Source organism: Canis lupus, chromosome 23 (genome assembly GCF_048164855.1).
Source record: "Canis lupus baileyi chromosome 23, mCanLup2.hap1, whole genome shotgun sequence".
NCBI classification, from domain to species: Eukaryota; Metazoa; Chordata; class Mammalia; order Carnivora; family Canidae; genus Canis; species Canis lupus.
The window spans coordinates 52095400-52166925 of record NC_132860.1 but is presented as its reverse complement, the minus strand read 5'-3'; the positions used below and the strand labels follow the sequence as shown (position 1 = coordinate 52166925).

Genomic DNA, 71526 nt, shown 5'->3' with positions numbered 1-71526 from the left:
GAGCCCCTGAGCCGCCCCAAGACCCACGGGGACACTTCAGGAAGATGTGGCACCGCTTCCACTCTGGCAGGAGCTCCCAGCCCCCTCAGGATATAAGTTGAGGCTTCTGGAAGCTAGGTACCCCATTCACGGTGACAGGACCCCCATCCTCCTCAGCACCTGCACTTTGGCTTCGGGAGGTATGGGGATGCGTCTATGCTGACAGGAGCCTACAGCCTCCTCAGGATTCAGTAGTTAAGAGTTAAGAGTTAGGATGGGGGTTAGGGTTAGGGACAGGATTTAGAGTTAGGGTTAGGGTTTAGGCTCTAGGGATTAGGGCAGGAGGTTTGGAGTTGGGGTTAGGGTTATGGTTAGAGTTAGGGTTGAGCTTAGGTTTGCATTTAAGGTTAGGGTTTAGGGTGTGAGTTAGGGTTAGGGTTAAGGGTTAGGGGTTAGAGTTAAAGAAGGGCTAGGTTTAGGGTTAGGGCGAGGGTTAGGGTTAGGGTTAAGATAGGGATTAGGGCTAGGGTTAGGGTTAGTGTTTGGTTAGGGGTTAGGTTTAGGGTCAGGTCATGGTCAGGGTATGGATTTGGAAAAGGGTAAGAGATACGGTTAGGGAGTGGGAAAGGGGTTAGGTTTAGGGTACAGGTTAGGGTACAGTTTGGGTTATGAGATAGGATTAGTATTAGAGTGTTAGGGTTAGCGTACTGGGTAAGGTTAGGAATAGGATTTGAGTACATTAAGTTAAGGTTACGGTTAGAGGGTAGGCTTAGGGTTAGATTTAAGGTAGGGGTCAGGCTTAAGGGTTTAGGATAGGTTTAAGGGTTAGGGTGAGGGTTGGCAGGAACATTCAGTGAATGTGTTTCGGTCTTGGGGTTTGTGTTTGGTTTTTAATTAGTGATAGTTCTTGTTTAAGGGTTAGGTTAACATTAGGATTAAGTGTAGGGTTAGGGTTATGTCTGTGTATGGTTAGAGTTTGGGTCTTGGCCTGTGCCTGCCCTGGGACTCCTAGTATCTTGGGCAGTTTAGTTTTATGCACTCTATTTAGGTTTTGGGTTCAAAGATAGCCTGACTCCACCAAGTCAGTGGCCTCCCCAGAGAATCAAAATCCAGCCTTCTGCTGGGGTCAGAATAGACATGGCAGGCTTCTCCCGAGCTGAGCTAAGGAGGGGATTTGTGCCTCTAAATACTCTATTTGGATTTTCAGTTGCCTTTCTGATTTTATCTCTTGTGTGCACATGTTTCATCAATCCTACCAATTATTATTTTAAAGTTTTACTTGAATTCCTGTTTGTAAACACAGTATGATATGGTTTCAGATTTACCACATAGTGATTCAATCCTTGGATGCAACGCCTGGTACTGGTCACAGGTGCCCTCCAGTATCCCCATCCCCTGATTCCCCATTCCACCACCTTCCTTTGGTGTTGATTAGCTTATTCTCTGTGGTTAAGAGTGTGTATCTTGGTTTGCTTCTCTCATCCCCCCTCTGCCCTTTTGCCAGTTTGTTTGTTTTTTTAAAATTCACATGTGAATGCCATTGTATGGTATTTGGTATCTGTCTTTCTCTGAATGACTGAGTTCATTTGGCATAAGTCCTTTCCACTTCTCCCACGTCATTTTAAATGACTTCATTTCATTCCTTCTGATGACCCAGTAATGTCACAGTGTGTATATTTAGTACATCGTCTCTGCCCATTCTTCTGTCGATGGACATCTGGGCTGTATCCACTGATTGGCTTTTGTTGATAACACTGCTAGAAACACTGGGCTGCGTGTCCCTCTTCCAATCTACTAAACTACTTTTGTATTCTCGTGGTAAATACCTAGCTGTGCAATTTTGGAATCGTAGGGTAGCTCTATTTTTAATTTCTTTTTATTTTATTTTTATTTATGATCGTCACAGAGAGAGAGGCAGAGACGCAGGCAGAGGGAGAAGCTGGCTCCATGCACCAGGAGTCCGACGTGCGATTCGAACCTGGGTGTCCAGGATTGTGCATGGGCCAAAGGCAGGTGCCAAACAACTGTGACACCCAGGGATCCCCGACTTTTAACTTGTCGAGGACCCTCCACACTGTTTTTCACAGTGGCTGCACCTGTTCGCATGCACACCAGGAGTGTAACAGGGCTCCCTCTTCTGCATAGCCTCACCAACACCTGTTGTTTCTTGTGCTGTTAATTTTAGCCATTCTGACGGCTGTCAGGTGACATCTCATTGTGGTTTGCATTTCCCTGATGATGGGTGACGCTGAGTGTCTCTCAGTGTGTCTGGTGGCCAACTGGATGTCTTGTCAGAGACAAAGTCCATTCATCTCTTCTGCCCATCTGTAGTTGGATAATTTGTATTTAGGATGCTGAGATTTATATTTGCTTTATGTATTTTGCATACTAACTGTTTATTGGATGTGTTGTTTACAAATATCTCCTCTCATTTTGTATTTTGCATTTTAGCATTGCTTGTTTCCTTCACTTTGCAGAAGCTTTTCAATTTGATGAACTCCCAATAGGATTTTTGCTTTTGTTTCGCTCGCCTCAGATGCATATCTGGAAAGAAGATCCAATGGCCAATGTCAAAGACGTTGCTGCCTATCTTTTCTTCTTTGTATGGTTTCAGGTCTCACATTTAGGTCTTTCATCCATTTTGAATTTATTTTTTATATAGATGGTGTAAGAAAGTGGTCCAGTTTCATTCTTCTGCATTTGGCTGCCTGGTTTTCCCAACACCATTTGTTCTTATCCTGGGGTCAGTGTTAGGGTTTGTTGAAGAGACTGTCTTTGTGCCATTGGATATTCCTTCCTGCCTTGTGGTCGACTAATGCATCATAGAGTTACAGGTTTGTATCTTGTTTCGGCTTTCCATTCTGTTCTATTGATCTAAGCATCTCCTGTTGGGAGATTCTTGATTGATGATTCAATTTCTTTGCTGGTTATCTGCCTGTTCAAGTTTTTTATTTCTTCTTTTTCATTTTTGCTATGTTATATATTTCTAGGAATTGATCTATTTCTTCCAGGTTCGAGGTTGCTGGCATATGATTTTTCATAATGTTCTCTTATAATCGTTTGTATTTCTCTAGTGTTGGTTGTTATTTCTCTTTTCCCATTTGTGATTTTTTTGGGTCCTTTCTCAGTTTTTATATTTTTTCTTTTTTAAATATTTTATTTATGTATTCATGTGAGACACAGAAAGGCAGAGGTAAAGGCAGAGGGAAAATGAGGCTCCAGCTGGCCCTGATGTTGGACATGATTCCCCATGACCCCGGGATCATGATCTGAGCCAAAGCAGATGCTCAACCCCTGATACACCAAGGTACCTTGCTGATTCAATTCCTTTGCAAATTATGGGTCTGCTCACATTTTCTATTTCTTCCCATTTCAGTTTTGCTCATTAGCACATTTCTAGGGATTTGTCCATTTCTTCCAGGTCCCCCAGTTTGTTAGCGTATAATCATTCATAGTATTCCCTTATAATTGTCTAATTTTTCTGGTGTTGATTGTGATCTCTTCTCTCATTTGTGATTTTATTTATTAAGTCTTTTCTCTTTTCTCGTTGATAAGGCTGGCTAAGGCTTGATCCATTTTCTTAATTATTTTGAAGAACCATCTCTTTGTTTCATTATTCCATTCTACTGCTGTGTTGTTTCTGAATTGTTTATTTCTGCTCTCACCTTTTTTTCCCCTTCTTCTGTAGTCTTTAGGCTTTTTTTGCTATTCCTTTTCCAGACTCTTTAGGTGTAGTGTTAGGTAGTGTATTGGAGACTTCTTGTTTCTTGAGGTAGGCCTGTATTGCTATTCTACTTCCCCCTTAGGACTGCCTTTTCTACATCCTAGAAGTTTGGAGAAACATGTTTTCATTTTCATTTGTTTTAAATTTCCTCTTTAATTTCCTGGTTGCTCCATTCATTCTCTAGTAGGATGTTCATAATCTTCAAGTATTTTTGGTCTGTCCAAATTTTTTCTAACTGTTGACTTCGAGTTTCATAGCGTCGTGGTCGAAAATGTACAGGGTGTGATATCAACTTTCTTCTACCTGTTGTACCTGTTGAGGGCTGATTTGTGGCCCATGATATGATCTGTTCTGGAGAATGTCCCATGTGCACTTGAAAGGAGTGTGTATTCTACTTTAGGTTGAAATGTTCAGACTATATGTGTTGAGTCCCTATGGTCCAGTGTGTCAAGGCTATTGTTCCCCTGTTGATTTAATGCATAGATGATCGGTCCATTGACGTAAGTGGGTGTTAACATCCCCTGTCATTGTATTATTATCAGTGAGTTCCTGTATGTTTGTTGTTAATTGGTTTGTATATTTAGGTACTCCCATGTTGGCAGCATAAATATTTATTTGTTGGAACTTTTTTTAAAATAAATTTATTTTTTATTGGTGTTTAATTGACCAACATACAGAATAACACCCAGTGCTCATCCCGTCAAGTGTCCCACTCAGTGGCCGTCAGCCATTCACCCTCTCTTCCCGCCCTCCTCCCCTCCCAGCACCCCTAGTTCATTTCCCAGAGTTAGGAGTCTTTATGTTCTGTCTCCCTTTCTGATATTTCCCACACGTTTCTTCTCCATTCCCTTATATTCCCTTTCACTATTATTTATATTCCCCAAATGAATGAGAACATACACTGTTTGTCCTTCTTCGATTGACTTACTGCACTCAGCATAATACCTTCCAGTTCTATCCACATTGAAGCAAATGGTGGGTATTTGTCTTTTCTAATGGCTGATTAATATTCCATTGTATACATAAACCACATCTTCTTTATCCATTCATGTTTAATGGACACCAGGCTCCTTCCACAGTTTGGCCATTGTGGACATTCCTGCTATAAACATCGGGGTGCAGGTGACCCGGCATTTCATTGCATCTGAATCTTTGGGTAAATCCCCAACAGTGCAATTGCTTGATTGTAGTAAAGGTGTGTTTTTTTCTTTTTTTTTTTTCTTTTTTTAATTTATTTATGATAGCCACACTGAGAGAGAGAGATGGGTGGGGGGCAGAGACATAGGCAGAGTGGAAGCAGACTCCATGCACTGGGAGCCGACGTGGGATTCAATCCCGGGTCTCCAGGATCGCGCCCTGGGCCAAAGACAGGCGGCAAACTGCTGCGCCCACCCAAGGATACCTTAGTTCTAATTTCAAGGCATTATGGTCTGAGAATATGCAGGGGACAATCCCAATCATTTGGTATCGGTTCAGACCCGATTTGTGACCCAGTATGTGGTCGATTCTGGAGAAAGTTCCATGTGCACTTGAGAAGAATGTGTATTCAGTTGAGTTTGGATGTAAAGTTCTGTAGATTTCTGTGAAATCCATCTGGTCCAGTGTATGATTTAAAGGTATCGTTTCTTTGGAGATGTTTTGCTTAGAAGACCTATCGAGGGTAGAAAGAGCTAGATTGAGGGGATCCCTGGGTGGCTCAGCGGTTTAGCGCCTGCCTTCAACCCAGGGTGTGATCCTGGAGTCCCAGGGTCGAGTCCCACATCGGGCTCCTTGCGTGGAGCCTGCTTCTCCCTCTGCCTGTGTCTCTGCCTCTCTCTCTCTCTGTGTCTATCATGAAGAAATAAAATCTTTTAAAAAAAGAGCTAGATTGAAGTAAGCAAGTGTATTATTATCTAAGTATTTCTTCGCTTTGGCTATTAATTGGTTTAAATATTTGGCAGCTCCCACATTCGGGGCATTTATATTGAGGATTTTTAAGTCCTCTTATTGGATAGATCGTTTAAGTATGATTTAGTGTCCCTCTTCATCTTTCACTACAGTCTTCGGGGTAAATTTTAGATTATCTGGTATAAGAATGGCTACCCCAGCTCTCTTTTGAGGACCCTTTGAATGGTAAATTTTTCTCCAACATTTCATTTTCAGGTTGTAGGTGTCCTTCTGTCTAATATGAGTCTCTTGTAGACAGCAAATAGATGGGTCCTGCTTTTTTATCCAGTCTGAAACCCTGCGCCTTTTGATGGGGTCATTAAGCCTGTTCACGTTCAGAGTTACTATCGACAGATATGAGTTTAGTGTCATCATGATATCTTTTCAGCTCTTGTTTTGTGGATTGTTCCACTGAACTTCTTCTTAAAGGGGAATTTTAAGAGTCCCCCATAAAATTTCTTGCAGAGCTGGTTTGGAGGTCACATATTCTTTCAGTTCCTGCCTGTCTTGGAAGCTCTTTATCTCTCCTTCCATTTTGAATGAGAGCCTTGCTGGATAAAGTATTCTTGGTTGCATGTTCTTCTCATGGAGGACCCTGAATATATCCCGCCAGCCCTTTCTGGGCTGCCAGGTCACTGTGGAGAGGTCTGCTGTTACCCTAATGCTCCTCCCCATAAAGGTCAGGATTTTCTTGTCTCTTGCTGCTTAAAGATCTTCTCTTTATCTTTGGAATTTGCAAGCTTCACGATTAAATGTCGAGGTGTTGGACAGTTTTTATTGATTTTAGAGGGGATCTCTCTATTTCCTGGATCTGAATGCCTGTTTCCCTTCCCAGATTAGGAAAGTTTTCAGCTATGATTTGTTCAAATACATATTCTGGCCCTCTGTCCATTTTGGCACCCTCGGTAACCCCAATTCCACGTAGGGTTTTCTTCCTCAGACTGTTGTTTATTTCCCTTAATCTGTCTTCCTTGTCTTTTAATTGTCTGTCTCTTTTTTCCTCAGTTTCTCTCTTTGCCATTAACTTGTGTTCTATGTCACTCATTCGTTCTTCCAACTCGTTATCCCTCGTCATTAGGACTTCTAGTTTGGATTGCATCTCATTCAATTGATTTTTAATTTCGGCCTGATTGGATCTAAATTCTGCAGTCCTGAAGTCTCTTGAGTCCTTTATGCTTTTTCCTAGAGCCACCAGTAGCTGTATAATAGTGCTTCTGAATTTGCTTTCTGACATTGAATTGTAATCCAGATTTTGTAAGTCTGTGGGAGAGACGACTGTTTCTGATTCTTTCTTTTGAGGTGAGGTGAGGTTTTCCTTCGAGTCATTTTGCTGAGTGATGAGTGGCGAAAACAAATTGTATTGGGAAAAGGAGAAAAAGAGAGGAGAGAAGGAAGGAAAGAAAAGAGAAAAACGAAAAAGAATAAAGGAAGAAAGAAGGAAAAAAGAGAATAAAAAGAGAAAGAAAAAGAAAGAAAGGGGGGAAGTGGAGGGCGAAGCAATCATAAATAAAAACAACATGGGGGTTATCTTCTGATTCTGTATACTTTAAGTTCCTTGACTTCCCCTGGAACTTGTCCGTCTAGCCGGTCTTCTGGGGTAGGGGCGTGTTGTGCTGATTTTCAGGAGTTAGCACGTGGGGGAGCTGCTCTGTCCCCTGCCTGGTGCAGGGCTCGGTGGGGGTAGTTTACCCCGTGAGGCCCCAGGAGGAACAACCCCAGTGTCAGCGACCAGCTCTGGAATCCTGTATTCAGCCCCTGCAGTAACACAGGAGCAGTCCCTCTGCAGGCCCTGGAGGCTCTGGGGCTGGGCCGCTGATCTGCTCAGCTCTGGACAGGAACGTCCTTGGTGTCCTAGGCCCTCTGGGCCTCTGCCTGTCCTGGGGGAGACCGAATCCTGGGCTGTTTCCCGGTGCCCTGTGCTCCGGGGCCTGCACTGTTGGATTCTCGCTCCCGGCTGTACAGCCACCTCACTGTGGAGCCACCGCCCGAGCTCCTCCAAGTTGCTCCCAGAGCTCCACATCCCACTCTGAATGGAGCCTCTTCCGTTGCAGGAGGCACCGCTGCCAAGCTGCTCCTGGGCCTTGCAAACACCTCTGTGCAGAGCCACCACTTGAGCCCCTCAGAGCTGCTCCCCAGTCAATGGATGTGCCCTGCAGCCCTTAGGGAGCTCGCTGCACTCTCCTGGGAGTGCATGTTTCTATTAGTGTCCCAGGGTGCCCTAGGGCATCCCCGCCTTCCTGGGGTCCTGCTCTGACTCCTTGAAGGGGCCATTCTGCCCTGGAAGATTGGTGAAGCTCCTCCTTCTCCCAGGACAGAGCTCTTCTGCCCTGTGAGCACTCACCCCGGCCATAGCCAGGCTCCTCACAGGGCCCCTCACCCTTGGATGCCTTTTGTTTCTTTATTTCTTTTTCCCGTCTTCCTACCTTTATAGAATCACGAACTTTTCCACTGTAGCATTCAAACTGGTCTCTGTTTAAATCTCAGGCTGAATTCATAGATTTTCAGGATGATTTGATTGTTATCTAGGTAATTTCGTGGGGACAGGTGATTTGGGGACCCTACACTTCCGCCATCTTGCCCCTCCACCTTTGCTACATCCCAGAGGTTTGGAGAAACATGTTTTCATTTTCATTTGTTTTAAATTTCCTTGTTAATTTCCTGGTTGCTCCATTCATTCTCTAGTAGGATGTTCATAATCTCCACGTATTTTTGGTCTGTCCAGTTTTTTTTCTAACTGTCGACTTCAAGTTTCATAGCGTCGTGTTCTGAAAATGTACATGATGTGATATCAACCTTCTTGTACCTGTTGTACCTGTTGAGGGCTGATTTGTGGGCCATGATATGATCTGTTCTGGAGAATGTCCCATGTGCACTTGAAAGGAGTGTGTATTCTGCTTTAGGATGAAATGTTCAGACTATATCTGTTGAGTCCCTGTGGTCCAGTTTGTCAAGGCTATTGTTCCCCTGTTGATTTTCTGCGTAGACGATTGGTCCATTGAAATAAGTGGGTGTAAAAATCCCCTTTCATTGTATTATTATCATTGAGTTCCTGTACGTTTGTTGTTAATTGTTTTCTATATTTAGGTACTGCCATGTTGGCAGCATAAATATTTAGTTGTTTGATCTTGATAGAGAGTCTTTTTAATTATGAAATTATGCCCTTCTTCATCTCTTCTTACACTATTTGTTCTTTCTTTTTAGAAATTTAAATATTTTATTTATTTATTCGTAAGAGATACACAGAGGAGCAGAGGAAGAAACATAGCAGAGTGAGAGGCAGACTCCCCTAAGGGAGGCCGATGACAACTTGATCCTGGATCCCAGGATCACACCCTGAGCCAAAGGCAGATGCTCAAACACTGAGCCAACACGTGTCCCCCAGGGTTTGGTTTCAAATCTCGTTTGTCTGATATAAGTATGGGTCCTCCACCTTTCTTTTGATATCCATTAGCGTGATAGATGATTTTCCATCCCCTGACTTTCAATCTGTTGGTGTCTATAGGTCTAAGGTGAGCATCTTGTAGTCAGCGTACAGATGGATGTTGTTTTTTTAATAATAATTTTATTTATCAGAGAGACAGAGAGAGAGAGGCAGAAAATTATGCAGAGAAAGAAGCAGGCTCCCCACCAGGAGCCCAATATGGGACTCAATCCCAGACTCCAGGATCACACCCTGAGTTAAAGGCAGAGGCTCAACCCCTGAGCCACCCAGGCATCCCGGATCCTGATTCTTAACTACTCCATACCCTATATCTTTTTTTTAAAGATTTATTTATTTATTTATTCATGATAGTCACACAGAGGGAGACAGAGAGGCAGAGACACAGGCAGAAGGAGAAGCAGTCTCCATGCACCAGGAGCCCGATGTGGGACTCAATCCAGGGTCTCCAGGATCACGCCCTGGGCCAATGGCAGGCGCCAAACCGCTGTGCCACCCAGGGATCCCACCCTATATCTTTTTATTGGAGCATTTAGTCCATCATCATTCAGAGTGACTATTCAAAGATATGAACTTTGTGCCTCTGTGTTACCGGAAGAGTTGGTATTTCTGGTGACGTTCTCTGGTACTTTCTAGTATTTGTTGCTTTTGGTCTCTTTTTTCCCCCACTAGAAGAGTCCCTCTTAAAATTCCTTACTGGACTGGTTAAGTGGTCATGAACTCCTTTATATGTTGCCTGTCTGGGAAAATCTTTATCTCTCCTGAATGACACCCTTGCTGAAGAAATAATTCATACAAATTGGATGGCAATAAAAAGAAATTTAAAACATAAAGTAAATTCTGCTAATATAATTGAGGAAAATGTATTTAGGATGAAAACCAGAAGCAGAAAGAGAGGAGGATGGATTTCACCCTCCGTAGCCTTCACAGGGACCTGGTTTCCTTTCCTAGGAGTGGCCCCCCCTCAGGATGATGCTTCCTGCCCCTGTGCCCTCCTTGTTGGAACACAGCAGGCACAGCTCCAGCACCTCTACAGTCGTGGTTTATAGCGTTTTCCATGTATCCTATTTGGGACCACAGCGTTGTGTATGTAACCATCTGGCTACTGTCTGACAACATTGGGGGGATTCCGACTTTTGTTGCTTTTGAGGTGTGTGTGTCTCTATCACATGCAGCTCCTGTGCAGCAATCGGATCCTCTGGCTGGGTCACCAAAAAACCCCGAAATGGTTGGCACAAAATCATTTCTGGTCCTGTCTCTGGGCAGTTAGCTGGGCTCTCCTGGCAGTGCCGGGGCTCGCTTGTGCAGTGACTTTCAGCTGGAGGGTCAGCTGAGCTTGAAGTTCCAGCTCGGCCACATTCCCATGTCCGGCAGTGGGTCTGGCCACTCCTAGAAGGCACGTGGGGACTTCAGCTGTGTGTGCCTGGTGGCGCCCCTGCACGGGCTTGTTGGGGCCAAGGTGGTGCCCCCTCCTCTCTCTGGGGGTCTCTACACGCTCCGTGCACAGAGTTCTGGGAGACACAGAAACGGGCTGGCTGTGCATTTTCGCACCATAACACTTTATTGACTTTCTACAGCAGCGGGCTCAGAGCCGTGGTTGTGTGTCTTCCCCTGGGGAGGGAGACCTTTCTGTCCTTTAAGGGGAGGGCAAGAATCACACAGGGTGGGGGGGCAGGTGCTGGAGTCCCCCAGCTGGGAGCATGTGTGGACTCCGGGTGGGGGCGTGTGTCCTGAGGTTTCAGCCTGAGTGATGGTACTGAGGACATCAGAGCTGACCTGAACCTGCAACTCATGGGCTCCTGTTCCGGGTCCCTGAAGGGCAGCTGGATCCCGGCCTTGGAGCCTCTTTGGGCCCCAGCACTTGGAGGAGCCTGGCTCCTGGTTTGGGAGTGGGTGGGGCCCACCAGCTTGCCCCTCCTCTCCCCACACTGGGGTGTCCCAGGATCCCCAGGGCTTCCCTAGATCAGTGACCTGGATCTGTGGGGCACGCCCAGGGCCCCGCAGGCCACATCCAGCTGTGAGAGGGCTTGCTCAGCCTGGGGCCAGAATCCAGGGCTGGCCAGGGCCATGGGGACCTGATTCCATTAGTCTTTGTGTTGAGACTGGTGGGGGCTCAAGTCAACCCAGCCCCCACAGAGCCTGGGCCCAATCAGCCCAGGTACCTCTGGGTTAGGGCCTGGTGTCCTGTGCAGGGTGTCCTGCCCTCTAGGAGTGACAGTGGGTGGAGGCAGGGCACAGTGGTTCCTCTGATTCACTCACCTGCTCACACACTGTCAGGGGCTCCCTGCCGTCCCTCCTCCCTGCAACCCCTGGGTACTCTATGGGACACCCGGGATTCTGATGGGAGCAGGGTATCCAGAGAACCCCGGGGAGGCTGATCATGTCCCACAGGGGGTAGCTAGATTGGGTCCTTGCTCGGGGCCGATGGTGTGGTGGTGGATGGTGTGGGGGCATGGGTATGATGGTAGTGGAATGTGGGGAATGGTGTAGGGGGGATGTTGGGGTATACTGTGGTTGGGTATTGTGTGAGGCTGTGTGTGTTTGAGGGGGATGGGGTAGGGGCGATGCCATGGGGGATGATGAGGTAGGGGGATGGTGTGGGTCTGGGGAATGGGGGGATGGCGTGGGGGGCCGGCAGACAAAGGGCATCCTCTTTCTCTAAGATGTACACAGAGACGTCTACAAATAAAGGTGACCCCATTCTGGGGTTTGTTGTAACACCTGCCCCTGTGGACCCATGTGGTGAGTGCAAGGCCCTGGCTGTACCAGGGGCATTATCAGGGGGTCATCATAATATGTATGTTTTCAAATTGCAAATTGTCTCAAATTAAATGCACAGAATTTAGAAATATATAAAACACTGAGAGTGGGTGTCACTCTGAACCGTCTGACCCTCATGGGATCAATGTGTGTCCTGCTCCAGCCGCGGACATGCCGCACGGCCCCCAGGTCCGGTTCCTACCCCCCATGTCTGCCACCCCATCCCCTGCTTCTCAGGGGGCCGTCCCTCTCCCCTTTGGTGTTCAGCTCCCATGGGAACCTCTGGAGGCCCCATCCTTGTGGCTTCCTCATCCCTGAGGCCCCGGGGGGGTGGTGTGGTCATCCCCATCACCCTACCATGGAGCCATGTGTTGTTGGCTGCTATTGCTCCCCCTGGCCTCAGAGGCCCCGTTTACCTTACCCAAAAGCCTCCGAGGCCCGGAAGCCCCCTGGCCCAGCAGCCTCACCCGTCCGCCTAGCAGTCCTAAAACATGATGTGGTTGCTGAACTTCCTGATGACGTCCAGGTCTACCTGCGTGATGTCCCTGGAGGAGACCAGGGCATCCTGCTTCATTTCCTGTGGGAAAACCGGGGAGGAGGAGCAGGCGTCAGGAACAGAGACCCGACCTGTCAAAAGGTGCCGTGCTGGGCAGGGAGCCCTGGGGCCACCATGGTAGTGTGTCCGGCCGAAACCTCTTTCCTTCCTCTGGGAGGCCAGGGAAGGCGGGAGTGCCCACCGTGCCCGTGGGACCTGTGTGACGGCCTGTGCCCAGCTGTTGTAGGCAGGGAGGTGACTGAGTTTCACCCTGGGTGGGAGGGGATAGGGTTTCAGTCAAGGTGGGAGGGGACATGGGGTGTTGTGTGAAGATTGCGAATCCGAGAAACCACTAAGGAGCTGACACCAATGCAAACACACAAGGGTTGATTTCCAAACTCGAGCTTGCGACCAAGTACACCCAACACAGCGGAGCAGGGACTTGGACCCCGAGGTGGGTTTTAACTTAGTTTTAAGGACTTGTCTCGGGGTCCTCCAAAAGGGCTGGAGCAATTCCTCAAGTTCTGTTTACATTTTGATATGGGGCCTTCAAGGGTATTAAGCTCTGCTCTCATTCTAATAGGCACTTCCAACCCTTGGCATGGGCTCGGTTTCATTCTGTTGTGGGGCTTTCAAAGACATTAAGCTGTAAACTTTGTTTTTTTCCTGTAACTGAAATAATGTAAATTTCAGCTCTTCTTCACAGGGGCCTGGGATGGCTGGACTTGTACGAACACTGAACTTAAAGTAGAAAGGCCTTCATTTTCTCGGCCTCTTTGCATTCCATCCCATCCTATCTAGCTCTTTCCCCCTTCCCCGGAGCTCCTAAGAGAGCAAATGACCTCAGCTTGGCAGCGTGTGTTGGGGGACAGGCCCAGGGATTTGGGATCAGGAAGACCTGGCTCGTGGGCGTCCCAGCTGTGCAGCGGGATTCCATGCTGCAGACTCTTATTCCCTAAGGCTATCTAGACAACTGAGTTTGTATATAGAAAAGCTCTCCTTTATCTTTAAAAGATGAAGAGCGAGTCAAAGTGTTTTTACTCTGGCCATCTAATTGCTCAGATTCCAATCTGAGACATATTTCCTGTTAATAAGGATAATTTACTATCCGTAGTACTATGGTTAAAATATTCTGACACAAGTAATTCAGAGGGATGAGGGTTTCTCATCTCTTTCTTCCCAGCTCAGTCACTCCTCAGGAAATGCATCTTTATGGATTTGGAAAGAACTGAGAGTCATTATTACCAATGGTCCGATTATTTTGTGAAGGATTCTTCCCTGAGATTCTTCCCCTGTTTCAACTGACACTGAAACACTGTGAACTCTTTTGAAGACAAATGTCAAGGAAATAAATGTTATGCATTGATAATTTTAAATGCACTTGCAATATGGTGTCTATTATACTAGAAGTATTTTTATCTTATTTTTGCTATTTATTATCTGTTCCTGCTTTTCAGGTTGAGGAGGCATTATACGTGTTCATAAGTGTCTTTCTTTCCTTCTGATCTAAAATTCTTACTTTGTTTCCATCAAAGGAACTCTTTAAGAATAAGGCAAAAGTTAATTCAACGATTCTTAAAATGTCTTCACACTTGGAGCCTGATTCATTTAAGTCGATTTTCATAATAAATCTTATTAATTAGGAAAAAAACAAAGATTTATAGAGAAATTGAGAAGATACTACAGTGCATTCACATGCACTTGCTCTCAATTTCTCCAATTATTGATATCTTATATTACTACGGTACAAATATTAGCTAAGGAATCAAATTTAAAATAGTCGCATTAACCAAAGACCATAGTTTATTCAGATTTCCTTAGTTTTTGCCAAGTTACCATCCCTCATATCACATTCCATTTGTCCTCCTGTTTTCTTAGGCTCCTCTATATTGTGACAGTCTTTCAGCCTTTCCTTGTTGTTGCACTGGAACACTTTGAGAAGTAGAGTATTTTGTAAACTTTCCCTCAGTTGGGACATGTCTGTCATTTATCTCATAATTGAACTGTTTTGTGGATTATATACAGAGATATACTGCCATTTTTATTATATCATATAAGGGATAGATACTAACATGATTTAGCAGTCTTGGTATCGATCTCGTCACCTTGCTGTGGTAGTGTTTGTCAGCTTTCTCCACAGTAAACTGATTCTTTATTATTATTATTAATTATTATTTTTATTATTATTATTATATTATCAATATTATTTTAACTTTTTCATATTATATTTTGTAGAAGGAAGTTACTATGTGTATTCCACACTTAAGAGTGGGAAGCTATGCTCATGAACTTGACGGTGCAATGTCTGCACAAATTGTTTAAAATTCTTCTACATGGGAGATTTCTCTTCCTTGTGGGTTTGTTTCTTCTGCAAAGATGTTTTTTATTTATTTGAGAGAGAGAGGAGAGAAAAAGCATGAGTGAGAGGGGCAGAGGGAGAGGGAAAAGCATGTTCCTTTCTGAACAGGGAGCCTGCCTTGTGACCTGGATCATGATCTGAGTTTAATGCAGAAGCTTAACTAACTGAGCCACACAGGTGCCACTCTTTCTTTCTTTCTTTCTTTCTTTCTTTCTTTCTTTCTTTCTTTCTTTCTTTCTTGTTTTTTATAATAATTTTATTCTTGAATTGGTGTTCAATTTGCCAACCTACAGAAAAACACCCAGTGCTCATCCCGTCAAGTGCCCCCCTCAGTGCCCATCACACATTCACCCCCACCGCCCGCCCTCCTCCCCTTCCATCACCCTTAGTTTGTTTCCCAGAGTTAGGAGTCTTTACGTTCTGTCTCCCTTTCTGATATTTCCCACACATTTCTTCTCCATTCCCTTATATTCCCTTTCACTATTATCTATATTCCCCAAATGAATGAGAACATACAATGTTTGTCCTTCTCTGATTGACTTACTTCACTCAGCATAATACCTTCCAGTTACATCCACGTTGAAGCAAATGGTGGTTATTTGTCGTTTCTAATGTCTGAGCAAGGCCCACCTTTTCTCTCTCTTCATCTTCTGAGTCTCCTATGGTATGAATGTTACTGTTTTAATAAGTGACTGACTTCCCTACTTCTGTGTCTGTGGTCCAGAACCTTTCTTGTTTTTAAGGCTTCCACTTGGAACTGCATCTCAGTTATAGCATTTGTAACATTGGCCTGACTAGATTTTAGTTGTTTTACTTCTACAGTAAGGGATTCTCTAGTTTTCTTCTGTGCTCTTTTTCTAGCCCAGATGCTATCTTTATAATCATTGTTTTAAACTGTAGTTAGACATCATATATGTGTATTGATGAACTTCCTGGCTGTGAGTAGAACCTCATGTTATTTTATGGAGGTGAATTTCTCCATCTCATTATTTCTTCCAGAAAAGAAAGAAGGAAGAAAAAGAAAAAACAAGAAAAACAATAACAACTTCCCTCCCCCCCACAAAAAAACCAATAGATTATTTTGGCCTGCTTGTTAAAAGATTCTAAATCCCAAAATAGAAACAATTAAGGTGGTCCGTGGGTCGCGCAGCGGTTTATCGCCTGCCTTTGGCCCAGGGCATGATCCTGTAGACTCTGGATCGAATCCCACTTCGGGCTCCCAGTGCATGGAGCCTGCTTCTCCCTCTGCCTGTGTCTCTGCCTCTCTCTCTCTCTCTCTCTTTTTCTCTCTGTTTGTGACTATGATAAATAAATTGAAAAAAAATAAAAAAAAACACAATGAAGTACCATGAAAGTAAAAATTAGAAATATCTAAGGTACATACATAAAAATTAAAATAAGGCAATTAATAAAAAAAGTCAAAGAAAATGATTGAAAATAGAGCACAAAGTACAAAGGAATCTAGACCCTACTTTCCAGGCAGAGCTGAAGCTCTGCAGCCTCTGTGGTCCGACAACTTAGTGGCAGCGAATTGTCTGTGTGGGTGTGCGGATGGGCCGTGGTGTTGATTGTCAGGTGCACATCTCCCTGGGAGTTGCACCTGCGGGGGCAGAGGCGTGGTGGGCATCAGCGTCTCTGGGCTCCAGCGGGCAGTGCTGTGCTGCTCCCTGAGACCCGGCCCTGATGGGTGGGATGCGGGTGGGGACGCTGGGTCCTCTGGCTCTGGGGCTGAGCATCCCGCCCCCCAGTCTGCTGGGGCCTCCACAGAAGAGCCCCCAAGCCCCCGGGTCTCCGCCTCTTTTCTCAGAACCCTGCATTCACTCGACTTGTGTCCGAGCTTCTTTTGTTTTTGTTTTTGTTTTTTATCTCAGACTGTTGAGCCCAAGATTGCGAATCCGAGAAACCATCAGAAGCTGACACTGATGCAAACACACGAGGGTTTATTTACAAGCTCGAGCTTGTGTCCAAGTATACCCGACACAGTGGAGCAGGGACTTGGACCCCCAGGTGGGTTTTAGCTTAGTTTTAAGAGCTGGTCTCGGGGAACTCCCGAAGGGTGGATCAATTACTAAAGTTCTGTTTACATTTTGATATGGGGCATTCAAGGGCATTGAGAGCTGTTCTAATAGGGCCTTCCTGCCCTTGGCCTGGGCTCAGTATTTATTCTACTGTTGGGCTTGCTGTGTCCTGACAATGAGCACTCAGGAAGGAAATGACGGACATGACTCCCTTCTCAGGAGCATCACAGAGAATAAATAATGAGACTGAACCAAAGGAGCACAAGACTTGTGCACTGAGCCATTCCAGGCTCTGGGAGGCCGTCCTGGGCTCGTGGGTTGGGAGCCTCATCTTGTGAAAATGTCCGCAGTTCCTGAAGCCACCCTCAATTTCAATGTCATTCCTGTCAAATCATGGTGGCAGATCCTATAAATAGGAAAAAAAAAACCCTGTGACATCCATCCGCCCCCACAAATGACCCCGGACAGCAAATCAGTATTGGAGAAGCAGGACAGAGCGCGACGCAGCACTTTCCTATTTCAAACGATGTCACAGAGACACAGGATAAAGCAGTGTTGTCCTCGGGATCCCACCTGGCTCTGTAAGTTAAGCATTCGGCTCCTGACCTCACCTCCGGTCCTGATCACGGGGTCGTGAGTTCTAACCTTGGGTTGGTCCATGGATGAGGCCTGACACCTACTTAAGCAAACCAGACCCACGAGGGTTGGTCCCAGCATAAGCTGAAGGAGCAGAACAGAGTGTCCAGAAGGAAACGTGCTCTGATACAACTGATTTTTTAAAATTAATTTAATCTAAACCAAATTAATTAACATATAGTGTATTATACTTTCAGAGGAAGAATTCAGGGATTCACCAGTTGGAGATAACCGCAGTGGTCGTGACATCACGTGCCCTCCTTCATGCTGGTCCCCTGTTATCCCCTCCCCCGTCCCCTCTCCTGCAGCAACACTCAGTTTGTTTCCTATAATTAAGAGTCTGTATTTCCTGCATCTGTGTTCATCTTATTTATTTTTCCTTCCCTTCACAGATGTTCTGCTTTGCTTCTTTAATTCCACCTATGAATGACACCACAGGGTCATTCTGTTTTCCGAATGACCTATTTCACTTAGGATGATCCCTCTAGTTCTATGCATGACATTGCAAATGGCAAGATTTCCTTCTCTTTGATAGCTGAGTACCATTCCTCTTTCTATGACCATCATCTATCTCCCATCCTCTTTATCCCTCATCTGCCACAGGGCACCGAGGCTCCTCCCACAGTGTGGCAACGTGGACCCCGCTGCTGTGGACATTGGGGTGCAGTTGTCCCACGTCTCACTGCATCTGTATCTTCGGAGTGAGCTCCAGGCCGTATACCTGCTGGTCGCAGGGCGGCTCTATTTGCAACTTCCTGAGGAGCCTCCACACTGTTTCCAGGGTGCCTGCAGCAGCCCACGGTCCCGCCCACAGTGGAAGAGGGTTGAGTGAGTTTTACAAGACGTGGTAAAAGTCTGGTCCACATTTCATTTCGCGTCCTTTGGGCTCCAATTCTTTCTCCTTAAGTATTTTTGGGGAAGCCGGGTGTTGGGCTCTTTTTCAGGCAGATGTTTCTGAAGATAACAGGCCACAGCTAGAGCCTGGAAGGAGGCAGAGGTTGGCCCAGAGACGGGCACGCTGCCTCCTGCACAGCCTCCTGTAGCGACTGAGCATCCCGCAGTGGGTGCCCGAGCCCAGGCACCGCCCAGGGGGCACGCATGCACAGTAGGCCTCCTTTGCCTGCACTAACAGGAGCCAGCCTGTGCTGGGGAGGCCTGAGGAAGACGTGGGGACACATCCACGTGGATGAGCCACAGCCTCCTCAGAAACTACGCAGAGTCTTCAGGGGGATATTGGGCAGCGTTCATGATGACAGGAGCCTCAGTCTCTTCAGGACACACGGTGAGGCTTCAGGAAGATGTGAGACAACATCCACCCTGACAAGAGACCCTGGGCCGCTTCCGGCCCTGCGGGGAGGCTTCAGGAAATTGTGGGCCCGCACCCACCCTGACAGGAGCCCCTGGGCTGCCTCAGGACCCGCAGGGAGGCTTCAGTAAGATGTGGGCCTGCATCCACGCTGACAGGAGCCCCTGGGCCACCTGAGGACATGCCTGGAGGCTTCTGAAAGATGTGGCGCTGTGTCCACTCTGGCAGGAGCTAACTGGCTCCTCAGGACATAAGTTGAGGCTTCTGGAAGCTGGGGGCAGCATCTAAAGTGACAGGAGCCCCAGCCATTCAGAACCTGCGGTGTCGCTTTGGGAGGACGTGGGGCCACGTCCACACAACAGACGCTGATGTCCTCAGGACACCCGGTGTAGTCTTCAGGAAATATGGGGATGCGTCCATGCAGAAAGAAGACCCCAGCCTTGTCAGAGCCTGTGGTGAGGCCTAAGGAAGATGTGGATGCTGAATCCACACTGACAGGAGTCTCCAGCCTCCTCAGGACACACTGTGAAGGATCGGGATGATTTGGGGCCACGTCCGTGCTGACAGGAGCTCCCAAGCTCCTCAAGTCTTATGGTGAGGCTGAGGAAAATGTGGGGCCATGTCCTCCTCAGGACCTGCACTTTGGCTTCGGGACACATGAGGCTGCGTCTAGGCTGACAGGAACCCACAGCCTCCTCAGGACCCACTGTGAGTTTTCTGGGGGACGTGGGTCCGTGTCCAGGCTGACAAGAGCCTCCAGCATCCTGAGAACCTGCTGTGAGGCTTCCAGAGTATGTGAGGCATAATCCAGGTTGACAGGAGACCCGGGTCCTCAGGACCCGCTGACTATGACTCAGGAACACGTGGGGCCACGTCCCCACTCACAGGAGCCCGGCTTCCTCAGGACCCCCTGGAGGACTCTGGAGGCGCCGTTGGGGGCCATGTCCATGTCAGAAGGGACTCCTCAGAACCCTGGGTAAGTGAATGGGTAGAATGAATGGTAAGACAGGGGAGGGGAGGCAGTTGGTGGTTAGTCTTAGGTTAGATGTTAGGGGTTAGTGATTATGCTTATGGTTATGGATTAAAGGTTAGGGTGAGGGATAAGGGTAAGGTTCAGTTGTTAGGAGTTAGGATCGGGGTTTGGATTAGGGACAGGAGTTAGAGTTAGGGTTAGGGTTTAGACTTTAGGGATTAGGGCAGGAGGTTACGAGTTGGGGTTTGGGTTATGGTTAGAGTTAGGTTTAGGCTAGGTTTGCAGTTGGGGTTAGGGGTTAGGGTGTGAGTTAGGGTTAGGGGTTAGGTTTAGGGTTTAGAGTTAAAGTTAGGGCTAGGTTTAGGGTTAGGGCGAGGGTTAGTTTTAGGATAGGGGTTAGGGCTAGGGTTAGGGTTAGTGTTTGATTAGGGGTTATGGTTAGGGTTAGGTCAGGGTCAGGGCACGGTTTTGGAAAAGGGTAAGAGAGGGTTAGGCAGTGGGTTAGGGATTTCTTTTAGGATAGGTTTAGGGTACACTTTAGGATATGAGATAGGATTAGTATTAGAGGGTTAGGGTTAGGGTACAGGTTAAGGTTAGGAATAGGATTTGAGTACATTAAGATAAGGTTAGGGTTAGAGGTTAGGGTTAGGGTTAGATTTAAGATAAGGGTCAGGGTTAAGGGTTTAGAATAGGTTTAGGAGTTAGGGTGAGGGTTGGCAGGGAGGTTCAGTGAATGTGTTTCGGTCTTGGGGTTTGGGTTTGGTTTTTGATTAGTGATAGTTCTTGTTGAAGGGTTATGTTAACATTAGACTTAAGTGGAGGGTTAGGCTTATGTCTGTGTATGGTTAGAGTTTGTGTCTTGGCATGTGCCTGCACTGGGACTCCTAGCATCTTGGGCAGTTTAGTTTTATGCACTCTATTTAGGTTTTGGGTTCAAAGATAGCCTGACTCCACCAAGTCAGTGGTCTCCCCAGAGAATCAAAATCCATGCTTCTGCTGGGGTGAGAATAGGCATGGCAGGATTCTCCTGAGCTGAGCTAAGGAGGGGATTTGTGGCTCTAAAGACTCTGTTTGGATTTTCAGTTGCCTTTCTGACTTTATCTCTTGTGTGCACATGTTTCCTCTATACTCCCAATTATTATTTTAAAGATTTATTTGAATTCCTCTTTATAAACACAGTATGATGTAGTTTCAGGTTTACACATAGTGATTCAACCCTTGAATCCAACGCCTGGTTCTGGTCAGAGGTGACCTCCACTATCCCCATCCCCTGATTCCCCATCTCCCCTCCTTCCTCTGGTATTTATTAGTTTATTCACTGTGGTTAAAATGTGTTTCTTGGTTTGCATCTCTCATCCCTCCCTTGGCCCCTTTGCCAGTTTGTTTGGTTTCTTAAAATTCACATGTGAATGCAATTGTATGGTATTTGGTATCTGTCTTTCTCTGACTGACTGAGTTCATTTAGCATAGGTCCCTTCCACTTCTCCCACGTCATTGTAAATGGCTTCCTTTCATCCCTTCTGATGACCGAGTGATGTCGCAGTGTGTATATTTACCACATCGTCTCTGCCCATTCATCTGTCGATGGACATCTGGGATGTATACACAGTTTCGCTGTTGTTGATAATGCTGCTACCAACACTAGGCTGTGTGTTCATCTTCAAATCTACTAAACTACTTTTGTATCCTCAGGGTAAATACCTAGCTGTGCAATTTTGGTATCGTAGGGTAGCTCTATTTTTAACTTCTTTTTTTTAAGTTTTTTTGTGATAGTCACAGAGAGAGAGGCAGAGATACAGGCAGAGGGAGATGCAGGCTACATGTATTGGGTGTCCGATGTTGGATTCGATCCCGGGTCTCCAGAATCACGCCCTGGGACAAAGGGAGGTGCCAAACGGCTGTGCCACCCAGGGATCCCCTATTTTTAACTTCTCGAGGACCCTCCAGACTGTTTTCCACAGTGGCTTCACCTTTATGTATTCATGAGAGACACAGAGAGGCAGAGGTATAGGCAGGGATAAATGAGGCTCCATGCAGGGAGCCTGATGTGGGACGTGCTCCCCCAGGACCCCGGGATCATGACCTGAGCCAAAGCACATGCTCAACCACTGAGGCACCCAGTAGCCTTGCTGATTCAATTTCTTTCCTAGTTATGGTTCTGTTCATATTTTCTATTTCTTCCTATTTCAGTTTTGCTCGTTTACACATTTCTAGGGATTTGTCCATTTCTTCCAGTTCTCCCAGTTTGTTAGCGTATAATCTTGCATAGTATTCCCTTATAATTGTCTTATTTTTCTGGTGTTGATTGAGATCTCTCTTCTCTCATTTGTGATTTTATTTATTTATGTCATTTCTCTTTTCTCGTTGATAAGGCTGGCTAGGGCTTGATCCATTTTATTAATTATTTTGAAGAACCAGCTCTTAGTTTCGTTATTCCATTCTACTGTTTTGTTGTTTCTGTATTGTTTATTTCTGCTCTCATCTTTATTTTTTCCCTTCTTCTGTAGGCTTTGTTTGCTATTCCTTTACCAGCTCCTTCAGGTGTAGGGTTAGGTTGTGTATTGGAGACTTCTTGTTTCTTGAGGTAGGCCTGTATTGCTATGTACTTCCCTCTTAGGACTGCCTTTGCTACATCCCAGAGGTTTGGAGAAACATGTTTTCAATTTCATTTGTTTTAAATTTCCTCTTTAAATTCCTGGTTGCTCCATTCATTCTCTAGTAGGATGTTCATAATCTCCACATATTTTTGGTCTGTCCAAATTTGTTCTTACTGTCGACTTTGAGTTTCATAGCCTCATTGTCCAAAAATGTATATGGTGTGATACCAACCTTCTTGTACCTGTTGTACCTGTTGAGGGCTGATTTGTGGGCCATGATATGATCTGTTCTGGAGAATGTCCCATGTGCACTTGAAAGGAATGTGTATTCTGCTTTAGGAAGAAATGTTCAGACTATATCTGTTGAGTCCCTGTGGTCCAGTGTTTCAAGGCTGTTGTTCCCCTGTTGATTTTCTGCATAGACAATCGGTCCATGACATAAGTGGGTGTTAAAAATCCCTATCATTGTATTATTATCAGTGTGTTCCTGTACGTTTGTTGTTAATTGGTTTGTATATTTAGGTACTCCCATGTTGGCAGCATAAATATTTAGTTGTTTGGTCTTTTTTTTAAATAAATTTTTTTATTTTTATTTATTTTTATTTACTTATGATAGGCACACAGTGAGAGAGAGAGAGAGAGAGAGAGAGAGGCAGAGGCACAGACAGAGGGAGAGGGAGAAGCGGGCTCCATGCACCGAGAGCCCGATGTGGGACTCGATCCCGGGTCTCCAGGATTGTGCCCTGGGCCAAAGGCAGGCACCAAACCGCTGCGCCACCCAGGGATCCCAAATTTTTTTTTTATTGGTGTTCAATTGACCAACATACAGAATAACACCCAGTGCTCATCCCGTCAAGTGTCCCCCTCAGTGTCCGTCACCCATTCACCCCCACCCCCCGCCCTCCTCCCTTTCCAGCACCCCTAGTTCATTTCCCAGAGGTAGGAGTCTTTATGATCTGTCTCCCTTTCTGATATTTCCTACACGTTTCTTCTCCATTCCCTTATATTCCCTTTCACTATTATTTATATTCCCCAAATTAATGAGAACATACAGTTTGTCCTTCTCTGATTGACTTACTGCACTCAGCATACTACCCTCCAGTTCCATCCACTTTGAAGCAAATGGTGGGTATTTGTCGTTTCTAATGGCTGAGTAATATTCCATTGTATACATAAACCACATCTTCTTTATCCATTCATCTTTCGATGGACACCATGGCTCCATCCGCAGTTTGGCTATTGTGGACATTCTGCTATAAACATCGGGGTGCAGGTGTCCCCGCGTTTCATTGCATCTGAATATTTGGGATAAATCCCCAACACTGCAATTTTTGGGTCGTAGGGCAGGTCTATTTTTAACTCTTTGAGGAACCTCCACACAGTTTTCCAGAGTGGTTGCACCAGATCACATTCCCACCAACAGTGTAAGAGGGTTCCCTTTTCTCCGCATCCTCTCCAACATTTGCGGTTTCCTGCCTTGTTAATTTTCTCCATTCTCACTGGTGTGAGGTGCTATCTCATTGTGGTTTTGATTTGTATTTCCCTAATGGCAAGTGATGCAGAGCATTTTTTCATGTGCATTTTGGCCATGTCAATGTCTTCCTCTGTGAGATTTCTCTTCATGTCTTTTGCCCATTTCATGATTGGATTGTTTGTCTCTTTGGTGTTGATTTTAAGAAGTTCTTTATTGATCTTGGAAACTAGCCCTTTATCTGATACGTCTTTTGCATATATCTTCTCCCATGCTGAAGGTTGTTTTTAGTTTTGGTGACTGTATCCTTTGCTGTGCAAAAGTTTCTTATCTTGATGAAGTCACAATAGTTCATTTTTGCTTTTGTTTCTTTTGCCTTCACGGATGTACCTTGCATAAACTTGCTGTGGCCAAGTTCAAACCGGGTGTTGCCTGTGTTCTCCTCTAGGATTTTGATGGACTCTTGTCTCACATTTAGATCTTTCATCCATTTTGAGTTTATCTTTGTTTATGGTGAAAGAGAGTGGTCTAGTTTCATTCTTCTGAAGGTGGAAGTCCAATTTTCCAAGCACCATCTATTGAAGAGACTGTCTTTCTTCCAACGGATAGTCTTTCCTCCTTTATCGAATATTAGTTAACCATAAAGTTCAAGGTCCACTTCTGGGTTCTCTATTCTGTTCCATTGATCTATGTGTGTTTTTGTGCCAGTACCACACTGTCTTGATGACCACAGCTTTGTAGTACATCCTGAAATCTGGCATTGTGATGCCCCCAGATATAGTTTTCTTTTTTAAAAACCCACTGACTGGGCAGCCCCAGTGGCGCAGCAGTTTAGTGCTGCCTGCAGCCCAGGGCGTGATCCTGGAGACCTGGGATCGAGTCCCACATCAGGCTCCTGCATGGAGCCTGCTTCTCCCTCCTCCTGTGTCTCTGCCTCTCTCTCTCTATGTTTATCATAAATAAATAAATCTTAAAAAAATAAAATAAAATCCCACTGAATATTCAGGGTCCTTTCTGATTCCACAGAAATCTTAAAATAATTTGTTCTAACTCTCTGAAGAAAGTCCATGGTATTTTGATAGAGATTGCATTAAACGTGTAAATTGCCTGGGTAACATTGATATTTTCACAATATTAATTCTGCCAATCCATGAGCATGGAATATTTTTCCATCTCTTTGTGTCTTCCTCAATTTCTTTCAGAAGTTTTCTATAGTTTTTAGGGTATAGATCATTTACCTCCTTGGTTAGGTATATTCCTAGGTATCTTATGGTTTGGGTGCAATTGTAAATGAGATTGACTCCTTAATTTCTCTTTCTTCAGTCTCATTGTTAGTGTATAGAAATGCCATTGATTTCTGGGCAGTGATTTTTGTATCCTGCAACGCTACCAAATTGCTATGAGTTATAGCAATCTTGCGGGGGAGGGCTTCGGGTTTTCTAGGTAGAGTATCATGTCATCGGCGAAGAGGGAGAGTTTGACTTCTTTGCCAATTTGAATGCCTTTAATGTCCTTTTGTTGTCTGATTGCTGAGGCTACGACTTCCAATACTACGTTGAATAGCAGTGGTGAGAGTGGACATCCCTGTCTTGTTCCTGATCTTAGGGGAAAGGCTCCCAGTGCTGCCCCATTGAGAATGATATTTGTAGTGGGCTTTTCCTAGATGGCTTTTAAGATGTCGAGGATTGTTCCCTCTACCCTACGCTCTGAAGTGTTTTGATCAGGAATGGATGCTCTATTTTGTCACATGCTTTCTCTGCATCTAATGAGATGATCATATGGTTCTTGGTTTTTCTCTTGCTGATATGATGAATCACATTGATTGTTTACGAGTGTTGAGCCAGCCTTGTGTCCCGGGGATAAATCCTACTAGGTCATGGTGAATAATTTTCTTAATTTATTGTTGGATCCTATTGGCTAGGATCTTGTCGAGAATTTTTGCATCCATGTTCATCAGGGCTATTGGTCTGTAATTCTCCTTTTTGGTGGGGTCTTTGTCTGGTTTTGGAATTAAGGTGATGCTGGCTTCATAGAACGAATTTGGAAGGACTCCATCTCTTTCTATCTTTCCAAACAGCTTTAGTAGGATAGGTATGGTTTCTTCTTTAAACATTTGATAGAATACCCCTGGGAAGCCATCTGGCCCTGGACTTTTGTGTCTTGGGAGGTTTTTGATGACTGCTTCAATTTCCTTCCTGGGTATTGGCCTGTTTAGGTTTTCTATTTCTTCCTGTTCCAGTTTTTGTTGTTTGGGGCTTTCCAGGAATGCGTCCATTTCTTCTAGATTGCCTAATTTATTGGCGTATGGCTGTTCATAATATGTTTTTAAAATCGATTGTATTTCCTTGGTGGTGGTAGTTATCTCTCCTTTCTCATTCATGATTTTATTAATTTGAGTCTTCTCTCTATTCTTTTTAATAAGACTGGCTAATGGTTTATGTATGTTATTAATTCTTTCAAAGTACCAACTCCTGGTTTTGTTGATCTGTTCCACATTTCTTCTGGTCTCGATTTCCTTGAGGTCTGCTCAAATTTTCATTAACTCTCTTATTCTGTTGGGTGTAGGATCTAGCTGCTGTTTTTTTCTCTAGCTCCTTTATGAGTAAGGTGAGATTTTGTATTTGAGTTCTTTCCAGTTTTTGAATGGATGCTTGTTTTGTGATGTATTTCCTCCTTAGGACTGCTTTTGCTGCATGCCAAAGATTTTGAACGTTTGTGTCTTCATTCTCATTAGTTTCCATGAATCTTTTTAATTCTTCCTCAATTTCCTGGTTGACCCTTTCATCTTTAAGCAGGATGGTCCTTAACCTCCAGTGTGTGAAGTCCTTCCAAACTTCTTGTTGTGATTTAGTTCTAATTTTAAGGCATTATGGTCTGAGAATATGCAGGGGACGATCTGAATCTTTTGGTATCGGTTCAGATGCGATTTGTGACCCAGGATGTGGTCTATTCTGGAGAAAGTTCCATGTGCACTTGAGAAGAATGTTTATTCAATTCAGTTTGGATGTAAAGTTCTGTAGATATCTGTGAAATCTATTTGCTCCAGTGTATCATTTAAAGATCTCGTTTCTTTGGAGATGTTGTGCTTAGAAGACGTATTGAGGGTAGAAAGACCTAGATTGAAGTCACCAAGTATAAGATAATAATTATCTAAATATTTCTTCACTTTCATTATTATTTGGTTTAAATATTTGGCAGTCCCACATCGGGGCGTATATATTGAGGATTGGTAGGTCCTCTTGTTGGATAGATCCTTAAGTATGATTTAGTGTCCATCTTGATCTCTCACTACAGTCTTCGGGGTAAATTTTAGTTTACCTGATATAAGGATGGCTAACCCTGCTCTCTTTTGAGGACCATTTGAATGGTAAATGGTTCTCCAACACATTATTTTCAGATTGTAGGTGTCCTTCTGTCTAATATGAGTCTCTTGTAGACAGCAAATAGTTGGGTCCTACTTTTTTATCCAGTCTGAAACCCTGCGCCTTTGAAGGGGTCATTAAGCCCATTCACGTTTCGAGTTACTATCGACAGATATGAGTTTAGTGTCATCATGATATCTTTTCAGCTCTTGTTTTTGTGGATTGTTCCACTGAGCTTCTTCTTAAAGGAGAATTTTAAGAGTCCCCCTTAAAATTTCTTGCAGAGCTGGTTTGGAGGTCACATATTCTTTCAGTTCCTGCCCTTTTGGAAGCTCTTTATCTCTCCTTCCATTTTGAATGAGAGCCTTGCTGGATAAAGTATTATTGGTTGCATGTTCTTCTCATGGAGGACCCTGAATATATCCTGCCAGCCCTTTCTGCCCTGCCAGGTCGCTTTGGAGACATCTCCTGATACCCTAATGCTCTTCCCCATAAAGTTCAGGATTTTCTTGTCTCTTGCTGCTTTAAGGATCTTCTCTTTATCCTTGGATTTTGCAAGCTTCACTATTAAATGTCGAGGTGTTGGATGGTTTTTATTGATTTTAGGGGGGTATCTCTCTATTTCCTGGATCTGAATGCCTGTTTCCCTTCCAAGATTAGGAAAGTTTTCAGGTATGATTTGTTCAAATACACATTCCGGCCCGCTGTCCCTTTCAGCGCCCTCAGGAAACCCATTTACACATAGGTTTTTCTTCCTCAGGCTGTCGTTTATTTCCCTTAATCTATCTTCATGGTCTTTTAATTGTCTGTCTCTTTTTTCCTCAGTTTCTCTCTTTGCCATCAACTTGTCTTCTATGTCACTCACTCGTTCTTCCACCTCCTTATCCCTCGTCATTAGGACTTCTAGTTTGGATTGCATCTCATTCAATTGATTTTTAATTTCGGCCTGATTGGATCAAAATTCTGCAGTCCTGAAGTCTCTTGAGTCCTTTATGCTTTTTCCTAGAGCCACCAGTAGCTGTATAATAGTGCTTCTGAATTGGTTTTCTGACATTGAATTGTAATCCTGATTTGTAACTCTGTGGGAGAGAGGACTGTTTCTTTCTTTTGAGGTGAGCATTTCCTTCTAGTCATTTTGCTCGGTGCACAGTGGCCAAAAACAAGTTGTTGGGCTTAAGAAAAAAAGAGAGGAGAGAAAGAAGGAAAGAGAAGAGAAAAAGAAAAAAGTAAAAAGGAAGAAAAAAAGCTAAAAAGAATAAAAGGAGAAATTATAGAAAGAAAAGGGGAGAAAAAGGGTGGGGGAAGCAATCAGAAATAAAAAAAAAACGTGGGAGAGTATCTTCTGATTCTGTATACTTTAAGTCCCTTGACTTCCCCTGGAAGTTGTACGTCTAGCTGGTCTTCTGGGGGAGGGGCCTGTTGTGCTGATTTTCAGGTGTTAGCCCTTGGGGGAGCTCCTCTCCCCCTGCCTGGTGAAGCGCTCAGTGGAGGTTGTTTACCCCGTGAAGCCCAAGGAGGAACGACCCCAGTGGCAGTGGCCAGGTCTGAAAACCGGTATTCAGCCCTGCAGTAACTCCGGAGAAATCCATCTGCAGGGCCTGGAGGCTCCGGGGTGGGGCTGCTGGTCTGCTGAGCTCTTGGCAGGAGCGTCCTTGCTGTCCTGGGCCCTCCGGGCCTCTGCCTGTACCGGGGGAGGCCGAATCCTGGGCTGTGTCTCGGCGCCCTGTGCTCTGGGTCCAGCACTGTTGGATTCTCGCTCCCCGCCGTGCAGCCACCTCTCCACAGAGCCGCCGCCCTAACCCCTCTGAGCTGCTCCAGGAGCCGCGCAGCCCCCTCCACACAGAGCCTCTTCCTTTGCCCTAGGTGCTGCCACCTAGCTCCTTCCAGGGACCCACAGCCCCCTCCGCACAGAGCCGCCACCCGAGCCCCTCAGAGCTGCTCCTGGGTCAATGCATGTGCCCTGCAGCCCGTAGGGAGCTCGGTGCACTCTCCTGGGAGTGCAGGTGTCTGTTAGTGTTCCATGGACCCCAAGGGTTCCCCACCCTCCTGGGGTCCTGCTCTGAATTGTTGCGAGCGCCATTCCACCCTGGAAGATTGGTGCAGCTCCTGATTCTCTGGGACAGAGCTCTCCTGACCGGGGGACACTTGCCCTGGCCTTAGCCCGGCTCCTCGGTGGCCTCTCCCCCTTAGATGCCTTTTGTTTATTTCTTTTTCCCATCTTCCTACCTTCATAGAAGCACAAACTTTTCTCACTGTAGCATTCCAGCTGGTATATGTTTAAATCTCAGGCTGAATTCCTAGATTTTCAGGATGATTTGAAGGTTATCTAGGTAATTTGGTGGGGACAGGTGACTTGGGGACACTTCTCTTCCGCCATCTTGCCCCTCCTCCTGTATGTTACCTTTTAGCTTTGGTTGTTTCTTTCACTTTGCAGAAGCTTTTCAATTTGATGAAGTCCCAATAGTATTTTTGCTTTTGTTTCCCTCACCTCAGAGGCATATCTAGAAAGATGATCCAATGGCCAATGTCAACGACGTTGCTGCCTATCTTTTCTTCTTTGTATGGTTTCAGGTCTCACATTTAGGTCTTTCATCCATTTTGAATTCATTTTTTATATAGATGGTGTAAGAAAGTGGTCCAGTTTCCTTCTTGGGCATGTGGCTGCCTGGTTTTCCCAACACCATTTGTTCTTATCCTGGGGTCAGGTTTAGGGTTTCTTGAAGAGACTGTCTTTGTGCCATTGGATATTCCTTCCTGCCTTGTTGTCCATTAATGGATCATAGAGTTACATGTTTTTATCTTTTTTTGGCTTTCCATTCTGTTCTATCGATCTAAGCATCTCCTGTTGGGAGATCCCTTATTGCTGATTCAGTTTCTCTGCTGGTTATCTGTCTGTTCAAGTTTCTTGTTTCTTCCTTTTTCATTTTTGCTATGTTATATATTTCTAGGAATTGATCTATTTCTTCCAGGTTCTCAGTTGTTGGCATATAATTTTTCATCATATTCTCTTATTATCATTTCTATTTCTCTAGTGTTGGTTGTTATTTCTCTTTTCTCATTTGTGATTTTATTTGGGTCCTTTCTCATCTTTTTGTCTTTTTGTCTTTTTTAAAGATTTTATTTATATATTCATGAGAGACACAGAGAGGCAGAGGTATAGGCAGAGGGAAAATGAGGCTCCATGCGGGGAGCCTAATGTGTGACTTGATTCCCCAGGACCCTGGGATCAGGACCTGAGCCAAAGCACAAACTGAACCACTGAGGCACCCAGGTGCCTTGCTGATTCAATTCCTTTGCTAGTTATGGGTCTGTTTATATTTTCTATTTCTTCCTATTTCAGTTTTGCTCGTTTGCACATTTCTAGGGATTTGTCCATTTCTTCCAGTTCTCCCAGTTTGTTAGCGTATAATCTTGCATAGTATTCGCTTATAATTGTCTTATTTTTCTGGTGTTGATTGTGATCTCTCTTCTCTCACTTGTGATTTTATTTATTTAGGTTTTCTCTTTTCTCGTTGATAAGGCTGGCTAGGGCTTGATCCATTTTATTAATTATTTTGAAGAACCAGCTCTTAGTTTCGCTATTCCATTCTACTGTTTTGTTGTTTCTGTATTGTTTATTTCTGCTCTCATCTTTATTTTTTCCCTTCTTCTGTAGGCTTTAGGCTTTGTTTGCTATTCCTTTACCAGCTCCTTTAGGTGTAGGGTTAGGTTGTGTATTGGAGACTTCTTGTTTCTTGAGGTAGGCCTGTATTGCTATGTACTTCCCTCTTAGGACTGCCTTTGCTACATCCCAGAGGTTTGGAGAAACATGTTTTCATTTTCATTTGTTTTAAATTTCCTCTTTAATTTCCTGGTTGCTCCATTCATTCTCTAGTAGGATGTTCATAATCTCCACGTATTTTTGGTCTGTCCAAATTTGTTCTTACTGTCGACTTTGAGTTTCATAGCCTCATTGTCCAAAAATGTATATGATGTGATACCAACCTTCTTGTACCTGTTGTACCTGTTGAGGGCTGATTTGTGGGCCATGATATGATCTGTTCTGGAGAATGTCCCATGTGCACTTGAAAGGAATGTGTATTCTGCTTTAGGATGAAATGTTGAGACTATATCTTTGAGTCCCTCTGGTCCAGTCTGTCAAGGCTCTTGTTCCCCTGTTGATTTTCTGCATAGACGATCGGTCCATTGCCATATATGGGTGTTAAAATCCCGTCATTGTATTATTATCAGTGAGTTCCTTTACGTTTGTTGTTAATTGGTTTCTATATTTCGGTACTCCTATGTTGGCAGCACAAATATTTAGTTGTTTGGACTTTTTTTTTTAAATTATTTTTTATTGGTGTTCAATTTACCAACAAGCAGAGTAACACCCATGCTCATCTAGGCAAGTGCCCCCCTCAGTGCCCATCACCCACTCACCCGCACCCCCTGCCCACCTCCCCTTCCAGCATCCCTTGTTTCTTTCTAAGAGTTAGGAGTCTTTATGTTCTGTCTCCCTTTCTGATATTTCCCACACATTTCTTCTCCATTCCCTTATATTCCCTTTCACTATTATTTATATTAACCAATTGAATGAGAACATATGTTTGTCCTTCTCTGATTGACTTACATCTCTCAGCGTAATACCTTCCAGTTCCATCCACGTTGAAGCAAATGGTGGGTATTTGTCGTTTCTAATGGCTCAGTAATATTCCATTGTATACATAAACCACATGTTCCTTATCCATTCATCTTTCAAAGGACTCCAAGCCTCCTTCCACATTTTGGCTATTGTGGACATTGCTGCTATAAACATCAGGGTGCAGGTGTCCCCGCGTTTCAGTGCATCTGAATCTTTGAGGTAAATCCCCAACAGTGCAATTGCTGGGTCGTAGGGCAGGTCTATTTTTAACTCTTTGAGGAACCTCTACACAGTTTTCCAGAGTGGTTGCACCAGTTCCCATTCCAACCAAAAGTGTAAGAGTCTTCCCTTTTCTGCGCATCCTCTCCAAGATTTGTTTTTTCTTGCCTTGTTAATTATCCCCATTCAGTGGTGTGAGGTGGTTCTCATTGTGGTTTCGATATGTATTTCCCTAATGGCAAGTGATGCAGAGCACTTTTTCATGTTCATGTTGGCCATGGCAATGTCTTCCTCTGTGAGATTTCTCATGTCTTTTGCCCATTTCATGATTGGATTCTTTGTCTCTTTGTTGTTGATTTTAAGAAGTTCTTTATCGATCTTTGAAACTAGCCCTTTATCTGATACGTCATTTGCAAATATCTTCTCCATTCTTTAGGTTGTCTTTTAGTTTTGTTGACTGTATCCTTTGCTATGCAAAAGCTTCTTATCTTGATGAAATCACAATAGTTCATTTTTGCTTTTGTTTCTTTTGCCTTTGTGGATGTATCTCCAAGAAGTTACTGTGGCCAAGTTCAAAAAACATGTTGCCTGTGTTCTCCTCTAGGATTTTGATGGACTCTTGTCTCACATTTAGATCTTTCATCCATTTTGCGATTATCTTTGTGTATGCTGAAAGAGAGTGGTCTAGTTTCATTCTTCTGCATGTGTATATCCATTTTTCCAGCACCATTTATTGAAGAGACTGTCTTTCTTCCAATCGATAGTCTTTCCACCTTTATTGAATATTAGTTGACCATAAAGTTCAGGGTACACTTCTGGGTTCTCTCTTCTGTTCCATTGATCCATTTGTCTGTTTTTGTGCCAGTACCACACTGTCTTGAACCACAGCTTTGTCGTACACCCTGAAATCTGGCATTGTGAAGCCCCAGATATGGCTGTCTTTTTTAAAATTCGCCTCGCTATTCAGGGTCTTTTCTGATTCCACACAAGTCTTTTTTTTATTATGATAGTCACACAGAGAGAGAGAGAGAGGCAGAGACACAGTGAGAGGGAGAAGCAGGCTCCATGCACTGGGAGCCTGACATGGGATTCTATCCCGGGTCTCCATGATCGTGCCCTGGGCTAAAAGCAAGTGCCAAATGGCTGCGCCACCCAGGGATCCTGATTACACACAAATATTAAAATAATTAGTTCTAACTCTCTGAAGAAAATCCATGGTATTTTGATAGGGTTTGCATTAAAGTTGAACATTGCCTTGGTAAAATTGACATTTTCACAATGTTAATTCTGCCAATCCATGAGTATGGAATATTTTTCCATCTCTTTGTGTCTTCCTCAATTTCTTTCAGAAGTGTTCTATAGTTTTTAGGGTATAGATCCTTTAACTCCATCGTTAGGTTTATTCCCAGGTATCTTATGCTTTTGGGTGCAATTTTAAATGAGATTGACTCCTTAATTTCTCTTTCTTCAGTCTCATTGTTAGTGTATAGAAATGCCATTGATTTCCAGGCATTGATTTTGTATCCTTGAATGCTACTAAATTGCTGTATGAGTTCTAGCAACCTTGGGGTGGAGGCTTTTGGGTTTTCTATGTAGAGTATCATGTCATCGGTGAAGAGGGAGAGTTTAACTTCTTCTTTGCCAATTTGAATGCCTTTATTTCTTTTTGTTGTCTGATTGCTGAGGCAGGACTTCCAGTACTACGTTGAATAGCAGTGGTGAGAGTGGACATCCCTGTCTTGTTCCTGATCTTAGGGGAAAGGCTCCCAGTGCTGCCCCATTGAGAATGATATTTGTAGTGGGCTTTTCATAGATGGCTTTTAAGATGTTGAGGAATGTTCCCTCTATCCCTATGCTCTGAAGTGTTTTGACCAGGAATGGATGCTCTATTTTGTCAAATGCTTTCTCTGTATCTAATGAGATGATCACATTGTTCTTGGTTTTTCTCTTGCTAATGTGATGAATCACATTGATTGTTTTACGAGTGTTGAACCAGCCTTGTGTCCCGGGGATAAATCCTACTAGGTCATGGTGAATAATTTTCTTAATTTATTGTTGGATCCTATTGGCTAGTATCTTGTTGAGAATTTTTGCATCCATGTTCATCAGGGCTATTGATCTATAATTCTTTTTGGTGGGGTCTTTGTCTGGTTTTAGAATTAAGGTGATGCTGGCTTCATAGAACGAATTTGGAAGGACTCCATCTCTTTCTATCTTTCCAAACAGCTTTAGTAGGATAGGTATGGTTTCTTCTTTAGACGTTTGATAGAATTCCCCTGGGAAGCCATCTGGCCCTGGACTTTTGTGTCTTGGGAGGTTTTGGATGACTGCTTCAATTTCCTCCTTGGTTATTGGCCTGTTCAGGTTTTCTATTTCTTCCTGTTCCAGTTTTGGTAATTTGTGGCTTTCCAGGAATGCGTCCATTTCTTCTAGATTGCCTAATTTATTGGCGTATGGCTGTTCATAATGTTTTTAAAATAGTTTGTATCTCCTTGGTGTTGGTAGTGACCTCTCCTTTCTCATTCATGATTTTATTAATTTGAGTCTTCTCTCTCTTCTTTTTAATAAGGTTGGCTAATGGTTTATCTATCTTCTTAATTCATTCAAAGAACAAACTACTCGTTCCGTTGATCTGTTCCACAGTTCTTCTGGTCTCGATTTCCTTGAGTTCTGCTCGAATTTTAATTAACTCTCTTCTTCTGTTGCGTGTAGGATCTATCTGCTTTTTCTTCCTCTAGCCCCTTTATGTGTAAGGTTAGCTTTTGTATTTGAGTAGTTTCCTGTTTCTGAATGGATTCTTGTATTGTGATGTATTTCCCCCTTAGGACCGCTTTTGCTGCATCCCAAAGATTTTGAACGGTTGTATGTTCATTCTCATTAGTTTCCATGTATCTTTTTAATTCTTCCTTCATTTCCTGGTTGACCTTTTCTTCTTTTAACAGGATGATCCTTCACCTCCACATGTTTGAGGTCCTTCCAAACTTCTTGTTGTGATTTAGTTCTAATTTCAATGCATTATGGTCTGAGAATATGCAGGGGACTATCCCAATCCCTTGGTATTGGTTCAGACCCTATTTGTGACCCAGTATGTGGTCTATTCTGGAGAAAGTTCCATGTGCACTTGAGAAGAATGTGTATTCAGTTGAGTCTGGATGTAAAGTTCTGTAGATTTCTATGAAATCCATCTGCTCCAGTGTATCATTTAAAGCTCTTCTTTCTTTGGAAATGTTGTCCTTAGAGACCTATCGAGGGTAGAAAGAGCTAGATTGAAGTCACCAAGTATAAGTGTATTATTATCTACGTATTTCTTCACTTTGGTTATTAATTGGTTTAAATATTTGGCAGCTCCTACATTCTGGGCATATATTGAGGATTGTAAAGTCCTCTTGTTGGATAGATCCCTTAAGTATTATTTAGTTTTCCTCTTCATCTCTCACTACAGTCCTCGGGGTAAATTTTAGTTTATCTGATATAAGAATGGCTACCCCTGTTCTCTTTTGAGGACCCTTTGAATGGTAAATTTTTCTCCAACATTTCATTTTCAGGTTGTAGGTGTCCTTCTGTCTAATATGAGTCTCTTGTAGACAGCAAATAGATGGGTCCTGCTTTTTTATCCAGTCTGAAACCCTGCGCCTTTTGATGGGGTCATTAAGCCTGTTCACGTTCAGTGTTACTATCGACAGATATGAGTTTAGTGTCATCATGATATCTTTTCAGCTCTTGTTTTGTGGATTGTTCCACTGAACTTCTTAAAGGGGAATTTTAAGAGTCCCCCTTAAAATTTCTTGCAGAGCTGGTTTGGAGGTCAAATATTCTTTCAGTTCCTGCCCTTCTTGGAAGCTCTTTATCTCTCCTTCCATTTTGAATGAGAGCCTTGCTGGATAAAGTATTCTTGGTTGCATGTTCATCTCATGGAGGACCCTGAATAATCCTGCCAGCCCTTTCTGGACTGCCAGGTCACTGTGGAGAGGTCTGCTGTTACCCTAATGCTCCTCCCCATAAAGGTCAGGATTTTCTTGTCTCTTGCTGCTTTAAGGATCTTCTCTTTATCTTTGGAATTTGCAAGCTTCACTATTAAATGTCGAGGTGTTGGACAGTTTTTATTGATTTTAGGGGGGGATCTCTCTATTTCCTGGATCTGAATGCCTGTTTGCCTTCCCAGATTAGGAATGTTTTCAGCTAGGATTTGTTCAAATACATATTCTGGCCCTCTGTCCATTTTGGCACCCTCGGGAACCCCAATTACACGTAGGTTTTTCTTCCTCAGGCTGTCGTTTAATTCCCTTAATCTGTCTTCCTTGTCTTTTAATTGTCTGTCTCTTTTTTCCTGTTTCCTTCTTTGCCATCAACTTGTCTTCTATGTCACTCACTCGTTCTTCCACCTCGTTATCCCTCGTCCTTTAGACTTCCAGTTTGGATTGCATATCATTCAATTGATTTTTAATTTCGGCCTGATTGGATCTAAATTCTGCAGTCATGAAGTCTCTTGAGTCCTTTATGCTTTTTTCTAGAGCCACCAGTAGCTGTATTATAGTGCTTCTGAATTTGCTTTCTGACATTGAATTGTAATCCAGATTTTGTAACTCTGTGGGAGAGACGACTGTTTCTGATTCTTTCTTTTGAGGTGAGGTTTTCCTTCGAGTCATTTTGCTGAGTGCAGAGTGGCCAAAAACAAATTGAATTGGGAAAAGGAGAAAAAGAGAGGAGAGAAAGAAGGAAAGAAAAGAGAAAAAGGAAAAAGAATAAATGAATAAAGAAGGAAAAAAGAGAAAGAAAAGAAAGAAAGTGGAGAAAGAGGGTGGGGGAAGCAATCAGAAATAAAAAAAAAACATGGGGGAGTATCTTCTGATTCTGTATACTTTAAGTCCCTTGACCTCCCTTGGACTTGTCCGTCTAGCTGGTCTTCTGGGGGAGGGTCCTGTTGTGCTGATTTTCAGGTGTTAGCACGTGGGGGAGCTGCTCTGTCCCCTGCCTGGTGCAGGGCTCAGTGCAGTTAGTTTATCCCATGAGGCCCCAGGAGGAACAACCCCAGTGGCAGCGGTCAGCTCTGGAAACCTCTATTCAGCCCCCGCAGTAACTCAGGAGCAGTCCATCTGCAGGGCCTGGAGGCTCTTGGGCAGGGCCGCTGATCTGCTCAGCTCTGAGCAGGAGCGTCCTTGCTATCCTGGGCCCTCCGTGCCTCTGCCTGTCCCAGCAGAGGCCAAATCCTGGGTTGTGTCCTGGCGCCCTGTGCTCCGGGGCCTGCGCTGTTGGATTCTCGCTCCTGGCCATACAGCTGCCTCACTGCAGAGCCACCGCCCGAGCCCCTCCGAGTTCCTCCTGGAGCTGCGCAGCCCCCTCCACACGGCGCCTCTTCCTTTGCAGGAGACGCCACCGCCAAGGTGCTCCCGGGGCCGCTCAAACTCCTACACGCAGAGCCACCACCGGAGCCCCTCAGTGCTACTCCCTGGTCAATGCCTGTGCCCTGCAGCCCTTAGGGAGCTCGGTGCACTCTCCTGGGAGTGCAGGTCTCTGTTAGTGTCCCAGGGAGCCCTATAGCATCCCCACCCTCCTGGGGTTCTTCTCTGACTCCTTGAAGGTGCCATTCCGCCCTGGAAGATTGGTGCAGCTCCTCCTTCTCCCAGGACAGAGCTCTTCTGTCCTGTGGACACTCACCCCGGCCTTAGCCGGGCTCCTCTCAGGGCCCTTCATACTTGGATGCCTTTAGTTTCTTTATTTCTTTTTTCCGTCTTCCTACCTTGATAGAATCACGAACTTTTCTCACTGTAGCATTCGATCTGGGCTCTGTTTAAATCTCAGGCCAAATTCGTAGATTTTCAGGATGATTTGAAGGTTATCTAGGTAATTTGGTGGGGACAGGTGATTTGGAGACTCTACACTTCCGCCATTTTTGCCCCTCCTCCTGTATGTTGCCTTTTAGCTTTGTTTGTTTCCTTCACTTTGCAGAAGCTTTTCAATTTGATGAAGTCCCAATAGTATTTTTGCTTTGTTTCCCTCACCTCACAGGCATATCTAGAAAGAAGATCCAATGGCCAATGTCAAAGACGTTGCTGCCTATCTTTTCTTCTTTGTATGGTTTCAGGTCTCACATTTAGGTCTTTCATCCATTTTGAATTTATTTTTTATATATATGGTGTAAGAAAGTGGTCCAGTTTCATTCTTCTGCATGTGGCTGCCTGGTTTTCCCAACACCATTTGTTCTTATCCTGGGGTCAGGGTTAGGGTTTCTTGAAGAGACTGTCTTTGTGCCTTTGGATATTCCTTCCTGCCTCGTTGTCGATTAATGGATCATAGAGTTACAGGTTTGTATCTTGTTTCGGCTTTCCATTCTGTTCTATTGATCTAAGTGTCTCCTGTTGGGAGATTCTTGATTGCTAATTCAATTTCTCTGCTGGTTATATGTCGGTTCAAGTTTCTTATTTCTTCCTTCTTCATTTTTGCTATGTTATATATTTCCAGGAATTGATCTATTTCTTCCAGATTCTAGGTTGCTGGCATATAATTTTTCTTAATGTTCTCTTATAATCTTTTGTTTTTCTGTAGTGTTGGTTGATATTTCTCTTTTCTCATTTGTGATTTTATTTGGGTCCTTTCTCATCTTTTTATCTTTTTTCTTTTTTAAAGATTTTATTTATCTATTCATGAGAAACACAGAGAGGCAGAGGTATATGTAGAGGGAAAATGAGGCTCCATGCAGGGAGCCTGATGTGTGATGTGATCCCCTAGGACTCTGGGAACATGACCTGAGCCAAAGAAGATGCTCAACCACTGAGGCACCTAGGTGACTAGGTGCAATTCCTAGCTAGCAATTCCTTTGCTAGTTATGGGTCTGTTCACATTTCCTATTTCTTCCTATTTCAGTTTTGCTCATTTGCACATTTCAAGGGATTTGTCCATTTCTTCCAGGTCTCCCAATTTGTTTGCATATAATTTCATAGTATTCCCTTATAATTGTCTAATTTTTCTGCTGTTGATTGAGATCTCTCTTATCTCATTTGTGATTTTATTTATTTAGGTCTTTTCTCTTTTCTCATTGATAAGGCTGGCTATGGTTTGATCCATTTTATTAATTATTTTGAATAACCAGCTCTTAGATTCGTTATTCCATTCTACTGTTTTGTTGTTTCTGTATTGTTTATTTCTGCTCTCATCTTTATTTTTTCCCTTCTTCTGTAGGCTTTAGGCTTTGTTTGCTATTCCTTTACCAGCTCCTTTAGGTATAGGGTTAGGTTGTGTTTTGGAGACTTCTTGTTTCTTGAGGTAGGCCTGTATTGCTTTGTACTTCCCAGTTAGGACTGCCTTTGCTAAATCTCAGAGTTTTGGAGAAACATGTTTACATTTTCATTTGTTTTAAATTTCCTCTTTAATTTCCTGGTTGATCCATTCATTCTCTAGTAGGATGTTCATAATCTCCACGTATTTTTGGTCTGTCCAATTTTTTTTCTTACTTTTGGCTTCAAGTCTTATAGCGTCGTGGTCCGAAAATATACAGAGTGTGATATCAACCTTCTTGTACCTGTTGAGGGCTGATTTGTGGGCCATGATATGATCTGTTCTGGAGAATGTCCCATGTGCACTTGAAAGGAATGTGTATTCTGCTTTAGGAAAAAATATTCAGACTATATGTGTTGAGTCCCTGTGGTCCAGTGTGTCAAGGCTATTGTTCCCCTGTTGATTTTCTGCATAGACGATCGGTCCATTACAATAAGTGGGTGTTAAAATCCCCTGTCATTGTATTATTATCAGTGAGTTCCTGTACGTTTGTTGTTAATTGGTTTTTATTATTTAGGTACTCCCATGTTGGCAGCATAAATATTTAGTTCTTGGATCTTTGTTTTAAATAAATTTTTTTTTATTGGTGTTGAATTGACCAACATACCGAATAACACCCAGTGCTCATCCCATCAAGTGTTCCCCTCAGTGCCCATCACCCATTCACCCCCACTTCCCGCCCTCCTCCCCTTCTAGCACCCCTAGTTCATTTCTCAGAGTAGGAGTCTTTATGTTCTGTCTCCCTTTCTGATATTTCCTACACAATTCTTCTCCATTCCCTTATATTGCCTTTCACTATTATTTATATTCCCCAAATGAATGAGAACATACACTGTTTGTCCTTTTCCGATTGACTTACTTCACTCAGCATAATACCTTCCAGTTCCATCCATGTTGAATTAAATGGTGGGTATCTGTCTTTTCTAATGGCTGAGTAATATTCCATTGTATACATAAACCACATCTTCTTTATCCATTCAATTTTCAATGGACACCGAGGCTACTTCCACAGCTTGGTTATTGTGGACATTCCTAATATAAACATCGAGGTGCCGGTGTCCCGGCGTTTCATTGCATGTGAATATTTGCGGTAAATCCCCAACAGTGCAATTTCTGGGTCGTTGTGCCATTCTATTTTTATCTCATTGAGGAACCTCCACAGAGTTTTCCAGAGTGGCTACACCAGTTCACATTCCCACCAACAGTGGTTTCTATATTTAGGTACTCCCATGTTGGCAGCATAAATATTTTGTTGTTTGATCATGATAGAGAGTCTTTTTAATTATGAAATAATGCCCTTCTTCATCACTTCTTACAGTATTTGTTCTTTCTTTTTTGAAATTTAAAATATTTATTTATTTATTCATGAGAATTACACAGAGAAGCAGAGGAAGGAACATAGAGTGAGAGGCAGGCTCCCCAAAGGGAGGCTGATGTGGGACTTGATCCTTGGATCCCAGAATCACACCTGAGCCGAAAGCAGATGCTCAACCACTGAGCCACCAGGTGTCCCCCAGGGTTTGGTTTCAAATCTCATTTGTCTGATATAAGTATGGGTCCTCCATCTTTCTTTTGATATCCATTAGCATCATAGATTATTTTCTATCCCCTGACTTTCAATCTGTTGGTGTCTATAGGTCTAAGGTGAGCATCTTGTAGTCAGCGTACAGATGGATGTTGTTTTTTTAATAATAATTTTATTTATGATAGTGTGAGAGAGAGCGAGAGAGAGAGAGAGAGGCAGAAAATTAGGCAGAGAGAGAAACAGGCTCCCCACCAGGAGCCCAATATGGGACTCGTTCCAAGACTCCAGGATCACACCCTGATTCAAAGACAGAGGCTCAACCCCTGAGCCACCCAGACATCCCGGATCCTGTTTTTTAAGCCCCTCTGATACCATATATCTTTTTATTGGAGCATTTAGTCTATCAGCATTCAGAGTGATTATTCAAAGATATGAACTTTGTGCATTTGTGTTACCGGAAGAGTTGGTGTTTCTGGTGACGTTCTCTGGGCCTTTCTCGTCTTTGTTGCTTTTGGTCTCTTTTTTTCCCCCACTAGAAGAGTCCATCTTAAAATTCCGTACTGGACTGGTTAATTGGTCATGAACTCCTTTATATGTTGCCTGTCTGGGAAAATCTTTCTCCCTCCTTCTCTCCCGTATGACACCCTTGCTGAAGAAAGAATTCATACAAATTGGACTCCAATAAAAAGAAATTTAAAAACATAAAATAAATTTTTGCTATTATGATTGAGGAAAATGGCATTTAGGTTGAAAAAGCAGAAGCTGAAAGAGAGGAGGAAAGATTTCACCCTCCGTAGCCTTCATAGGGACCTGGTTTCCTTTCCTAGGAGGGCCCCCCGCCTCCGGAGGATGCTTCCTGCCCCTCTGTCCTCCTTTCTGGAACACAGCAAAGACATCTCCGTACCTCCAACACCTCTGCAGTCATGACTTATAGCGTTTTCCAAATATCCTATTGGGGACAACATTGTAGATTATGTAACCATCTGGCTGCTGTTTGACAACATTGGGGGGATTCCGACTTTTGTGGTTTTGAGCTGCGTGTGTGTCTATCACATGCAGCTATCCCATGCAGCCATCAGATCCTCTGGCTGGGTCACCCAAAACCCCGAAACTGTTGGCAGAACATCATTTCTGGTGCTGGCGCTGGGCAGCTAGCTGGGCTCTGTTGCCATGATGGGGCTCACTCATGCAGGAACTTTCAGCTGGAAGGTCAGCAGAGCTGGAAGTTCCGGCTCAGCCACATTCCCATGTACAGCAGTGGGTACGGCCTCCCCTAGAAGGCACGTGGGGAGGTCAGCTGTGTGTGCCTGGAGGTGCCCTTGCAGGGGCTGGTTAGCGCCTAGGTGTTGCTCCCTCCTCCTTTCTGGGGGTCTCTCCATGCCCCGTGCACATAGTTCTGGGAGACACAGAAATGGGTTGGCTCTGAATTTTCACACCACAACACTTTATTGGCTTTCTACAGCAAAGGCTCAGAGCCATGAGTTCGTGCCTTCCCCTGGGGAAGGAGACCTTTCTGTCCTTTAAGGGGGGGCAAGAATCACACGGGGTGGGGGGGCGGGTGCTGGAGTCCCCCACCTGGGAGAATGTGTGGACTCCGGGTGGGGGCAAGTGTCCTGAGGTTTCACCCTGATTGACGGTTCTGAGGATAGCAGAGCTGACCTGGATCTGTCGCTCATGGCCTCCTGCTCTGGGTCCCTGCAGGGCATCAGGACCCCGGCTTCAGGCTCTCTGGGGCTGGAGCACCTGGAGGAGTCTGCCTCCTGGTGTGGGTGTGGGTGGGCCCCACCGGCTTACCCTTCCTCTCCCCACACTGGTGGGTCCTGGGATCCCCAGGGCTGCCCTAGATCAGCGACCTGGATCTGTGGGGCACGCCCAGGGCCCAGGAGGCCACATACAGCTCTGAGAGGGCTCACTCAGCCCAGGGCCAGAATCCAGGGCTGGCCAGGGCCATGGGGGCCTGATTCCATTAGTCTTTGAGTTGGGACTGGTGTGGGCTCAAATCAACCCAGCCCCCAAAGAGCCTAGGCCCAAGTCAGCCCAGGTCCCTCTGGGTTAGGGGCTGGTGTCCTGTGCAGGTTGTGCCGCCCTCCAGGAGGAAGAGTAGGAGGAGGCAGGTCACAGTGCTTCCTCTGCTCCATGCACCTGCACCCACCCTGTCGGGGGCTCCCTGTCTTTCCTCCTCCCTGCAACCCCTGGATACACTATGGGACACCGGGCTTCTGATGGTAGCAGGCTGTCCAGAGAACCATGGGGAGGCTGACCATGTCCCACAGGGGGCAGCTGCACCGGGTCCTTGCTGAGGGGCGATGGTGTGTGAGTGGATGGTGTGTGGGCAGGGGTATGATGGTGGTGGATTGAGGGGGATGGTGTATGGGGGATGGTGTTGGGGTATAGTGTGGGTGGGGTTTGTGTGGGGGTGTGTGGGTTTGAGGGGGATGGTGTAGGGGGGATGCCATGAGGGATAATGATGTAGGGGGATAGTGTGTGGGTGGGGAATGAAGGGGATGGCGTGGGGGGCCTGCAGACACAGGGCATCCCCTTTCTCTAAGATGCACACCAAGACATCTACAGATAAAGGCGACCACAGTCTTAGGTTTATTGTGACACCTGCCTCAGGGGCCCCGTGTGGTCAGTTCAGGGCCCTGGCTGGACTGGGCGCATTATCTGGGGGTCATCATACTATGTATGTTTACAAATTGCAAGTTGTCTCAAATTAAATGCATAGAATTTAGAAATATATAAAGCACCGAGGGTGGGTGTCACTCTGACCCTTCAGACCCTCATCGGATCAATGTGTGTCCTCCTCCAGTCACAGCCATGCAACCTGCCCCCAGGTCCCCTTAATGCCCCCATGGCCCCCACCCAGGCACCTGGTTTTCAGGGTGCCGTCCGTCACCCCTTTGGGGATCAGCTCACATCGCAACCCCTGGAGGCCCCATCCTAGTGGCCTCCTCATCCCTGAGACACCAGGGGTAGAGACACGGAGGTCATCCCCAGCACCCTACCATGCCACTGTGTTTTGTTGGCTGCTGTTCTTCCCCTGGCCTCAGAAGCCCCATGTTCCCTTCCCAGAAGCCACCAGTCCTCCCCCGGTTCCCATTCCCCCTGGCACCTCAGCCTCACCCTACCCCGTAGTAGTCCCAAAACATGATGTGACTGCTGAACGTCATGTTGATGTCCAGGTCCACCTGCTTGATGTCCCTGGAGGAGACCAGGGCCTCTTATTTCATTTCCTGTGTGAATACCATGGAGGAGGAGCCAGCGTCAGGGACTCAGACCCTGACATGTCACCAGGTGCCATCCTGGGCAGGGAGCCCAGGGGCCACCATGGGATTGTGTCCTGCGGAATCCTCCTTCCTTCCCCTGGGAAGTTGGGGACGGCGGGAGTGCCCAGCATGCCCATGGACCTGTGTGAGGGCCTGTGCCCAGCTGTTGTGGGCGGGGAGGTGACTGAGGTTCAGCCTGGGTGGGAGGGGACAGGAGGTCAGTCCAGGTGGGAAGGGGACATGGGGGTGTTGTGCACAAGATGGCGAATCCGAAAAACCACTAAGGAGCCGACACTGATGCAAACAAATGAGAGTTGTTTTACAAACTCGAGCATGGGTCCAAGTGTACCCCACAGAGTAGAGCAGGGAGTTGGACACCGAGGACGGTTTTAACTTAGTTTTAAGGGCCTGGTCTTGGGGACCTCCAGAAGGGCTGGAGCAATTCCTCAAGTTCTGTTCACTTTTTGATATGGGGCCTTCAAGGGCATTGAGCACTCTTCTCATTCTAATAGGGGCTTCCAGCCCTTGGATTCGGCTCAGTTTTTATTCTATTCTGGGGCATTCTGGACATTAAGCTGTAAATTTTTGTTTTTTTCCTGTATCTGAAGTAATGTAAATTTCAGCTCTTCTTCACAGGGGCCTGGGATTGCTGGCTGTGTGCAAATGCTGAACTTAAAGTGGAATGGCCGTAATGTTCTCGGCCTCCCCACGTCCCGTCCCATACTCTCTAGCTCCTGCCGCCCTCCCCAGAGCTCCTAAGAGAGCAATTGCAAATGACCTCAACGTGGCAGCCTGTGTTGGGGGACAAGCCCCGGGATTTGCGATCAGGAAGACCTGGAGATCGGCGTATCGGCTATGCAGCGTGATTTGATGCTGCAGACTCTTATTCCCTAAGGCTATCTTGACAACTGACTTTGTACATAGAAAAGTTCTCCTTTGCCTTTAAAAGATGAGGAGCAAGTCAAAGCATTTTTTCTCTGCCCATCTGATTGCTCAGATTCCAATCTGAGACGTATTGACTTTTAATATGGATAATGTACTATCCGTAGTAGTATTGTTAATATATTCTGACACTAGTAATTCAGAGGGATGAGGCTTTCTCAACTATTTCTTCACAGCTCAGTCACTCATCAGAAAATGCATCTTTATGGATTTGGAAATAACTGAGAGACATTATTACCAATGGTCCTATTATTATGTGAAGGATTCTTCCCTGAAATTCTTCCCCTGTTTCAACTGACACTGAAACACTGTGAACTCTTTGGAAGACAAATGTCAAGGAGATAAATGTTATGCCTTGCTAATTTTAAATGCACTTGCAAATTGGTGTCTATTATAATAGAAGTTTTTTAATCTGATTTTTGCTATTTATTATCCTTTCCTGCTTTTCAGGTTGAGAATGCATTGTACGTGTTCATAAGTGTTTTTCTTTCCTTCTGATATAAAATTTTTACTTTGTTCCCAATGAAGGAACTCTCTAAGAATAAGGCAAAAGTTACTTCAACTATTCTTGAAATGTCTTCACACTTGGAGCCTGATTTATTTAACTCAATTTTCAAAATAAATCTTGTTTATTGGAATAAAAACAAAGATTTATAGGGAAATTGAGAAGATAGTAAGAGAATTCTCATTCACTTGCACTCAATTTTTCCAATTATTGATATATTAGTATGGTTCAAATATTAGCTAATGAATCAATATTAAAATATTTGCATTAACCAAGGACAATGCTTTATTCAGATTTCCTTAGTTTTTGCTTAGTTACCATTCCTCATATCACACTCCATTTGTCCTCATGTTTTCTTAGGCTCCTCTGGATTGTGACAGTCTTTCAGTCTTTCCTTGTTGTCTTTGAACTGGAATGCTTTGAGAAGTAGAGTATTTTGTAAAATTTCCCTCAGTGGGACATGTCTGTTATCTCATGATTGAACTGTTTTTGTGGATTATATACAGAGATATACTGATTTTTTATTATTATCATATAAAGGATAGATACTATCAACATAATTTATCAGTCTTGGTATCCATCTGATCATCTTGCTGATGTAGTGTTTGTCAGCTTTCTCCGTAGTAAAGTGATTCTTTATTGTTATTGTTATTATTATTCTTAATATTATATTATCATTATTTTTAAGGTTTTTCATAATATATTTTATAGAAGGCAGTTACTATGTGTATTGCACACATAAGAGTGGGAAGGTATGCTCATGAACTTGAGGGTGGAATGTCTGCACAAATTGTTTGAAATTCTTCTACATGGGAGATTTCTCTTCATTCTGGGTTTGTGTCTTTTTCAAAGACGCTATTTAATTAATTGAGAGAGAGAGGAGAGAAAAACCATGAGCGAGAGGGGCAGAGGAAGAAGGAGAAGCAGGTTCCCTGCTGAATAGGGAGTCTTCCTTGGGACCTGGATCATGATCTGAGCCTAAGTCAGAAGCTTAACTGACTGAGCCACCCAGGTGCCACTTTTTCTTCCTTCTTTTTTTTTCTTAATAATAAATTTATTTTTGTGTGTGTGTTCAATTTGCCCACATACAGAATAACACCCAGTGCTCATCCCATCAAGTGCCCCCCTCAGTGCCCATCACACATTCACCCCCACCCCAGCCCTCCTCCCCTACCATCACCCCTAGTTCGTTTCCCAGAGTTAGGAGTCTTTATGTTCTGTCTCCCTTTCTGATATTTCCCACACATTCCTTCTCCCTTCCCTTATATTCCCTCTCACTATTATTTATATTCCCCAAGTGAATGAGAACATACAATGTTTGTCCTTCTCCGATTGAGTTACTTCACTCAGCATAATGCCTTCCAGTTACATCCACGTTGAAGCAAATGGTGGGTATTTGCCATTTATAATGGCTGATCAAGGCCCACCTTTTCTCTCTCTTCATCTTCTGAGTCTCCTATGATATGAATGTTATTGCTTTAATAAGTGGCTGAGTTCCCTATGTCTGCCTCTGTGGTCCATAACCTTCCTTGTTTTTAAGGCTTCCACTTGGGACTGCATCTCAGTTATAGCATTTTTAACTTTGGCTTGACTAGATTTTAGTTGTTTTATTTCTACAGGAAGGGATTCTCCAGTTTTCTTCTGTGCTCTTTTTCCAGCCCAGCTGCTGTCTTTATAATCATTGTTTTAAACTGTATTTAGACATCATATATGTGAATGGATGAACTTCCTGGCTGTGAGTACTACCTCATGTTATTTTATGAAGGTGAATTTCTCCATCTCATTATTTTTTCCAAAAAAAAAAAAGAAGGAAGAAAAAGAAAAACCAAGAAAAACAATAAATTTGCCCTCCTAAAAGAACACCAGATTATTTTGGCCTGCTTGTTAAAAGATTCTAAATCCCAAAATAAGAAACACAATTAAAGTACCATGAAACTAAACATAAGAAATATATAAGGTACATACATAAAATTTAAAATAAGGCAATTTATAAACTAGAATCAAAGAAAATACATGAAAATAAAGCACAAAGTACAAAGGAAGCTAGACCCTACTTTCCAGGCAGAGCTGAAGCTCTGCAGCCTCTGCGGTCCAACAACTTGGTGGCAGCAAGTGGTCTGTGCGTGGTCTGGGAATGGCCCATGGCGCTGATTGTCAGGTGCACATCTGCCTGGGAGATGCACCTGTGGGGTCAGAGGTGGGGTGGGCTTCAGCGCCTCGGCCTCCAGCGGGTGGCACTGTGCTGCTCCCTGAGACTCCGTGCTAATGGGAGGGATGCGGGTGGGGATGCTGGGTCCTCTAGCTCTGGGGCTGAGCATCCCGCCCCCCAGTCTGCAGGCCCACCACAGAAGAGCCGCCAAGCCCCCGGGTCTCTGCTGCTTCTCTCAGAATCCTGCTTTCACTCTGCCCTCATCCGAGTTTCTTTTGGTTTTGTTTTTTATCTCAGTCTGTTGTGCCCAAGATTGCGAATTCGGGAAATCACTGAGAAGCCGACACGAATGCAAACACATGAGGGTTTATTTACAAGATCAAGATAGTGTCCTAGTATACCCGACAGAGTGGAGCAGGGACTTGGACCCCGATGTGGGTTTTTGCTTAGTTTTAAGGGCTGGTCTTGGGGACCTCCAGAAGGGCTGGAGCAATTCCTCAACTTCTGTTTACATTTTGATATGGGGCCTTCAAGGGCATTGAGTTCTGTTCTCATTCTAATAGGGCCTTCCTGTCCTTGTCCTGGGCTCAGTTTTGATTCTATAGTGGAGCTTTCTAGGTCATTAAACTGTAAACAGCAAAGGTTCCACACCTGGAAGGGGGACGTACACTGTCCCTATATGCTGAAGATGCGGTGCTAGAAGAAGGAAACCCGAGAGCCTCTACCAAAACCTGTTAGAACTAAGGAGTGAGTTCAGTAAAGTCACGGACACAAACTGACCCTAGAGCAGAGTAGCCTTGCTGTGTCCCGACAATGAGCACTCAGGAAAAAAATGAAGTTGTGACTCCCTTCTCAGGAGCATCAAGGAGAATTAATAATGAGACTGAACCAAAGGAGCACAAGACTTCTGCACTGAGCCATACCAGGCTCTGGGAGGCCATCCTGGGCTCGTTGGGTGAGAGCCTCATCTTGTGAAAATGTCCGCAGTTCCTGAATCCACCCTCAGATTCAATGTCACTCCTATCAAAATCATGGTGGCAGATCTTCGAAATAGTAAAAAAAAAAACCCATAACATCCATCTGCCCCCACAAATGACCCCGGACAGCAAATCAGTATTGGAGAAGCAGGAGAGAGCAGAACGCAGCACTTTCCTATTTCAAATGATGTCACAGAGACACAGGATAAAGCAGTGTGGTTCTCGGGCCCCCAGCTGGCTCTGTTGGTTAAGCATCCGACTCCTGACCTCACCTCCGGTCCTGATCTCAGGGGTCATGAGTTCTAGCCCTGGGCTGGGCCATGGATGAGGCATGGAGCCTATTTAGACAAACAGGACCCACGGTGGGTGGTCCCGGTATAAGCTGAATGAGCAAAACTGAGAGTCTAGAAGGAAATGTGCTCTGATACAAATGATTTTTTAACTTAATTTAATTTAAACCCAATTAATTAATGTATAGTGTATTATACTTTCAGAGGAAGAATTCAGGGATTCACCAGTTGGAGATAACAGCAGTGCTCATGACATCATGTGCCCTCCTTCATGCTGGTCCCCTGTTATCCCCAACCTCCAGCGGCCCTCAGTTTGTTTCCTATCATTAAGAGTCTGTATTTCCTGCATCTGTTTTTATCATATTTGTTTTTCCTTCCCTTTAAAGTTGTTATCTGCTTTGCTTCTTTAATTCCACCTATGAATGACACCACACGGTCATTCTCTTTCCCGACTGATTTATTTCACTTAACATGATTTCTCTAGTTCTATCCACATCATTGCAAATGGCAAGATTTCCTTCTCTTTGATAGCTGAGTACCATTCCTCTCTCTATGACCATCATCTATCTCCCGTCCTCTTTATCCATCATCTGCCCGAGGGCACCAAGGCTCCTCCCACAGTGTGGCTATTGTGGACCCGGCTGCAGTGGAAATTGGGGTGCAGGTGTCCCGAGTCTCACTGCATCTGTATCTTCGGAGTGAGCTCCAGGCCTTTCACCTGCTGGTCGCAGGGCGGCTCTATTTGTAACTTCCTGAGGAGCCTCCACACTGTCCAGGGCGGCTACACTAGCCCGCAGTCCCACCCACAGTGGAAGAGGGTTGAGTGAGTTTTGCAGGACGTGGTAAAAGTCTGGTCCACATTTCATTTCGTGTCCTGTGGCTACAATTCCTTATCTTTAAGTATTTCTGGGGAATCCGGGTGTTGGGCTCCATTTCAGTGAGATGTTTCCGAAGCTAACAGGCCACAGCTGGAACCTGGATGAGGCAGGTGTGGCCTGTGGAGCACCCGACTCTTCCTGCATGGCCTCCTGCAGCGCCTGAGCGTCCCGCAGGGGGCGCCCGACTCCAGGCCCCACCCAGGGGTGCGCATGTGCAGTAGGCCTCCTCTGCCTTCACTAACAGGAGCCTGCCTGTGCTGGGGAGGCCTAAGGAGGACATGGGGACGAGTCCACGGTGATGAATCCCAGCCTCCTCAGGACCCGCGGGAAGTCTCATGGGGAAATTGGGCCGCGTTCACGCTGACAGGAGCCCTGGTCTCCTCAGGACCAGCAGTGAGGTTCAGGAAGATGTGGGCCCGCATCACGCTGCCAGGAGGCCTGGGCCGCCTCAGGTCCTCGGGGAGGCTTCAGGAAATTGTGGGCCGGCATCTACGCTGACAGGAGCCCCTGAGCTGCTTCAGGACCCAGGGGGACACTCCAGGAATATGTGGCACCGCTTCCACTCTGGCAGGAGCTCCAGGCCCCCTCCGGACATAAGTTGAGGCTTCTGGAAGCTGGGTGCCGCATTCACAGTGACAGGACCCCCATCATCCTCAGCACCTGCACTTTGGCTTTGGGACGTATGGGGATGTGTCTATGCTGATAGGAGCCCTTCCTCAGGACTTGCGGTGAGTTTTCTGGGGGATGTGGGGCCATGCTCAGGCTGACAGGACCCCCCCGGCCTCCTAAGGACCTGCTGTGAGTTTTCCAGAGGATGTGAGGCATAGTCCACAGTCATAGGAGACCCAGCGTCCTCAGGACCTGCTGACTATGACTCAGGAACATGTGGGGCCACGTCCGCACTCACATGATCCTGGATTACTCAGGACCCCGTGGAGGACTCTGGAGGCGCCATTGGGGGCCACGTCCATATCAGAAGGGACTACTCACAAGCATAGGGTAAGTGAATGGGTAGAATAAATGGTAGGGTCAGGGGAGGGGAGGCAGTTGGTGGTTAGGCTTAGGTTAGATGTTAGGAGTTATGATTATGCTTATGGTTACGGATTAGAGGTTAGGTGAGGCATAAGTGTAAGGGTCAGTAGTTAAGAGTTAGGATGGGGGTTAGGGTTAGGGACAGGATTTAGAGTTAGGGTTAGGGTTTAGGCTCTAGGGATTAGGGCAGGAGGTTTGGAGTTGGGGTTAGGGTTATGGTTAGAGTTAGGGTTGAGCTTAGGTTTGCATTTAAGGTTAGGGTTTAGGGTGTGAGTTAGGGTTAGGGTTAAGGGTTAGGGGTTAGAGTTAAAGAAGGGCTAGGTTTAGGGTTAGGGCGAGGGTTAGGGTTAGGGTTAAGATAGGGATTAGGGCTAGGGTTAGGGTTAGTGTTTGGTTAGGGGTTACGTTTAGGTTCAGGTCAGGGTCAGGGTACGGATTTGGAAAAGGGTAAGAGATACAGTTAGGGAGTGGGTTAGGGGTTAGTTTTACGGTACGGGTTAGGGTACAGTTTGGGGTATGAGATAGGATTAGTATTAGAGTGTTAGGGTTAGGGTACTGGTTAAGGTTAGGAATAGGATTTGAGTATATTAAGTTAAGGTTAGGGTTAGAGGGTAGGCTTAGGTTTAGATTTAATTTAGGGGTCAGGCCTAAGGGTTTAGAATAGGTTTAGGAGTTAGGGTGAGGGTTGGCAGGAAGGTTTAGTGAATGTGTTTTGGTCTTGGGGTTTGTGTTTGGTTTTTGATTAGTGATGGATCTTGTTTAAGGTTTAGGTTAACATTAGGATTAAGTGTAGGGTTAGGGTTATGTCTGTGTATGGTTAGACTTTGGGTCTTGGCATGTGCCTCACTGGGACTCCTAGTATCTTGGGCAGTTTAGTTTTATGCACTCTATTTAGGTTTTGGGTTCAAAGATAGCCTGACTCCACCAAGTCAGTGGCCTCCCCAGAGAATCAAACTCCAGGCTTCTGCTGGGGTCAGAATAGACATGGCAGCCTTCTCCTGAGCTGAGCTAAGGAGGGGATTTGTGCCTCTAAATACTCTATTTGGATTTTCAGTTGCCTTTCTGATTTTATCTCTTGTGTGCACATGTTTCATCAATCCTACCAATTATTATTTTAAAGTTTTACTTGAATTCCTGTTTGTAAACACAGTATGATATGGTTTCAGATTTACCACATAGTGATTCAATCCTTGGATGCAACGCCTGGTACTGGTCACAGGTGCCCTCCAGTATCCCCATGCCCTGATTCCCCTTTCCCCCACCATCCTCTGGTGTTGATTAGTTTATTCTCTTTGGTTAGAGTGTGTATCTTGGTTTGCTTCTCTCATCCCCCCCTCTGCTCCTTTGCCAGTTTGTTTGGTTTTTTAAAATTCACATGTGAATGCCATTGTATGGTATTTGGTATCTGTCTTTCTCTGACTGACTGAGTTCATTTAGCATAAGTCCTTTCCACTTCTCCCACATCATTTTAAATGGCTTCATTTCATCCCTTCTGATGACCCAGTGATGTCACAGTGTGTATATTTAGCACATCGTCTCTGCCCATTCATCTGTTGATGGACATCTGGGCTGTATCCACAGATTGGCTTTTGTTGATAACACTGCTGCAAACACTGGGCTGCGTGTCCCTCTTCCAATCTACTAAACTACTTTTGTATCCTTGTGGTAAATACCTAGCTGTGCAATTTTTGAATCATAGGTTAGCTCTATTTTTAACTTCTTTTTATTTTATTTTTTTATGATAGTCACAGAGAGAGAGGCAGAGACACAGGCAGAGTGAGAAGCTGTCTCCATGCACCAAGAGTCCGAAGTACCATTCAAACCCAGCTGTCCAGGATTGCGCCATGGGCCAAAGGCAGCTGCCAATCTGCTGCACCACCCAGGGATCCCCTATTTTTAAAATTTCGAGGACCCTCCACACTGTTTTCCACAGTGGTTGTACATTTTCGCATGCCCACCAGGAGTGTAAGGGGGCTCTCCTTCTCCATAGCCTCACCAACACCTGTTGTTTCTTGTGCTGTTAATTTTAGCCAATCTGACGGCTGTCAGGTGACATCTCATTGTGGTATGCATTTCCCTGATGATGGGTGATGCTGAGTGTCTCTCCATGTGTCTGGTGGCCATCTGGAAGTCTTGTCAGAGACAAAGTCCATTCATCTCTTCTGCCCATCTGTAGTTGGATAATTTGTGTTTAGGATGCTGAGATTTATGTTTGCTTTATGTATTTTGCATACTAACTCTTTATTGGATGGGTTGTTTATAAATATCTCCTCTCATTTTGTATGTTGCCTTTTAGCTTTGGTTGTTTCCTTCACTTTGCAGAAGCTTTTACATTTGATGAAGTCCCAATAGTATTTTTGCTTTTGTTTCCCTCACGTCAGAGGCATATCTAGAAAGAAGATCCAATGGCCAATATCAAAGACGTTGCTGCCTATCTTTTCTTCTTTGTATATGGTTTCAGGTCTCACATTTAGGTCTTTCATCCATTTTGAATTTATTTTTTATATATATGGTGTAAGAAAGTGGTCCACTTTGATTCTTCTGCATGTGGCTGCCTGGTTTTCCCAACACTATTTGTTCTTTTCCTGGGGTCAGGGTTAGGGTTTGTTGAAGAGACTGTCTTTGTGCCATTGGATATTCCTTGCTGCCTTGTTGTCGATTAATGGATCACAGAGTTACAGGTTTGTATCTTGTTTCAGCTTTCCATTCTGTTCTGTTGATCTAAGCGTCTCCTGTTGGGAGATCCTTGATTGCTTATTCAATTTCTCTGCTGGTTATATGTCTGTTCAAGTTCCTTATTTCTTCCTTTTTCATTTTTGCTATGTTATATATTTCCAGAATTGATCTATTTCTTCCAGGTTCTATGTTGCTGGCATATAATTTTTCATAATGTTCTCTTATAATCGTTTCTATTTCTCTAGTGTTGGTTGTTATTTCTCTTTTCCCATTTGTGATTTTATTTGGGTCCTTTCTCACTTTTTATCTTGTTTCTTTTTTAAATATTTTATTTATGTATTCATGGGAGACACAGAAAGGCAGAGGTAAAGGCAGAGGGAAAATGAGCCTCCAGTGGGCCCTGATGTTGGACATGATTCCCCCGGACCCCGGGATCATGACCTGAGCCAAAGCAGATGCTCAACCCCTGATGCACCCAGGTACCTTGCTGATTCAATTCCTTTGCTCATTATGGGTCTGTTCACATTTTCTATTTCTTCCTATTTGAGTTCTGCTCGTTTGCACATTTCTAGGGATTTGTCCATTTCTTCCATGTCTTCCAGTTTGTTTGCGTATAATTTCATAGTATTCCCTTATAATTGTCTAATTTTGCTGGTGTTGATTGTGATCTCTCTTCTCTCATCTGTTATTTTATTTATTTAGGTGTTTTCTCTTTTCTCATTGATAAAGCTGGCTAGAGCTTGATCCATTTTATTAATTATTTTGAAGAACCAGCTCTTAGATTCGTTATTCCATTCTACTGTTTTGTTGTTTCTGTATTGTTTATTTCTGCTGTCATCTTTATTTTTTCCCTTCTTCTGTAGGCTTTAGGCTTTGTTTGCTATTTCTTTTCCAGCTCCTTTAGGTGTAGGGTTAGGTTGTGTATTGGAGACTTCTTGTTTCTTGAGGTAGTCCTGTATTGCTATGTACTTACCTCTTAGGACTGCCTTTGCTACATCCCAGAATTTTGGAAAAACATATTTTCATTTTCATTTGTTTTAAATTTCCTGTTTAATTTCCTGGTTGATCCATTCATTCTCTAGTAGGATGTTCATAATCTCCACGTATTTTTTGTCTGTCCAATTTTTTTTTCTTACTGTCGACTTCGAGTTTCATAGCATCGTGTTCCGAAAATGTACAGCATGTTATATCAACCTTCTTGTACCTGTTGTACCTGTTGAGGTCTGATTTGTGGGCCATGATATGATCTGTTCTGGGGAATGTCCCATGTGCACTTGAAAGGAATGTGTATTCTGCTTTAGAAAGAAATGTTCAGACTATATCTGTTGAGTCCCTGTGGTCCAGTGTGTCAAGGCTATTGTTCCCCTGTTGATTTTCTGCATAGACGATCGGTCCATTGCCATAAGTGGGTGTTAAAACCCCTGTCATTGTATTATTATCAGTGAGTTCCTGTATGTTTGTTGTTAATTCGTTTCTATATTTAGGTACTCCCATGTTGCAGCATAAATATTTAGTTGTTGGATCTTTTTTTTTTAATAAATTTATTTTGTATTGATGTTGAATTGACCAACATTCCGAATAACACCCAGTGCTCATCCCATCAAGTGTCCCCCTCAGTGCCCATCACCCATTCACCCACACTTCCGCCCTCCTCCCCTCCCAGCCCCCCTAGTTCGTTTCCCAGAGTTAGGAGTCTTTATGTTCTGTCTCCCTTTCTGATAATTCCTACACAATTCTTCTCCATTCCCTTATATTCCCTTTCAGCATTATTTATATTCACCAAATGAATGAGAACACACACTGTCCTACTCCGATTGACTTACTTCACTCAGTATAATACCTTCCAGTTCCATCCACATTGAAGCAAATGGTGGGTATCTGTCATTTCTAATGGCTGAGTAATATTCCATTGTATACATAAACCACATCTTCTGTATCCATTTATCTTTTGATGGACAGCGAGGCTCCTTCCACAGTTTGTCTATTGTGGACATTCCTAATATAAACATCAGGGTGCAGGTGTCCGGCATTTCATTGCATGTGAATCTTTGGGGTAAATCCCCAACAGTGCAATTTCTGGGTCGTTGTGCAGGTCTATTTTTTTCTCATTGAGGGACTGCCACAGAGTTTTCCAGAGTGGCTGCACCAGTTCACATTCCCACCAACAGTGGTTTCTATATTTAGATACTCCCATGTTGGCAGCATAAATATTTAGTTGTTTGATCTTGATAGAGAGTCTTTTTAATTATGAAATAATGCCCTTCTTCATCTCTTCTTACAGTATTTGTTCTTTCTTTTTTGAAATTTAAATTATTTATTCATGAGAGATACACAGAGAAGCAGAGGAAGGAACATAGCAGAGTGAGAGGCAGGCTCCCCAAAGGGAGGCTGATGTGGGACTCGATCCTGGGATCCCAGGATCACACCCTGAGCCAAAGGCAGATGCTCAACCACTGAGCCACCAGGTGTCCCCCAGGGTTTGGTTTCAAATCTCGTTTGTCTGATATAAGTATGGGTCCTCCATCTTTCTTTTGATATCTATTAGCATCATAAATGATTTTCTGTCCCCTGACTTTCAATCTGTTGGTGTCTATAGGTCTAAGGTGAGCCTCTAGTAGGCAGCGTACAGATGGATGTTGTTTTTTAATAATAATGTTATTTATGATAGTGTGTGTGTGTGTGTGTGTGAGAGAGAGAGAGAGAGAGAGAGGCTGAAAATTAGGCAGAGAGAGAAACAGGGTCCCCACCAGGAGCCCAATATGGGACTCGATCCCAGACTCCAGGATCACACCCTGAGTCAAAGGCAGAGGGTCAAACCCTGAGCCACCCAGGCATCCCAGATCCTGCTTTTTAAGCCACTCTGATACCCTATATCTTTTGATTGAAGCATTTAGTCTATCAGCATTCAGAGTGATTATTCAAAGATATGAACTTTGTGCATTTGTGTTACCGGAAGAGTTGGTGTTTCTGGTGACGTTCTCTGGGCCTTTCTCGTCTTTGTTGCTTTTTGTCTCTTTTTCCCCCACTAGAAGAGTCCGTCTTAAAATTCCTTACTGGACTGGTTAAGTGGTCCTGAACTCCTTTATATGTTGCCTGTCTGGGAAAATCTTTATCTCTCTTTCCCTCCTGAATGACACACTTGCTGAAGAAAGAATTCATACAAATTAGACTCCAATAAAAAGAAATTTAAAAACAAAAAAAAAAATTCTTGCTAATATGATTGAGGAAAATGGCATTTAGGAGGAAAACCAGAAGCAGAAAGAGAGGAGGACAGATTTCACCCTCCGTAGTCTTCATAGGGACCTGATGTCCTTTCCTAGGAGTGCCCCCCATCTGGAGGATGCTTCCTGCCCCTCTGCCCTCCTTGTTGGAACACAAGCAGGCACATCTACGTGCCTCCAGCACCTCTGCAGTCATGGCTTATAGCGTTTTCCATGTATCCTATTGGGGACCACGACTTAGTGTATGTAACCATCTGGCTGTGTTTGACAACATTGGGGGGATTCTGACTTTTGTTGGTTTTGAGGTGCATGTGTGTCTATCACATGCAGCTATCCCATGCAGCTATCGGATCCTCTGTCTGGGTCACCCAAAACCCCAAAATGGAAAAAAAAAAAAACCAAAATGTTTGTCAGAATATCATTTCTGATGCTGGTGCTTGGCGGCTAGATGAGCTCTCCTGGTTACGCCGGGGCTAACTCGTGCAGGAACTTTCAGCTGGAGGGTCAGCTGAGCTGGAAGTTCTGGCTCGGCCACATTCCCATGTCCGGCAGTGGGTCAGGCCTTCCCTGAAAGGCACGTGGGGACATCAGCTGTGTTTGCCTGGCGGTGGCCCTGCAGGGGCTGGTTGGGGCCTAGGTGGTGCCCCCTCCTCCTCTCTGGGGGTCTCTCTACGCCCCGTTCACAGAGTTCTGGGAGACACAAAAATGGGCTGGCTGTGCATTTTTGCACCACATCACTTTATTGACTTTCTACAGCAAACGGGCTCAGAGCCGTGGGTGCGTGCCTTCCCCTGGAGAAGGAGACCTTTCTGTCCTTTAAGTGGGAGCAAGAATCACATGGGGTGGGTGGGCTGGTGCTGGAGTCCCCCACCTGGGAGCATGTGTGGACTCTGGGTGGGGGCATGTGTCCTGAGGTTTCAGCCTGAGTGACGGTTCTGAGGACAGCAGAGCTGACCTGGACCTGTAGCTCATGGGCTCCTGCTCTGGGTCCCCGCAGGGCAGCTGGACCCCGGCCTCGGGCCCTCTAGGGTCCCAGCACCTGGAGGAGCCTGCCTTATGGTGTGGGTGCGGGTGTGGCCCACCGGCTTACCCCTCCACTCCTCACACTGGTGTGTCCTGGGATCCCCAGGGCTGCCCTAGATAAGCGACCTGTATCTGTGTGACATGTCCAGGGCCCAGTAAGCCACATCCAGCTTTGAGAGGGCTCACTGAGCCCGGCGCCAGAATCCAGGGTTGTCGAGGGCCATGGGGGCCTGATTCCATTAGTCTTTGAGTTGGGACTGGTGTGGGCTCAAATCAACCCAGCGCCCACAGAGCCTGGGCCCAAGTCAGCCCAGGTCCCTCTGGGTTAGGGCCTGGTGTCCTGTGCAGGGTGTCCCACCATCCAGGAGGGACAGAGGGTGGAGGCAGGCACAGTGTGTCCTCTGCACCACTCTCCTGCACACACACTGTCCAGGGCTCGCTGCCTTCCCTCCTCCCTGCCACCCCTGGTACTCAATGAGACACCCAGGCTTCTGATGGGAGCAGGGTATCCAGAGAACCCCGGGGAGTCTGAGCATGTCCCACAGGGTGCAGCTGCACTGGGTCCTTGCTCAGGGCCGATGGTGTGGAGGCATGGGTATGATGGTGGTGGGGCGTGGGGGATGGTGTAGGGGGGATGGTGTTTGAGTATAGTGCGGGTGGGGATTGTGTGAGGCTGTGTGTGTGTGAGGGGGATGGTGTAGGGTCTATGCCATGGGGGATGATGATGTTAGGGGATGGTGTGGGTCTGGGGAATGGGAGGATGGTGTGGGGGGCCGGCGGACACAGGGAATCCTCTTTCTCTAAGATGCACACTGAGACGTCCACAGATAAAGGCGACCCCAGTCTGGGGTATGCTGTGACACCTGCCCCTGGGGCCCCGTGTGGTGAGTACAGGGCCCTGGCTGGACCAGGGGCATTATCTGGGGGTCATCATACAATGTATGTTTACAAATTTCAAATTGTCTCAAATTTAATGCATAGAATTTAGAAATATATGAAGTCCTGAGGGTGGGTATCACCCTGACCCGTCCGACCCTCATCAGATCAATGTGTGTCTTCCTCCAGTCACGGCCATGCACCCTGCCCCCAGGTCCCCTTACTGGCCCGACGGCCCCCACCCCAGCCCCCTGCTTTTCAGGGGGCTGTCCCTCACCCTTTTGGGGTTCAGCTAACATGGCAATCCCTGGAGGCCCAGTCCTAGTGACCTCCTCATCCCTGAGACCCCGAGGGTGGGGGCACAGTGTTCATCCCCAACAACCTACTATGCAGCCGTGTGTTGTTGGCTGCTGTTCTTCTCCCAGGCTCTGAAGCCCCATGTTCCCTACCCAGAAGCCCCCGGTCCTCCTGGGTCCCAATCCCCCTGGCCCCTCAGCTTCACCCTAACCCATAGTAGTCCCAAAACATGACGTGACTGCTGAATATCCTGTTGACGTCCAGGTCCCCCAGCGTGATGTCCCTAGAGTAGACCAGGGCCTCCTCCTTCATTTTCTGTGGGAAAACGGGGGAGGAGGAGCTGGCGTCAGGGACACAGACCCTAACCTGTCTGTCCTGGGCAGGGAGCCCTGGGGCCACCATGGAGTGGGTACTGCCAAAACCTCCTTCCTTCCTCTGGGAGGCCAGGGACGGTGAGAGTGCCCACCGTGCCCATGGGATATGTGTGACGGCCTGTGCCAAGCTGTTGTAGGGAGGGAGGTGACTGAGTGTCACTCTGGGTGGGAGGGGATAGCGGTTCAACCAAGGTGGGAGGGGACATGGGGGTGTTGTGACCAAGATTGCGAATCCAAGAAACCACTAAGGAGCTGACACCAATGCAAACACACAAGGGTTGATTTCCAAACTCGAGCTTGTGTCCAAGTACACCCAACACTGCGGAGCAGGGACTTGGACCCCGAGGTGGGTTTTAGCTTAGTTTTAAGGGCTTGTCTCGGGGTCCTCCAGAAGGGCTGGAGCAATTCCTCAAGTTCTGTTTACATTTTGTTATGGGGCCTTCAAGGGTATTGAACTCTGCTCTCATTCTAATAGGCGCTTCCAGCCCTTGGCATGGGCTCAGTTTCATTCTATTGTGGGGCTTTCTAGGACATTAAGCTGTAAACTTTTGTTTGTTTGTTTGTTTTTTTCCTGTAACTGAAGTAATGTAAATTTCAGCTCTTCTTCACAGGGACCTGGGATGGCTGGTCTTGTTCGAACACTGAACTTAAAGTAGAAAGGCCTTCATTTTCTCGGCCTCCTTGCATCCAGTCCCATCCTAGCTAGCTCTTTCCCCTTCCCTGGAGCTCCTAAGAGAGCAATTGCAAATGACCTCAGCTTGGCAGCCTGTGTTGGGAGACAGGCCCAAGGATTTGGGATCAGGAAGACCTGGGGCATGGGCGTCCCAGCTGTGCAGTGGGATTCGATGCTGCAGACTCTTATTCCCTAAGTCTATCTTGACAACTGACTTTGTACATAGAAAAGCTGTCCTTTATCTTTAAAAGATGAGGAGCGAGTCAAAGTTATTTTTCTCTGCCCATCTAATTGCTCAGATTCCAATCTGAGACGTATTTCCTGTTACTAAGAATAATTTACTATCCGTAGTACTATGGTTAAAATATTCTGACACAAGTAATTCAGAGGGATGAGGGTTTCTCATCTCTTTATTCACAGCTCAGTCACTCATCAAGAAATGAGTCAATTTTCAAAATAAATCTTGTTTATTAGGAAAAAAACAAAGATTTATAGGGAATTGAGGGAATTTATAGGGAAATTGAGAAGATAGTACAGAGCATTCGCATGCATTGGCACTCAATTTCTCCAATTATTGATATCTTATATTAGTACGGTACAAATATGAGCTAATGAATCAATATTAAAATATTCGCATTAACCAAAGACCATACTTTATTCAGATTTCCTTAGCTTTTGCTAAGTTACCATCCCTCATATCACATTCCATTTGTCCTCCTGTTTTCTTAGGCTCCTCTGGATTGTAACAGTCTTTCAGCCTTTCCTTGTTGTTGTTGAACTGGAACACTTTGAGAAGTAGAGTATTTTGTAAAATTTCCCTCAGTTGGGACATGTCTGTTGTTTATCTCATGACTGAACTGTTTTTGTGGATTATATACAGAGATATACTGCCATTTTCATTATATCATATAAAGGATAGATACTATCAACATGATTTATCAGTCTTGGTATCGATCTGATCATCTTGCTGAGGTAGTGTTTGTCAGCTTTCTCCATAGTAAAGTGATTCTTTTATTATTATTATTATTATTATTATTATTATATTATCATTATTATTTTAGGTTTTTCATAATATATTTTGCAGAAGGAAGTTACTATGTGTTTTCCACACATAAGAGTGGGAAGCTATGCTCATGAACTTGAGTGTGGTATGTCTCCACGAATTGTTTGAAATTCTTCTACATGGGTGATTTCTCTTCCTTCTGAGTTTGTTTGTTTCTTTTTCAAAGATGTTATTTATTTATATGAGAGAGAGAGAGAGAGGAGAAAAAGCATGAGCAAGAGGGGCAGAGGGAGAGGGAGAAGCAGGTTCCCTGCTAAACAGGGAGCCTGCCTTGGGACCTGGATCATGATCTGAGCCTAATGCAGAAGCTTAACTGACTGAGCCACCCAGGTGCCACTCCTTTCTTTCTTTCTTTTTCTTTCTTTCTTTCTTTCTTTCTTTCTTTCTTTCTTTCTTTCTTTCTTTCTTCTTTCTTTCTTTCTTTCTTTCTTTCTTTCTTTCTTTCATCTTTCTTTCTTTCTTTCATTCTTTCTATTTCTTTCTTCTTTATTTATTTCTTTCTTTTATTTTAATAATAATTTTATTTTTATTGGTGTTCAATTTGCCAGCATACAGAATAACACCCAGTGCTCATCCCGTCAAGTGCCCCCCTCAGTGCCCATCACACATTCACCCCCACCACCCGCCCTCCTCCCCTTCCATCACCCCTAATTCATTTCCCTGAGTTAGGAGTCTTTTTTTTAAATTTTATTTATGATAGTCACACACACAGAGAGAGAGAAAGAGAGGCAGAGACATAGGCAGAGGGAGAAGCAGGCTCCATGCATCGGCAACCCGATGTGGGATTCGATCCCGGGTCTCCAGGATCGCACCCTGGGCCAAAGGCAGGCACTAAACCGCTGCACCACCCAGGGATCCCCTGAGTTAGTAGTCTTTATGTTCTGTCTCCCTTTCTGATATTCCCACACATTTCTTCTCCGTTCCCTTATATTCCCTTTCACTATTATCTATATTCCCCAAATGAATGAGAACATACAATGTTTGTCCTTCTCTGATTGACTTACTTCACTCAGCATAATACCTTCCAGTTCCATTCACGTTGAAGCAAATGGTGGGTATTTGTCATTTTTAATGGCTGAGCAAGGCCCATCTGTTCTCTCTCTTCATCTTCTGAGTCTCCTAAGATATGAATGTTATTTTTTAATAAGTGGCTGACTTCCCTACGTCTGTCTCTGTGGTCCATAACCTTTCTTGTTTTTATGGCTTCCACGTGGGACTGCATCTCAGTTATAGCATTTTTAACGTTGGCCTGACTAGATTTTAGTTGTTTTACTTCTACAGTAAGGGATTCTCTAGTTTTCTTCTGTGCTCTTTATCCAGCCCAGCTGCTATCTTTATAATCATTGTTTTAAAATGTAGTTAGACATCATATATGTGTATTGATGGACTTCCTGGCTGTGAGTACTATCTCATGTTATTTTATAGAGGTGAATTTCTCCATTTCATTACCTTTTCCAGAAAAGAGAGAGGGAAGAAAAAGAAAAACCAAGGAAAACAATAACAACTGCTCTCCAAAAAAAAACACCAGATTATTTTGGCCTGCATTTCAAAAGATTCTAAACCCCAAATATGAAACACAATTAAAGTACCATGAATGTAAAATTAAGAAATATATAAGGTAAAAAAAAGAAAGAAAGAAATATATAAGGTACATACATAAAATTAAAATAAGTCAATTAACAAAAAAATCAAGGAAAATAAATGACAATAAAGCACAAAGTACAAAGGAAGCTATATCCTACTTTCCAGGCAGAGCTGAATCTATGCATCCTCTGTGGTCCGACAAATTGGTGGCAGTGAGTGGTCTGTGCAGGGTCTGGGGATGGGCTCTGGCGCTGATTATCAGGTGCACATCTGTGTGGTAGATGCACCTGCGGGGTCAGAGGTGGGGTGGGCATCAGCACCTCTGGCCTCCAGTGAGCGGCACAGTGCTGCTCCTTGAGACCCCCCCTGATTGGCCGGATGCGGGTGGGGTCTCTGGGTCCTCTGGCTCTGGGGCTGAGCATCCTGCCCCCCAGTCTGCATGGGCCTCCACAGAAGAGCTCCCAAGCCCCTGGGTCTCCGCCGATTCTCTCAGAACCCTGCATTTACTCTACCTGCGTCTGAGCTTCTTTTGGCTTTGTTTTTTTTATCTCAGAGTGTTGTGCCCAAGATTGTGAATCCGAGAAACCACCGAGAAGCCGACACTGATGCAAACACATGAGGGTTTATTTACAAGCTAGAGCTTGTGTGCAAGTATACCGGACAGAGTGGAGCAGGGACTTGGACCCCGAGGTGGGTTTTAGCTTAGTATTAAGGGCTGGCTAAAGGGACCTCCAGAAGGGGTGGAGCAATTCCTCAAGTTCTGTTTACATTTTGATATGGGACATTCAAGGGCATTGAGCTCTGTTCTCATTCTAATAGAGGCTTCCTGTCCTTGGCCTTGACTCAGTTTTGTTTCTATTGTGGGGCTTTCTAGGACATTAAGCTGTAAACTTTTGCTTTTTCCGGTAACTGAAGTAATGTTAATTTCAGCTGTTCTTCACAGGGACCTGGGATGGCTGGACTTGTGCTAACACTGAATTTAAATTGGAATGGCCTTAATTTTCTAGGCCTCCATGCTTCCAGTAACATCCTATCTAGCTCCTTCCCCCTTCCCCAGAGCTCCTAAGAGAGCAATTGCAAATGACCTCAGCGTGGCAGCCTGTGTTGGGGGACAGGCCCAGGGATTTCGAATCAGGAAGACCTGGGGCACGGGCTTCCCAGATGTGCAGGGGGATTCGATGCTGCAGACTCTTATTCCCTAAGGCTATCTTGACAATAGACTTTGTACATAAAAAAGCTCTCCTTTGTCTTTAAAAGATGAAGAGCGAGTCAAAGCATTTTTTCTCTGCCCATCTGGTTGCTCAGATTCCAATCTGAGACATATTTCCTGTTAATAAGGATAATTTACTATCCGTGGTACTATGGTCAAAATATTCTGACACAAGTAATTCAGAGGGATGAGGGTTTCTCATCTCTTTCTTCACAGCTCAGTCACTCATCAGGAAATGCATCTTTATCGATTTGGAAAGAACTGAGAGACATTATTACCAATGGTCCTATTATTTATGTGAAGGATCCTTCCCTGAGATTCTTCCCCTGTTTCAACTGACACTGAAACACTTTGAACTCTTTGGAAGTCAAATGTCAAGGAAATAAATGTTATGCATTGCTAATTTTAAATGCACTTGCAATATGGTGTCTATTATACTAGAAGTATTTTTATCTGATTTTTGCTATTTATTATCCTTTCCTGCTTTTCAGGTTGAGGAGGCATTATACGTGTTCTTAAGTGTTTTTCTTTCCTTTGATCTAAAATTCTTAATTGTTTCCATCAAAGGAACTCTTTAAGAATAAGGAAAAAGTTAATTCAACGATTCTTAAAATGTCTTCACACTTGGAGCCTGGTTCATTTAAGTCAATTTTCAAAATAAATCTTATTTATTAGGAAAAAAACAAAGATTTATAGGGAAACTGAGAAGATAGTACAGAGCATTCGCATGCACTTGCACTCAATTTCTCCAATTATTGATATCTTATATCAGTACGGTACAAATATGAGCTAATGAATCAATATTAAAAAATTAGCATTAAACAAAGACAAAAAAAAAACAAAGACCATAGTTTATTCAGATTTCCTTAGTTTTTGCTAAGTTACCAATCCTCAAATCACATTCCATTTGTCCTCTTTCCTTAGGCTCATCTGGATTGTGACAGTCTTTCAGCCTTTTCTTGTTGTTGAACTGGAACACTTTGACAAGTAGAGTATTTTGTAAAATTTCCCTCAGTTGGGACATGTCTGTTGTTTATCTCATGACTGAACTGTTTTTGTGGATTATATACAGAGATATACTGCCATTTTCATTATATCATATAAAGGATAGATACTATCAACATGATTTATCAGTCTTGGTATCGATCTGATCATCTTGCTGAAGTAGTGTTTGTCAGCTTTCTCAGTAGTAAACTGATCTTTATTATTATTATTAATTATTATTATTATATTATCATTATTATTTTAAGGTTTTCATATTATATTTTGTAGATGGAAGTTACTATGTGTATTCCACACTTAAGAGTGGGAAGCTATGCTCATGAACTTGAGGGTGGAATGTCTTCACAAATTGTTTGAAATTATTCTACATGGGCAATTTCTCTTCCTTGTGGATTTGTTTGTTTGTTTCTTTTTCAAAGATGTTATTTATTTGAGAGAGAGAGTAGAGATAAAGCATGAGTGAGAGGGGAAGAGGGAGAGGGAGAAGCAGGTTCTCTGTTGAACAGGGAGCCTGTCTTGGGACCTGGATCATGATCTGAGCCTAAGGCAGAAGCTTAACTGACAGAGCCACACAGGTGCCACTCTTCCTTCCTTCCTTCCTTCCTTCCTTCCTTCCTTCCTTCCTTCCTTCCTTCCTTCTTTCTTTCTTTCTTTTTCTTTCTTTCTTTTCTTTCTTTTCAATACAGCAACATCTGAGGAATTCTTCCCTCAGATGGGAGCTACATACTAACTTCCAAACCTGAGAACCTACCTGAAAGCTCACTCTCGGGAACTTCCCTCTCGGAGTTGTGTCTCCAGGTGCAGTAAACCGGTATTCATGGAACATCCTGAATTACAATGCTGCCACGTTCTCATGCCCATCAGAACGCAGTTAGTAGAAAGCTGGCCTCCAGGCATGCCTCCTTTGAAAGCTGAGCTCAGGGCAGGAGCCTCCCACATCCTGCCTGCCCGTAGTCGTAGCTGCTAACATCCTTATATTAGGTGTTCGGAGAGGTTGGAGAAATGCAGTGGAAGTGTCAGGACTGTACTCATATGTATCTGAGTTCAATAGAGCGATTTCCAATATCCATGTTCAATTAGAGTGTAGCTCCTGTATACCTCGTCTCGATTAGTGTCTAGCAGACATTGGCCTGCAAAGCAAACACACTTCTGCGAGTTCAACTTATGGCCTGTACCTCCCCCATCTTGACTGCCTGTATGTTCCACGTCCACAGCATTTCGTTGTATCCGGGACAGTAGCGGAGTGAAAACCACGTGTCTCCCTTGTCAATTTTGTGCGTAGAAGACAGCTGCCATCAAGGCATGCACGCTCCTTTGGATTGAGCTTATGGCTTGTATTTCCACATGCTGACGGCCTGTATGCTTCACTTCCAAAGGATTTCGTCCAATACGGGACGCAAGTTTTGCGAGAGGCAAGTGTCTCTTAGTTCCATCCAGCGACTTCTGAGGAATTCCTCCCTCAGAGTGGTGCTACATACTAACTTCCAAACCTGAGTACCTAGCTGAAAGCTCTCTCTCTGCGGAATTTCCTTCTGCGAGATGAGCTTACACGCAGTCCTTCCCAGTTCCACACTGCCTGCAGATGCAGTTATGAACATCCTCACTAGACTGGTTTTCAGAAGCTCATGGGACACAAGGGCCAGCTGTAGGCTTCAAGGTTGTGTCTCCAGGTGCAGTAAAGCGGTATTCATTGTAAGCATACCTCCTTACAATGCTGTCACGTTCTCATGGCCATCAGAACGAGCTAGTAGAAAGCTGGCTTCTAGGCATGCTTACTTTTGAGAGCTAAGCTCAGGTCAGGACCCTCCCTCATCCTTCAGCCTATAGAGGTAACTGCTAATATGCTTATGTTAGGTGCTGGGAGAGGGCGGCGAAATGCTTGTGGAAGTGTCAGGCCTGTACTCACGATTATCTGAGTTGAATACAGCGATTTCACACGGGCTTCTTCAAAGAGTGTAGCCAGTTTCTAACTCCCATGTACAACTGGGTAGCAGACATCTGCCTCCCAGGCGTACACACTTTTGAGAGTTGAGCTTATGGCCTGTATTTCTCACATCCTGCCTGCAGGTACCCTTCGCTGCAAACAGGCCTAGGCTCGAGGCGTGACGGAATTGTTGTGAGAGGTAAGTGGAAAGTCCTGGCACACAAGACTAGTGCCTCCCAGCTCAATCCAGCGATTCCCAGTAATTCCTGTCTTAGACAGGTGCTACATACTAAGTTCCATACGACAGAAGCTAGCTGAACCCCGAGTCCAAAAGCATCTCTCTTCCAAGAGTTGAGTTCACACCCAGTCCCTCACAGTTCCACACTGCCTGCAGAATGAGTTTTGAACATCTTCACCTGAGACGTTTGTCAGAAGCTTATGAGACGCAAGTGGAATAATGCTGGCCTGGAAGGTATCTCCAGGTGCAGGAGAGTGGTATTCTTCGAACCTCCTGTGTTAGAAGACTGCTATGGTCTCACGGCCATTAGAACGAAGCTAGTGGAAAACTGGCTTCTACCCTTGCTCACTTGTGAGATCTGAGCTCAGGGCAGGACCCTCCCGAATCCTGGCTGCCCATAGTCATAGCTGCTAACATCCTTAAGTGAGGTGCTGGGAGTTTTGGAGAAATGCCAGTGGAAGTGTAAGGACTCTACTCACGTGTATCTGAGTTCAATACAGGGATTGCCAATGTCCTTGTTCAATTAGAGTGTAGCTCGGGTATACCTCGCCTCGATAAGTGTCTAGCAGACATCGGCCTGCAAAGCGTACACACTTCTGAGAGTTGAGCTTATGGCCTGTACCTCCCCGATCCTGACTGCATGGACGTTCCACTTCCACAGCATTTGGTGTATGCAGGAGAGGAGCGGAGTGAGAACCAAGTGTCTGCCTTGTCAATTTCGCGCCTAGCAGACAGCTGCCTCCCAGGCATGCACACTCCTTTGGATTGAGCTTAGGACTTGAACCTCCCACAGGTTGACCGCCTGTACGCTATGCTTCTAAAGGATTTCGTTCGATACGGGATGCAAGTTTTGTGAGAGGCAAGTGTCTCTTAGCTCCATCCAGCGAATTCTGAGGAATTCCTCCCTCAGATGGGATCTCCATATTAACTTTGAAACCTGAGTACCTGGCTGAAAGCTCTCTCTCTGGGGAACTTCCCTTTCAGAGATGAGCTGACACGCGGTCCTTCCCAGTTCCACACTGCCTGCAGATGCAGTTACGAAAATCCCCACTAAACATGTTTGTCCGAAGCTCATGGGATGCAAGGGCCAGCTGCAGGCTTCAATGGTTGTGTCTCCAGGTGCAGTAGAGCAGTATTCATGGAACGTCCTGCCTTACAATGCTGCTACGTTCTCACGGCCATCCGAACGAGCTAGTAAAAAGCTGGCTTCTAGGCATGCTTCCTTCTGAGAGCTGAGCTCATGGAAGGACCCTCCCACATCCTGCCTGCCCATACACGTACCTGCTAATATGCTTATGTTAGGTGCTGGGAGAGGTCGGTGAAATGCATGTGGAAGTTTCAGACCCGTACTCCCGATTATCTGAATTGAATACAGCGATTTCAAACGGCCTTCTTCAAAGAGTGTAGCTAGTTTCTAACTCCCATGAATGAGTGGGTAGCAGACATCTGCTTCCCAGGCGTACACACTTTTGAGAGTTGAGCTTATGGCCTGTATTTCCCACATCCTGCCTGCAGGTACACTTCACTGCTAAAAGGCCTAGGCTCGATGCATGACTGAAGTGTTGTGAGAGGTAAGTGGAAAGTCCTGGCACACAAGACTAGTGCCTCCAAGCTCAATCCAGCGACTTCCTAGTAATTCCTGTCTTAGACAGGTGCTACATACTAATTTCCATACTTGAGAAGCTAGCTGAACCCCGAGTCCAAAAGAGTCTCTCTTCTGAGAGTTGAGCTCACACCCAGTCCCTCACAGTTCCCACTGCCTGCAGAATGAGTTTTGATCATCTTCACCAGAGCCGTTTGTCAGAAGCTTGTGAGACGCAAGTGGAATAATGCAGGCTTGGAAGGTGTCTCCAGGTGCAGGAGAGTGGTAATCTTGGAACCTCCTGAATTAGAATACTGCTACATTCTCACTGCCATAAGAACGCAGCTAGTTGAAAGCTGACTTCTAGACATGCTTCTTTGTACGAGCTGAGGTCAGGGCAGGACCGTCCTGCATCCTGACTTCCTGTAGACATAAGTCCTAGCATCTTTATGTTAGGTGCTGGAAGAGGTTGTGTGAAAAGCATGTGGAAGTGACAGGCCTGACTCACATATATCTGAGTTAAATGCAGTGATTTCCAACGTCCTTATTTAATTAGAGTGTACCTCGGTTCTACCTCCCATCAATAAGTGTCTAGCAGACATCTGCCTGTAAAGCATACACACTTCTGAGAGTTGAAATTATGCCCTGTACCTCCCACATGCTGACTGCAGGTACACTTCGCTCCTATCAGGCCTAGGCTTGAATCGTGACAGAAGGGTTGTGAGAGGTTAGTGCAAGGTGCCGGCCCACGCGCCTAGTGTTTCCAAGCCCAATCCAGAGATATGTGAGGAGCTGCACTCTACGATTGGTGCTACATAGTAAGTCCCATACATGAGAAGCTAGTGGAACGCAGTGTCCAAAGGGTACTTTCTTCTGAGACTTGAGCTCATCTCCAGTCCCTCACAGTTCCACATGGCCTTCAGATGAAATTTCGAACCTCTTCACTAGACGTGTTGGTCAGAAGCTCATAGGACAAAAGGAGGTAGCTGCAGGCTTCAATGTTTGTGTCTCTAGGTGCAGTAGAGTGGTATACATGGAACCTCTTGACTTACAATGTAGCTACATTCTCACGGCCATATGAACGCAGCTAGTGGAAAGGTGCATTTGAGGCATGCTGCTGAGGATCAGAGTCACCCATTCCAGGTAATGCCCAGGTGGGGCCAGAGTCATCTGGTACAGAAGAGGCCAAAGTGTGGACAAGAGTTACCGGGTCCAGGTGAGGCCAACCTGCAGGCCATGCAGAGGAACCATGTCCCGATGATGCCCAGATATGGACCAGAGTTACCAGGTCCAGGTGAGGCCAGCCTGTAGGCCATGCAGTGGAACCATGTCCCGATGATGCCCAGGTAGGGACCAGAGTCACCAGGTCCAGATGAGGCCCAGATGGGGAGCATATTCACTAGGTCCAGGTGAGGCCCAGTTGAGGACCAGAGTCACCAGGTCTGGTTGAGGCCTAGAGGGGTACCAGAATCACCTGGTCCAGGTGACATCCAGATGGGGACCAGAGTCACCAGGTCAGGGTGAGGCCCAGAGAGTTTCCAGAGTCATCATGTCCAGGTGAGGCTCAGGTGTGGAACAGAGGAACCATGTCATAATGGTCCACAGGTGAGGACCAGAGTCACCAGATCTGGGTGAGACCCAGTTAGGATCAGAGTCACCAGTTCCAGGTGAGGCCAAGAAGGAGTCCACAGCAATCAGGTCCAGGTGGGGAACAAAGTCACCAGGACTGGGTGAGGCCCAGATGGGGACCAGATTCACCAGGTCCAGGTGAGGCCCACGTGGGGACCTGTGTCACCAGGTATGGGTGAGGCCCAGGTGGCAACCCCACTCACCAGGTCCAGGTGAGGCCAACCTGCAGGCCAGAGTCACCAGATCCAGGTGAGGCCCTGGTGGGGACTGGAGTGACCAGGTAAATGTGTCTACAAGAACACCACAGTCACCAGGTCCAGGTGTGGGTCATGTGGGAACGAGAGTCACCAGGTCCTGGTGAGACCCAGGTGGGGACCACAGTCACTAGGTCCAGATTGAGGCCTAGGTGGGGGGCCCAAGTCATCAGGGCCAGTTGAGGCCAAAGTGTGGAGCAAAGTTATCAGGTCCAGGTGAGTCCCAGGTGGGAACCAGTCACCTCGTCCAGGTGAGGCCCACAAGTGCAGCGCCTCCAAGCTCAGTCCCTCGATTTCCTAGTAGTTCCTGTCTTAGACTGGTGCTACATACTAAGTTCCATAGTAGCTAATAGAACCCTGCATCCACCGACAACTTACATCCGAGAGTTGGGCTCACACGCAGTCCCTCACAGTTCCACACTGCCTGCAGAATGTCTTTCCAACGTCTTCACCAGAGACCCTTGTCAGAAGCTTGTGAGACGCAAGTGGAATAATGCAGGCCTGGAAGGTGTCTCCAGGTGGAGTAGAGTGGTATTCTTGGAACCTCCTGAGTTAGAATACTGCTGCGTTCTGAGGGCCAGAAGAATGCAGCTAGTTGAAAGCTGGCTTCTAGACATGCTTCCTTGTGAGAGTTGAGGTGAGGGCAGGACCCTCCCGCAACCTGACTGCCTGTAGACATAGGTCCTAACATCCTTATGTTAGGTGCTGGAAGAGGTTGTGAAAAGCATGTAGACGTTTTGGGCTTGTAGTCACTTGTAACTGAGTTCAATACAGCGATTTCCAACAGCCTTGTTCAATTAAAGTGTAGCTAGGTTCTAACTCCCATAAAAGAGTGGCTAGCAGAGCCTGCAAGGCATACACGCTTCTCAGAGTTGAGCTTATGGCCTGTACCTCCCACAATCTGACGGCCTGTACGGATCGCTTCCACAGCATTCCCTTCTATGCGGGACAGTAGCGGAGTGAGAACCAAGTGTCTGCATTGTCAATTCACGACTACCGGACACCTGCCTCCAAGTGATGCACACTCCTTTGGATGAGCTTATGCCTTGTTCCTCCCACATGCTGACCGCCTGTACCTTTCACTTCGAAAGGACGTCGTTCGATACGGGACACAATTTTTGTGAGAGGCAAGTGTCTCC

The 71526-nt window shown here is 45.1% G+C and overlaps 2 long non-coding RNA genes across 2 annotated transcripts; both read left to right on the top strand.

Annotated features, from left to right (window-relative positions):
- The first annotated feature begins 16579 nt into the window (after window positions 1-16579).
- Window positions 16580-46080, top strand: LOC140615229 (uncharacterized). Its single transcript, XR_012016021.1, has 3 exons — window positions 16580-16729; window positions 17980-19658; window positions 44612-46080. It is a non-coding gene; the product is annotated as an uncharacterized lncRNA (long non-coding RNA).
- Window positions 46081-50015: 3935 nt separating this feature from the next.
- LOC140615230 (uncharacterized) lies at window positions 50016-68302 on the top strand. Its single transcript, XR_012016022.1, has 6 exons — window positions 50016-50457; window positions 63102-63238; window positions 64683-64745; window positions 65975-66172; window positions 66828-66883; window positions 67584-68302. It is a non-coding gene; the product is annotated as an uncharacterized lncRNA (long non-coding RNA).
- The last annotated feature ends 3224 nt before the right edge of the window (window positions 68303-71526 follow it).